Raw genomic sequence first — 60,948 nt, 5'->3', positions numbered from 1 at the left:
AAATTTATTATTCAATTGATTTCCGATTATCATGGATTCAAGCCTATGTCATAAAATTTAAAATTTATCATAAATTTACAATTTTTATGGTGGTTTTTAATCATAGGTTTCTAATTAAATTATAATTAATTATGAAAATCAAATTAATTCTAAATTATTGTAATTTTCAACAAATTAATCATAATTACAAATTAGATTGCATAATTAACAAGACTAGGCATTCAAACTTGTTAAACATATGAGTAGTCAGCATAGCACTTGGCCGGTTCTTCTTGAAATTTACAGTCTTCCTCAATGGTTGTGTATGAAACGCAAGTATATCATGTTGTCACTCCTCATCTCAGGGCCTAAGCAGCCAGGACATGATATAGATGTGTATCTCGCTCCACTCATAGATGATTTGAAATTGTTGTGGAATGAAGGTGTTCCAATGTTCGATGCTCACACCAACTCAAACTTTACATTGCGGGCAATGGTTTTCTGTACCATAAATGATTTTCCGGCCTATGGAAACTTGTCTGGGTACAAAACCAAAGGAGAACAAGCATGCCCTATATGTGAAGAGGACATGAAGCCCACACGGTTGGATCATTTCAAGAAAAATATCTACCCAGATTTCAGGAAGCACCTTAGTCGATATCATCCTTATCGTAAGAAGAAGAAGGAATTCAATGGGTTCACCGAGGAAGGAGTAGCTCGTACACCTTTGACAGGATCACAAGTTTATGAACGTATCAAAAATGTTGAAACCAAATACGGTAAGTGCTTCAAGTCCAAGTCTAAAAAGGGTGTTTTATGGAAGAAAGTGTCTCCATTATGGGATCTTCCCTACTGGAAAGATTTGTCGGTTAGGCATTGTCTCGATGTAATGCACATTGAGAAAAATGTGTGCGATGCTATCATCGGGACTTTGCTAAACATACCAGGAAAGACCAAGGACAATGAGAATGTGCGGAAAGATATGAAAAAGAAGAATATTCGACCAGATTTGTGGCCTGTTAAAAAAAAGGATGGTACAAAGACCTTTCTGCCTCCAGCGTGTTACACAATGTCGAGAAAGGAGAAGAAGAAGTTTTGTGAGTGCTTACATGGCATTAAGGTTCCCTCGGGATATTCGTCGAATGTTAAGCGCCTAGTGTCTCTCTCAGACCTTAGGTTGATTGGTATGAAGTCTCATGATTGTCATGCACTGATTAATGTATTTTTGCCAATTGCACTTCGTGGGATATTGCCGAAACACGTGAGACATGTTATAACAAAACTTTGTTTGTTTTTCAATTCCATATGTGCTAAGGTGATTGATCCGGAGACTTTGGATGCTTTGCACAATGATGTTGTTGAAACTCTATGTCGATTTGAAATGTATTTTCCGCCTTCTTTCTTTGATATAATGGTGCATTTGATTGTCCATTGAGTTCGCGAAGTCAAGTTATGTGGTCCGGTGTTCTTAAGATGGATGTATCCTTTTGAGAGATTTTTTAAGACTTTAAAGGACAAAGCAAGGAATCCGGCTAATCCAGAGGGTAGTATCATTCGGGGAGTCCTTAAAGAAGAGATTTCTGGATATCTAGCTGAGTTTTTGTCAAGCCTTGAACCAATAGGACTTCCAAAATCTCGACATGTTGGTAGGCTCGCAGGGGAGGGAGTAATTGGTAAAAATGTGATATCTCCTCCATCGGAGAGGAAGAAGAAGGCACATCTTTGTGTGTTGCAGCATCTTACAGAGGTTCATCCTTATTTAGAAAAGCATCTGCTTGAATTGCAACATTGTAATCCTAAGTTGAAGGAAAGAGCGTTGATGCGGGAACATAATCGCACATTTATTGAATGGTTTAAGAAGGAAGTTGGAAAGAAACAAGACCATGATGTTTCTGATACGATCAAGTGGTTATCTCGAGGTCCTCGACTATGTGTTCGATCTTTTGAAGGATATGATATCAATGGGTTCACATTCTACACTAGAAGGCAAGATGAAAAGAGTGTAGTGCAAAATAGTGGAGTAAAGGTTGTTGCATCATCTAGGGTCTATGCAAGCGCTAAGGATAAAAGGCCGGTTGATTCAACACAATCATATTATGGTGTTATCGAAGAAATATGGGAGCTTGATTATACCTATTTTGTGATCCCTGTTTTTCGGTGTCAGTGGGCTAACAACCAAAATGGTGTGAAGCGAGATGAAATTTTCCCGGGTTTAACCTTGGTGAACTTTGATCGACTAAGTGACAGTGACGAGCCATTCATTCTAGCATCACTAGCTAAGCAAGTTTTTTATGTGGTTGACAATATTGATCCTAGATGGCGTGTTGTTGCCCAAGGAAAAAGACATATTTTGGGTATTGATGATGTTGTAGATGAAGATGAGTATGATGAGTATGATGACACACCTCCGTTACCAATGGTTGTTCAACCATTGCCAGAAGAGGAGGATGCAAATAATACTAATCATATGCGTACAGATCATACGGAAGGAATATGGGTTACGAATCGTAATTGAAACATACATGTGTAAGTTCGGGCTTCACTTCTGATGCATTGTTGAAGTTTTTGACTTTGTTCTTTCTATTCATATCTGAAAGCCTGTGCGCCTTGGAATTTTTGTTATCTTGACTACTTAAATTTGAATTGTGAAGGATACTTGTGGATATTAATTCATATTTTTTTTCTAAAAATTCAACCCCAATCAATTGCCACTTGTATTGTGAAGAGGAATTGCAGTGATAGTCTCCTACTTTATCCCTCCTATTTAAGTTACTGAGAGTCTGATACTTCTAATAACTTGACTAACTTTATCTGGTTTTTTCACACAGGTGTAAACTTGGTGAATGTCGTATCCTCTTATGTGAGCCAGGTTCCAAGCACAAGTTGCAGAAATTGCAGTTGAATTTTCCTAGGTTAGTTTTCAGTACATTTTGTCTAATAATATCAATTACCTGTTCTTGTTTGCATGGCTTTGTGATTGGTAACTTAGTTTCTGATGTTTGCTTTCTGGTGGTTGATGATGGATAAGTACATAAAAACCGTTTTGAAGATGACTTTGTTTACAATTTGATACTTTGCTTACAGTATGGTGTAATTTACATGTTTGAAGGTGAAGATTTGAACTCCAGAATCATCAAATTAGACCAGGAATAGAAATCTGAGTGATGTCTAGAAACTGTCCTGTTCCTGAAGTTTCAAAACTTACAAAATTTGTAACTTGTGTCATCCATAACCAGTAAAGCAGCATGAAGTACTGTTTTAGCTTCTCAGTTCTTTCCAATGCAACTGAAATTAAAGAGGCTGATCAGTTCTTTCCAATGCAACTGAAATTCATCAAAATAAACAGAGATTCTTTGGCCAATTGCACTAATCAACTCAGTGAAGTACTGTTTTAGCTTCTCAGTGCACTGATCAGTTCTGTTCTGTGCACTGATCTGCACTGCCCAGATCAGAACTGTGCAGATCAGTGGACAAAACTGATCAGAACTGTGCAGTTATGTGCACTGATCTGCACAGCTCAGATCAGAACTGTGCAGATCAGTGCACACAACTGGTCAGTTCTGATCAGTTCTGTGCACTGATCTGCACAGCTCAGATCAGAACTGTGCAGATCAGTGCACAGAACTGGTCAGTTCTGATCAGTTCTGTGCACTGATCTGCACAGCTCAGATCAGAACTGTGCAGATCAGTGCACAGAACTGGTCAGTTCTGATCAGTTCTGTGCACTGATCTGCACAGCTCAGATCAGAACTGTGCAGATCAGTGCACATAACTGGTCAGTTCTGATCAGTTCTGTGCACTGATCTGCACAGCTCAGATCAGAACTGTGCAGATCAGTGCACAGAACTGGTCAGTTCTGATCAGTTCTGTGCATTGATTTGCACAGTTCTGATCTGAGCTGTGCAGATCAGTGCGTAGAACTGGTGAGTTATGATTTTTTTTGGGTTGTTTTTTTAGGTGAGGTTTGATTTGGGATTGTTTTGCATGTTAGGTGTAATACCATAAGGCCATTATTTTAGGTATAGCTTTGTAAATGGCCAATTGTAGCATTTTGCCCTTAATATAAAAAAACAAGACATAATGTATACACAACCTACCCGTTGTCTACTTGCCCATGACTTCATTTTGCTAACCACAACTAAAGATTTCATTTATGCTGAGCTTCTCTAAAGAGTAGACGAGTGAGCACAATAGTCTTTTGTCATATTTACTTTTCTCTTATTGCCGTAATTGAATTTGTTTTGTAGTCATTATTTCGTTTGGAAACCAAAATTCTTTATGAATTTGTTTTGTAGGCAGACTTTCATAGTCTTCATTTGAAACATGTATCAATTTTATTATAACTGAAAACTGAGTATTGCTCTCTTTTCTAAGTATTGCTCTCTTTTCTAAGTATTGCTCCCTTTACTAAGTATTGCTCTCTTTTCTTTGTTGCAGGACCGTAGCTACCATGGATGATCATCGTGATAATGAAATACAGGGAATTGATGGAGCTAGTCATCCTACGGGGGAATCACAAGGTACCAACACTAGTAAAAAGACCAAATTCCGTGGTCCGTCAAAAGGAGTTCAAGCCAAAAAGCCTATGCATCTTCAGTATAATCAATATGGAATCCCCGATGGAGAATGGTCAGGAGAATACGGGAAGCAAGTTGGGTCTTGTGCTGCTAGAATTAACATTAATGTGAAAGAATATTCAACGTTAGATGAACACACAAAGAAGGGGTTTTGGGAGGAGACCAAGGTAAACATTGAATAAAAACTTGATTTGTATTCTCCTAGATTATCTATTTGTGTAGCATACGTTTCTAACAATCTCTTATCCATAAAATTAACAGCTTCTGTTCCACATTATTGATGATCCGGCTAAAAGGAGAGAAAAATATTTTCATATGTGTGTGGCAAAACGCTTTGGAGCTTTCAAGTCCAGGTTAACGCGGCGTTGGATAACTAAGAAAGAAAAAATGCCGAAACATCAGACAAATGACATGCCTTGGGACATCTACCATCAAATCACAGCGGATAATTGGAAAACATTTGTGATGGAACGAAACAAGCCGGAGATGTTGGTAATAATGAATTTACTTTGCTAGATATTTTTTATATAATTATATGATTAGTTTGTTGTTGCCATCTTTAAATGTTCGACATGTTCTTTATGTGTTTTTTGACAGGTTCGTAGAGAAAAAGCAAGTAAAAGTGCATTACAAAACAAGCACCCACATCGCACAGGCCAAAAGGGTTATGTTAGAAAGAGACCAGAGTGGATAAATGATGGGCGACTACCGCCAGAGGCAGCTTTAACCCTCTCAAGTGGCTCCTCCTCAGTGACCTCATCACTCACCACAGCGCCAGATAGATTTAAGAAGTTTAGATCAGTAGAGTGGATCTTGGCTCATCAAGTTAAAAACAAAGAGGGAAAGTGGGAAGTTGACCCGAATGATAAAGAAGCCGTAAATATTGCTAAGATGGCTGTAAGTGCATATGAAATTTTACGTTCTATATCCTTTTCTTTCCTAATTCCTAGTTCTATTGCTAAGATTGCTTCTCCTTTCCATCATGTATACCATCTAATTTTTACTTTCCTAATTCTTATAGTTGGAGTACATAGAAGAAGAGGGAAAAGGAAATATTTCATTCACCCAGGGAGAAGATGCCCTCACCAAGGCTATGGGAAAAAAGGATCACCCTGGGCGTGTCAATGCAACAAGTGGAGTTAATGTCGGTTACAAAGTTGCTTTCGGTCCAATAGACCGAAGTAGTAGATGTGGCCATATTGAACCATCACCGGAGGCTATCGAATCAATCAGAGCTTCGGTGAGAAGGGAGTTTGAAGATCAATTAGAGAGAAAGGTGGCGGAGGCCCTCCAAAACCAACTAGCCACATTGAAAGCAACCGGTCAACTAAACACCCTCTCTACCCCCGCACTTGATTCTGCTCTTGTAAGTGATGAGTTTGATGTTAACCGTGCACTCGTAACCTGTTGTCCGAGTTCATCGCAGCAACCACGCGAGCTGAAGGTATATATTCTCTATAGTGCATACACTCAAAACACCCCTAGCTAGGTTTTTAATATTGTACTTTGTAGTGATTTCTGAAATTTTGTAAATTTATTTGTGAAGGCCATAACTCCATGTCGTCTTGCCCTTGAGGATAAAGTTTTGGGTAACAAAGTGATAGTGGCAGATGGTATGGCGTACCCATTGGATGGTTCGTTGCACCAACACTTTAGATCGATGAAGCCTAGTCATTATAAGGTCCAAGTTGATTGTATTTACGACGGACATGATGATGACACTCTTCCGGTACCTACTGGAGATGGATTCAATAACTTAGGCAGGGCTCTTGCTAGTTTTGTGCAATGGCCAATTCACTTGGTGATTTTCGAAGAAGACGAGGTATAACTTTTTTATTATTAATTGTCATTCATTGCGTTATGCATCTGTTTAGAATTAGGTTCAGAGCCTTGAACTCCTTTGGTTTCTACCTCTGTTTAGGAGTACTCTACTCCACGCCCAACAAAGAAGTCCAGGAGTCAGATTTTTGAAGAGGTGGTTGGTAGCTCCAAAGAGAAGAAAAACGAATTAATTGTCAAAGAGAAGACAACAGAATTAGTTGTCAAAGATAAGACAACAGAATTAATTGTCAAAGAGAAGGCAACACTTGATTTAGGGTCCAAAGAGAAGACAACACTGAAGTTAACGGCCAAGGTAAACCATATGCTTCCCACTCCCCTGTGCTTCAACACTGAAATCAAAACTGAACTTTTCATGCTAGCTTAACATTATTGTTACAGGAAAATTCATGCTCAAATAAGTTGGAGTCGAAATCGAAGTCGAAGAACTCTAAGAAATCCAAAGAGATGGTAGGTAGTTGTGATCGTAAAACTGAAGAATCAGCCGCCAAAAGTAAGAAGCAAAATTTGGCAGACGACACAATTCAAGGTCTTGGCCCATCATGCAATTATTTGAAGTTTATCATCAATACGGCGCCCGGTGATGTATATAAAAATACTTCAATCCCATTGCCCGCTTCGGTTTGGCATTATGACGAAGATCGACAAACTTATGTAAATGAGGTTGACGTTGAAGAGTTCCTTAGAGGGGCGTGCCTCAACATTTCAGTGATCCAAGTCTATATGATGTAAACTTTTCCATCGATATTTTTGTTTTTGGTTTTGTCAACTATAATAGTTTTTGAAATTTTTGCATTATACATTTACTTTGTAGGTGTTTATTCCACGAACACACCTTTGCATTTGACAACTCTCAGATTGGGTTTGTTTGTCCCGAGGCAATGTCAAGCTCTAGAATCAAGGCCAACCCTCAGGCTACATCAATGTATTTGAAAGTAGTTTTCAATGCTGAAATTGAAAAGGAGAAGAAGGGTGATCCTAACATTACCAAGTGGTTTTTGATCCCATACCATCAAGAGTAAGTGTTAGAGATTGATCGATATTTGGTAAATAGCTATGTTATTGTTATTTTCATGCATAAGGTTGCAATAACATTTATATATAATGCAGAAATCATTGGATTTTGTACGTGTTAGACCTACGTAGAGGTTGTGCGTATATTTTCGACTCTGCGATAGGTTCCAACCGAGAAAATAGTGCATGGGGAATCTTGTGTTTGTAAGTTACTTTCAATTCTTTTTAAGTTATTTCTTTTCGTGCCGAATCAGATTCATGAAGTTTTACTCAACTTCCAGGGCATACCAAGTGTACAAGTTTAATGATGGGATTTGTCCGAATAGAGCGACTATGCAGGGGTTGAAAGGCTTCCATGTAAAGGTATATCATGCTTACTAATTAGCTTTACTTTTTTTTTTGGGTAACTACTTGGATATATAATTTATGATTTATCTCCAAATCAGTGTGCTCAACAAGTCGGCGCCCGCGAGTGTGGCTATTACGTTATGAAGTTCATGCATGAAATAGTCACGTTACACCATAACACTGATGAGCGGTTAGACAATGTTCGTTCTTTTACCATATGTTAGTTGAACTACTAATACTAGTACTTTTACGTAGTAGAATTCTTAATTTACAAGTAGCATTACTTATCATGTTACTTATTTCAGGCTTACACTCCAAGAAATGCGCCTTATACCGATGAGGAAATAGATGTGGTTCGTGAGCAATGGGCTAAGTTTTTTACAACCGAGTATTTATTTACTTAGGTTGTTTAGACACAAAGATGGAAGCGTTTATATCTTCATGGATTTGGTAAAGTTCTTTAATTTTTCCATAATTACAAGTCTGCTGGATTTGCTAATTTATTGCTTTGAATACTAATCTGCTGGTCTTGCTGCTGCTGCATGTGAATTCTGATCTGGTGGTCTTTAGAATTCCACTTCCATCTGTGTGTTTCTCCTCTGTTTGCTTCTGTTGCTGCTCTGTATGTTATTGTTTCTACTCATTCGAATCTATTTATGCACATTTAAGGCTCATTAGGTCGTTATAGGTCATGTTTAGAGCTAAAATGACATTTCCGCTCCCAACTTTGAACTAAAGAACCTAAGGACTCATTTGATTCTTATTACATGACTAATATACATAGTTTTAACTTTCTAAAACTCATTCGAATCTATTTATGCACATTTAAGGCTCATTAGGTCGTTATAGGTCATGTTTAGAGCTAAAATGACATTTCCGCTCCCAACTTTGAACTAAAGAACCTAAGGACTCATTTGATTCTTATTACATGTCTAATATACATAGTTTTAACTTTCTAAAACTCATTCGAATCTATTTATGCACATTTAAGGCTCATTAGGTCGTTATAGGTCATGTTTAGAGCTAAAATGACATTTCCGCTCCCAACTTTGAACTAAAGAACCTAAGGACTAATTTGATTCTTATTACATGACTAATATACATAGTTTTAACTTTCTAAAACTCATTCGAATCTATTTATGCACATTTAAGGCTCATTAGGTCGTTATAGGTCATGTTTAGAGCTAAAATGACATTCCCGCTCCCAACTTTGAACTAAAGAACCTAAGGACTCATTTGATTCTTATTACATGACTAATATACATAGTTTTAACTTTCTAAAACTCATTCGAATCTATTTATGCACATTTAAGGCTCATTAGGTCGTTATAGGTCATGTTTAGATCTAAAATGACATTTCCGCTCCCAACTTTGAACTAAAGAACCTAAGGACTCATTTGATTCTTATTACATGACTAATATACATAGTTTTAACTTTCTAAAACTCATTCGAATCTATTTATGCACATTTAAGGCTCATTAGGTCGTTATAGGTCATGTTTAGAGTTATATGACATTTCCGCTCCCAACTTTGAACTAAAAAACCTAAGGACTCATTTGATTCTTATTACATGACTAATATACATAGTTTTAACTTTCTAAAACTCATTCGAATCTATTTATGCACATTTAAGGCTCATTAGGTCGTTATAGGTCATGTTTAGAGCTAAAATGACATTTCCGCTCCCAACTTTGAACTAAAGAACCTAAGGACTCATTTGATTCTTATTACATGATTAATATACATAGTTTTAACTTTCTAAAACTCATTCGAATCTATTTATGCACATTTAAGGCTCATTAGGTCGTTATAGGTCATGTTTAGAGCTAAAATGACATTTCCGCTCCCAACTTTGAACTAAAGAACCTAAGGACTCATTTGATTCTTATTACATGACTAATATACATAGTTTTAACTTTCTAAAACTCATTCGAATCTATTTATGCACATTTAAGGCTCATTAGGTCGTTATAGGTCATGTTTAGAGCTAAAATGACATTTCCGCTCCCAACTTTGAACTAAAGAACCTAAGGACTCATTTGATTCTTATTACATGACTAATATACATAGTTTTAACTTTCTAAAACTCATTCGAATCTATTTATGCACATTTAAGGCTCATTAGGTCGTTATAGGTCATGTTTAGAGCTAAAATGACATTTCCGCTCCCAACTTTGAACTAAAGAACCTAAGGACTCATTTGATTCTTATTACATGACTAATATACATAGTTTTAACTTTCTAAAACTCATTCGAATCTATTTATGCACATTTAAGGCTCATTAGGTCGCTATAGGTCATGTTTAGAGCTAAAATGACATTTCCGCTCCCAACTTTGAACTAAAGAACCTAAGGACTCATTTAATTCTTATTACATGACTAATATACATAGTTTTAACTTTCTAAAACTCATTCGAATCTATTTATGCACATTTAAGGCTCATTAGGTCGTTATAGGTCATGTTTAGAGCTAAAATGACATTTCCGCTCCCAACTTTGAACTAAAGAACCTAAGGACTCATTTGATTCTTATTACATGACTAATATACATAGTTTTAACTTTCTAAAACTCATTCGAATCTATTTATGCACATTTAAGGCTCATTAGGTCGTTATAGGTCATGTTTAGAGCTAAAATGACATTTCCGCTCCCAACTTTGAACTAAAGAACCTAAGGACTCATTTGATTCTTATTACATGATTAATATGCATAGTTTTAACTTTCTAAAACTCACTCGAATCTATTTATGCACATTTAAGGCTCATTAGGTCGTTATAGGTCATGTTTAGAGCTAAAATGACATTTCCGCTCCCAACTTTGAACTAAAGAACCTAAGGACTCATTTGATTCTTATTACATGACTAATATACATAGTTTTAACTTTCTAAAACTCATTCGAATCTATTTATGCACATTTAAGGCTCATTAGGTCGTTATAGGTCGTTTAGAGCTAAAATGACATTTCCGCTCCCAACTTTGAACTAAAAAACCTAAGGACTCATTTGATTCTTATTACATGACTAATATACATAGTTTTAACTTTCTAAAACTCATTCGAATCTATTTATGCACATTTAAGGCTCATTAGGTCGTTATAGGTCATGTTTAGAGCTAAAATGACATTTCCGCTCCCAACTTTGAACTAAAGAACCTAAGGACTCATTTGATTCTTATTACATGACTAATATACATAGTTTTAACTTTCTAAAACTCATTCTAATCTACGTATGCACATTTAAGGCTCATTGGGTCGTTATAGGTCAACAACGTACTTAATTATCTCTATAGTCTGCTACTATATCTTTTAATTTTATGCTTCAATGGAATGTAAAGACAATATCGTGAGTGTAAACTTTGGTACTCATATATATTTTCCTTCCATGCAACTTGCAGGCTAGGGATCGAGTCGATTGGAAGAAAGTCAACACGACCTTACTTAAGGTTTGTAATGCATGATCTAAAGGGACCTAAGTGGCTGGATTAGAGACATTTGTTAGATTAGCTCTCTAGCCTTTTGTCTTTAGTTGTTAATATTAGTTGTAATTTGTTAGACTAGCTAGGTGTTTAAAAATTGTAAACATACGTACTATATATACGCTTTGCTCTGTTGGGTTAATATAAATGAAGTTAATGTAATGATTTATTTATCAAAGATAAGCAGATTCATACCTTTGCTATTTTGGTGTTGATTGGGTACAGGTTTCAATACTCAATGGAGTATATATCTAGTTGTGGTTATTGCCGCCTATTTTATATTTTAAAAGAATTTGGAAAAAAAAAATTAATGTTGTTGAAGGGGGCTTTTAATGTACGCCTCAACAACATATGAATTTATGGCGCCAATGTACAGGTATTGGCGCAAAAATAAGGACCTGTTGAGGGGGGCATTTAAGAAGTGAGCCTCAACAGAGGAGGCTGTTGAGGCGGGCTTCTTAAATGCCCCCCTCAACAGGTCCTTATTTTTCGCGTTTCTGTAGAGGTTGTTGAGGCGGGCTTTTGAAAGCCCCCCACAACAGATCACCTGTTGAGGCGAACAAAGCCCGCCTCAATAGATCACTGAGCTGTTGAAGCTACGTCTGTCGCAGCGGGCCTTGTTCGCCTCAATAAACCCAAAATGCCCCCCTCAACAGGTATTTTTTCCACTAGTGTACAGCCGACCTGTCCCCATCTTTTCGTCAAACTCTTAGGGAGATGCGCCATGACTATCTGTCGCGGATAGTTAGGATAAATTCGCCGTCCAATGTCCCCCCAGGGCTTGATGTTCAGCCTCTGTCTGAACAGGCCTGGTTAGATGATTTTGAGCAGCTTGCTGGAGCTAATGAGTCTGAACTGTCTTTACGTGTTTACAGACGCCGGGAATCTATTTTTCGTTCTATGATGGCTGACCATGTCACTATTTCTGTGGATGAGCAAGCTGGTGGGGGAGATATTTTGGCCCAGGTAAACGAGATGAGGCCTTTTCCAAACTACGTGGAAGAGAATGTCGTTCCTGGGGATTCGACGCCCTTCCTTTCTGAGGCCTCTGCTTTTGGTCCCTTACACGCGAAGCTGAATGTTAAGTGGACTGATGATGCGCGAAAAGAGAATCACGCTGTTGTTGGTAAAGAGTTTTATGGTCTGCCTGATGGTTATCGACTTATCGTGCCAGACGACGATGCTCGGATCACTCATCCACCAGAGGGATGCATAGGCGTTTATGCCTATAGTCTGGACTTTGGTTTGCGATTTCCTCTGGATCCTACCTTGGTGAAGATTCTTCGCGCGTTTAATGTTTGCTTAGCTCAGCTCCACCCCTTCGCTGTACGTACTTTGATCAGCTATATTTGGGTTTGTCGGTTTTTGGAGTTCCCTGAGACCCTTTCTCTCTATAAGCGAGTCCATCATCTGCGCAACAGTGGTACTGGGAACAAGATTGGTTGGTTTTCCATCTATTGCAATCGTGGAAGATTGACCTGCCATGGGATGCCTACCGGTCAAAAGGAGTGGAAGGATAGGTTTTATTGGCTCGCTGTCCCTGCTGACTTTCCTGTTGCTCGGGGATTTGTTCGGCCTCGGACTCGACTAGAGGGAGTCAAGATTGTAGATGGTGCTGTCCTGAAGGAGAGGGCTTTTGAGCATTTTTCATCCGAGCCGAAGTTTAATGCTGCTGGTAAAGAGGTTGGGCGGTTGCCTCGTCTTTGGCTTCCGCATTCAAGTTATGTTCTGCGGAATGACGTGTTGTCCGCTATGTTTCTTTGTTCTACTCACCCTCAAGGTTAGTTCTGTGTTACTTTTTCACTTCGTGTTTTATTTTCTCTTTGTCCGGGTTGTTTTTCTCTTCCTTACGTTTTTTTTATTTTTTATTTTTAGGTCGTCGATTCTTGAACCTTGAGGAATTGGGTGTTCGGGCTGATGGTTCCTTCGTCTGCGCTGCTCCCCCCGATCCCGCTGCGAATGGGTATCAAATTTCGGCTGACCAGATAGAGGGCAGCCGGAGAAGTTCTACACGCCGATCTGGTCGGGGTGGCGGTTCTGGGATCGTTCCTAGAGTGTCCCGGGTGGTTTCCTCTACACCCACTGGCTCTGTGAGCACTCCTATTCGTCGAGGGCAGACCTCTCGCGGGGCTTCCCATCGCGGTGCCCTGTCAGGCTCTCGTCGTGACCGAGCTGATTTCGAGGCTAGGCTCGAAGCTCCAACAGAGGATGTAGGTCATGACTTTGGGGAAGTGGCTGATGAGGTATGTGACCAGCCAGGTCGTTCGGGCTCTGCGTCCGATCCTGTGGACATCGAAGCTGAAGAGCCGCCTTTTGTTCAGCGTCCTGAGAAACAACCCATGCTTGATGGTGGGGCTGAGCTGCTCCGAGCCTCCCCTTCTGTGGCTGATCCCCATCGCAGCAACAACTCTGGTAGTTCCCTTCGACAGGTTTTGGAGCAAGAGCTTCAAGGAAACGATCTGGCTGCTGATGATCTTGACCTGCATATCACAGGTCGGCATAAGGAGTTTGTTGAGAAAGAATTTCTCGACATTCGTCCCCAGGCCGACCCTGAGCTGGCTGCTATCTTCTCCGGTCCTTCTGCTTCGGACCGTACTTTTGTTCCGCGCTGGGACGTATCAGAATCAGAAAGCTTATATGGGAACTACCCTGAGAAAGGCGGGACACTTGCCCTGAGGATGTTGAGAGGCCTGCAGTTACCCAGCGACTTGCCCAAGGAGCGTTTGAACACCCTGGGGCGAATGCTTGTCAGAAGGTCATGGAGGTATACTTGGTTTATTTCTCTTCTCCTTTGGTACATTGGTTCGTTTCTTTTGCTATGCACTTACTTACAATGCTTGCCTCTTTTTCTATGTTCTTAGTGTGGCAACGCTGTTCATGAGGTGACAGAAGTTTTCATAGTTTACCAGAAACGACTTGCTGCCAACGTTGCTCATATAGAGGCCCAAAAGAAGAGAATTGAGGAGCTAACTGATGATCTGGAGCTATCTTCGACCTGTCTCACTTCGGCCAATGATCAATTGAAGCTTGTTACTGAAGAGCGTGATCAGCTGCAGACTAACTTTTCCCAGGCCCAAATTGATCTGGTTACCGAGCAGCAGAAAGTTGAGATTCTTCAGCAGGATTTTCTCTTTGTTGAGCAATCTCATGACAATGAAATGGCCCAACTGCAGAACTCCATCGAAGATCAACTTGCGGCTGCCGTTCGCGACTTCCGTCGGTCAGATGATCAGTATGCTCTACACACTCAGAGCTATGATGGCGGTTGGAAGGCTGCTTCGCTAATAGTGCAAGAGAAGCATCCTGATCTTGACTGGTCTCCTATCGAAGCTGCTTGGTTGGCTGGGCTCCATGTTGAGCTTCTGAGAAAGAAGAGGGAGGCCGAGCAAGCGTCTTTGGCTGCAGGCGGTACGGTGCCAGAGGATGATGGGGTACCTGATCATTGTGTTGAAAATGTCCACCCTGGGGAGTTGCCTCTGTCTGATGCTGAAGATAATGCTGGGCAATAATGGCACAGGCGGCTGTCCCCATGTTCATCTTGCACTACCTCAGCCAATGCATAGTTTATTTCTTTTAGTTGTTTTGTCCTCCCTGCGTGGAGAGTAAAAATTTGTTCTTGGAAATACTATTTATCGTTTTTTAGTTTTGATCAACAGTGGCCATTTTGTAAGGCTGTACATTGCATAAGTTTTTGAGGTATAGCCGCCGGTCCCATTGTTTGTTAGCTCGTCGTGCTTATGTTGCGTTTTACCTTGTTTTTCTACTTGCTATGTTTTTATTGTTTTGCTTCCCCCATATTTCCTTTTGACTTGCTTTGCGTGTTTGATTGTTCTGGCCTATTCTAGGCTGCACACTGTCACTTTCACTTTGGCTCTTGCCTTGTCCGAGCTTATGAGGTGTTACTGCTTATGGAGTATTGCCGTATTTTCTTCCAGCCCGTTTTTGACTGCGTTTTGTTAAATTGTTCTGGCTTTGGCCAGGACAAAACTCAAGAAGTATTTCTATATTCACTTCAACCTGTTTTGGACCGCGTATTGTTGAATTGTCTTGGCTTTGGCCAGGACAAAACTCGAGAAGTGTTTTCGTATTTACTCCAGCCTACTTTGGGCTGCGCATCATTGAATTGTCCTGGCTTTGGCCAGGACAAAACTCAAGAAGTGTTTTCGTATTTACTCCAGCCTATTTTGGGCTGCGCATCATTGAATTGTCCTGGCTTTGGCCAGGACGAAACTCAAGAAGTGTCTTCGTATTTACTCCAGCCTACTTTGGGCTGCGCATCATTGAATTGTCCAGGCTTTGGCCAGGACAAAACTCAAGAAGTGTTTTCGTATTTACTCCAGCCTATTTTGGGCTGCGCATCATTGAATTGTCCTGGCTTTGGCCAGGACGAAACTCAAGAAGTGTCTTCGTATTTACTCCAGCCTACTTTGGGCTGCGCATCATTGAATTGTCCTGGCTTTGGCCAGGACAAAACTCAAGAAGTGTTTTCGCCTAAATCTCGTTGAGAAAAACTCACCCAATAACTTGGTTGATCAGACCAAGTTATTTGTGGATAGCGTTTTTTCTCTGTACGAGTTTTAGCCATTCACCTTTTACTTTTCTAAGAGACCTGACGCGTTTTCTTCTTATCGAAGGTAGCTGGGCCAATTTTTACTATGCTTGTAAACGTGGAAAATTACAAAAGTAAAGAACTACTCTGGCTTCTATTGCCTTGTTATAGTATTAATTTCTTGTGTCTATACATAGTATTTCTTTAGCATGTTGGCATTCCAGCTGTTCTTCAATTCTCTTCCTTCCATCGTCATTAGATGGTACGAGCCTGGGGCTACCTCTTTTGTGATCTGGTAAGGTCCTTCCCAGTTGGCAGTGAATTTTCCTTCTGCCTTTCCCTTTCCAGTGGCAGCTGTTCTTCTGAGGACCAGATCCCCCACTTGCATAGGTCTGTGCTTTACCCTCTTGTTATATGCCCTGCTCATTTTTTCTTTGTTCGCTGCCAACCTGAGCTCTGCTTGCAGCCTGGCCTCTGGTAAGAGATCTAATGCTTCCCTCATACGCTGCTCATTAGTGCCTTCCTCATAGTACTGCACTCTAAAGCTAGGTAGACCCACTTCGACAGGCAGGACCGCCTCAGCCCCAAAAGCTAGTTTGTAAGGACTTTCCTCTGTTGCTTCTTTTTTTTCAGTGGTCCTGTTGGACCACAAGATCTCTGGAATAAGGTCGGCCCATGCACCCTTAAAATCTTCTACCTTCTTTCGCAGTGCTCCCAGGATTTGTTTATTTGCTGCCTCTGCCTGACCATTGCTCTGGGGATGGCATACAGATGCGTATGCGAATTTTATTCTTAGTTCAGCGCAGTAATCCTTTATAGGAGTGCAGTCGAACTGTGTTCCATGATCGAAGACTAAACTTTCTGGGATGCCGAACCTTGTCACAATGTTCTTCCAGATGAAGTCCTTCATCCGCTTGGCTGTTATGCTTTTAGTGGGCTCTGCCTCAATCCACTTAGTAAAATAGTCAACTGCCACGATCAGAAATTTTCTTCCTCCGCTTGCTGCTGTGAATGGTCCCAGAATATCCATTCCCCACTGGGCGAATGGTATGGGGTTGATGATTGGCTGTAAGTCATTAGAGGGCTGATTGATCACTGGGGCGAATTTCTGGCACTTGTTGCACTTTTTAACATATGCTTGAGAATCACTTACCATGGTTGGCCAATAGTATCCTGCTCTGAGAGCTTTCAAGGCTAATGTCCTGCCACCTATATGATTTCCACATATTCCCTCGTGTATTTCCTCAATGACTCGTTGCGACTCCTCTATTGATACACATCTCAGCAGAGGCAAGGAAAAGGATTTCTTGTACAGTTTACCCTGGTAAATGACGAACCAATGCGCGTTTCGTTTTACTTTTTTCTGCTCTTGCTCTGCTGTGGGAAGGCCCCTTCCCAGCTTGTATGAGACTATACTGTCATACCACTGTGGCTCAGTGTCAATGAAGTTAACTGCAGGCTTTTTGTCAATGCTCTTTTCTTCCTGGACCTCTACCATCACTGTTCTTTCCAAGTCCTGTAACGTCGAACTTGCTAACTTGGATAAGGCGTCTGCTTGATTGTTCTCTGCCCTGGGAACCAGTTGAATCTCAAAGCTTTCTAGCTGGGCTACTGCCTCTTTCATCAAGGCCAAGTACCTCTGCATAGACGGTTCTCTGGCTTCATATTCACCTCTATATTGGCTGGCCACCAGCTGTGAATCGGTTTTGAGCACTATTTTCTTAGCATCTGCTGCTTTGCACATCTGGATTCCTGCGATTGCTGCCTCATACTCTGCTTCATTGTTTGAAGCTTTGAATTTGAATTTTATAGCATACTCGAAAACGTTTCCTTCTGGTGATACCATTATGATACCTGCACCCGACCCTGTGACTGCCGCGGAGCCGTCTACCGAGATCTGCCAAGTCCCCAATGGCTCTTCCTCCTCTTCGTACGATGCCTCTGCTATGAAATCTGCCAGTGCCTGTTCTTTTATGGCGGTTCTGGGTTTGTACTCGATGTCATATTCTGAGAGTTCCACTGCCCATTTCAGGAGTCTACCAGAGCTATCTAACCTTTGCAATGATTTCTCTAAAGGTTGATTGGTTAACACTTTCACTTTATGTGCATCAAAGTATGGTTTCAATTTCCTTGCAGCTATCATGATGGCAAAGGCCATTTTTTCAATCAGGGGGTACCTCTGTTCTGCAGGGTTGAGGATGTGGCTGACAAAGTAAACTGGCTGCTGGATTTTATCTTTCTCGACTACCAGAGCTGCTGCTACAGTTTTCTTGGAGGCAGAGATGTATAGCTGCAATATGTCCCCCACTTCTGGTCTGGCTATGGTTGGGAGGCTTTTCAAGTGGTTCTTCACCTCCTTGAATGCTTTCTCTTGCTCTTCTTCCCATTTAAACGTTTTATATTCCCTTTAGCACCTGGAAAAAAGGAAGGAACTTATCCGCGGACTTGCTGATGAACCTGGTGAGTGCTGCCATTTTCCCAGTCAACCTCTGGATGTCTCGTATGTTTTTTGGTTCTGGTAGGTTGAGTATGTCCTCTACTTTTTCTGGATTGGCATCAATTCCTCTTTCACTGACCAGGAACCCCAAAAATTTTCCGGACTTAACACCGAACACGCATTTTTTTGGGTTTAACTTCATACCAAATTGCCTCAATGTTGCAAAGGTTTCCTTCAGATCTTCAATGTGATCAGCCTCCTTTTTGCTCTTGACTATGGAGTCATCTACATACACTTCCACGTTTCGGCCTTTTTGTCCTGCGAATATTTTATCTACCAGTTTCTGGTATGTGGCCCCTGCATTCTTTAGACCAAACGGCATAGCCCTGTAGTTGTAAACTCCAGTGTCTGTAATGAAGGCGGCTTTTTTCCGGTCTGATTCTAACAAACTGATCTGGTGATAACCCGAAAAGGCATCCATGAAACTCAGCAGGGCATGCCCGCTGGTGGAATCCACCAGTTGATCTATCCTGGGTAGCGGGTAACAATCCTTCGGACAAGCCCTGTTTAGGTCTGTAAAGTCTACACACATCCTCCATTGACCATTCGCTTTCTTTACCATCACAACGTTAGCCAACCATTCTGGGTAGTCACACTCTTCTATGAATTTGGCTGCCAGCAGTTTGCTGATCTCTTCCTGGATGGCTACATTTTTCTCTGTCGAAAAGTTCTTTTCTTCTGTTTTACTAGCCTGACTTCTCTGTTAACATTCAACCTGTGGACCATGACGCTGGGATCAATCCCTGGCATTTCGTCAGCAGAGAAAGCAAATATGTCCGCGTGCTCTCGCAACAGACCGATGATATTTACCCTCAGGGAAAGGTCTATATCTGTGCCAATTCGGACTGTTCTTTCCTCTACTCCTTCTTCCAGTTCTATCTCCTCTGTTTCTTCTGCTGGGGCTGGCTTTAACAGTCCTTCTTCACGATGCTCAAAATTTTCCATGTCCAGTAGTGCGTCTTTTTTACGCTCTGCTCTCTTTCTCTTTCTGGACAAGGGAATGTCTGCCTCTGCCAGGGGTGGGGGTCTGGGTGGCTGTTTCAGGGCTGTGTGGTAGCATCTCTTGGCCTGCTCTTGATTTCCCTTGACCTTAGCTGATCTGTTATCATTCGTTGTGTACATCATGGTGAGGTGATAAGTAGACACCACTGCTCCTGCATCATGGATAAATGGTCTGCCCAGAATGGCGTTGTATGCTGCAGGTACTTTCACTATCATGAAATCAACCATGACATCCTTGATATCTTTCCCCTGCCCAATTTGGACAGGTAAGCTGACTATTCCTTCTGGTATCACCGTTGCCCCTGTGAAGCCAATTACTGGGTAGTTAACTGGTTTTACGTGTTTTTCTTCGATCTGCAGCTCTTGGAAAGCTGGCAAGAATTGAATGTTTGCAGAGCTGCCTCCGTCTATCAGGATTCGATGGATTTTTCTGTTAGCCACATCCAGAGCTAACACCATTGGGTCATCATGGGGATAAATTATGCCCTTACAATCATCTTCCGTAAAGGTGCACTGTGGGATTTTTGGAGGGGCAGGCCATTTTCCTAAGTTAATGTAATTAACCTGGTGTTTAAATTCGCTCACACTGGCCTTAGCACCGCTGGCTGTAGTACCGGCGTAAACTGGTCCTCCTGTTATGACCAGTATATCATTCGACCTCTTCTGATCTGCTGGGTGGTTCTGCTTTTGCTCTGTCTTTCTGTTATCAAATCGACCATCATCATCCCTGTTTTCGTAGGTCCTGCTATACGAGCTTTTTGCTTTAAATTGTGTTAGGTACCCCCTTCGGATCAGGTCCTCAATGTTATCTTTCAAGTGAGTGCACTCCTCTGTGAGATGACCATGATACTTGTGAAAATCACAGTACTTCTTCGTGTCCCTGTATTTGTTGTACATTTTCGGTGGTCTCTGCCATTTCTCATCCTCCTTACTGATAGCAAAAATCTGGGTTCTGGATGCGACCAAAGGAGTGTATTCGTTAAACTTGCCCCGCTTTTCGGTTTTGAACTCATTACCTCTTCCCCTGACCTGCCCGTGCCAATCTTTTCTGGGCTGCTGATTTTCTCTTTTGTCTGGGTATTCTTTTTTGTATGGCTCTTTCTTGCTCTGACTGCCGTAATTGTTCTCACTTGCCACATATCGTCGTGAGGTTGCTCTGCCAATCTCTTCACTTTTTATAAATTCATTTGCCTTTCCCAGCACCTCTGCCAGGGTTGTGAATGACTTTCTGCCCAGATAGCTCTTGAATTCTCCATCCCGCAGACCAGTCATCATAGTCAGGACTGCTACCTCTTGCTGTAACTTGGGTATATTCGACGCCTCCATATTAAATCTGGATATGTATTCTCTCAGAGATTCCTGAGGCCCCTGGATGACTGACATCAGCTCCCCTGTCATCCTTTCTCTGGCAATGTTTGCCACATATTGGGTGCGAAACAAGATAGCTAACTGCCGGAAAGAGGTTATGGTGCCTTTGGGTATTTTACCAAACCAGCTCTGTGCTATCCCCTCCAGAGTGGAAGGGAAGACCTTACACCACATAGAGTCTGTGTTGGTATATAGCATCATGTGTCCCCCAAAGGCAGAGAGGTGATTCGTTGGGTCTGACTTTCCGGAGTATTTGCAGGTGGGCATTTTTATCTTTTCCATTTTTTCAGAGAGTATTTCATCACAGAAGGGGGAATTATCAGGCTTAACTATTGCTCGGGTGGGATTTGGCATACCTGACCATGAGTGGTGCCTCTGACTGGGTGCTTGTTCGGTCCTTGCTCGGGGTTGAGCTCTGCTTGGCGTGATACTTTCTGCCTCATATTCTTGGCTGTCAGCCCCTTCCATCTCCTGCTGCAGATTCCTCCTCCAAACGTTCGGACTGTTTTGGGGTCTGGGACGTTTTCTCCTCTGCTCAACCTCAACCTCTGGGGTTGTCCTCATGACCTGGGCTCGTGGTGTTGTTTGAGTAAGGAAGGTCAGGACTTCTATGGCTGTGCGCATCTGGTCGGGTGAGAACTGTGCCCCCAATCGTGCTAGTGAGGCACGTATATACCTTGAGTATGAACAATGTGAGGAGTACCTTACCAAGGGGTTTGTACTCCTATGGATGATACAAGACGTTGTTTCATTTCTTTTATGCGCTGGAATTCCGTCGGTATGGTCCGACAACTGGGTTATGCTAACTAAGTCAAACATTTTACAAATAATTAGTGGGCAGCCGAGAAACAATCTGGGCCCCCACTCCTCTGGCTATAGCAAAACATATCCTGGTGAAAATATGAGCAGCAGCACGAGCCCCAATGTCCTGTGCCCTAGAAAACTTCTGAATCCGCTTCAGCAACGCATTAGCATCCTTATCTGGCTCCCCTAAAGAAGAGAAAGAGAACGGAAGAAAGCCATAACCAATGGCCATGCAACGTGCTTCGTACTAGGACACAGGACATTGGGGCTTCGTGCTTATTATTATTATTATTATTATTATTATTATTATTATTATTATTATTATTATTATTATTATTATTATTATTATTATTATTATTATTATTATTATTATTATTATTATTATTATTATTATTATTATTATTATTATTATTATTATTATTATTATTATTATTATTATTATTATTATTATTATTATTATTATTATTATTATTATTATTATTATTATTATTATTATTATTATTATTATTATTATTATTATTACAAATCAAATGCTAACAAATTCATATATTTTACAAATAGTTAGTGGGAAGCCAAGATACAATTTGGGCCCCAACTCCTCTAGCTATAGCAAAACCTATCCTGGTTAAAATATGAGCAGCAGCACGAGCCCCAATGTCCTGTGCCCTAGAAAACTTCTGAATCCGCTTCAGGAAAGCAACATCATCCTTATCCAGCTCCCCCAAAGAAGAGAAAGAGAACGGAAGAAAGCCATAACCAATGGCCCTGCAACGTGCTTCGTACTTGACCAGCTTCTGAATAGCCGCATCAGTCACAACCCGACCCGGAGCAAAACCAGACAACCCAGATTGTGTCAAAGAAGATGATCCCGTCAAGTCAACACACACATCACAGCCCCGATCCCAAGAATAAAGCTACACGTCTGCTGGTCGGAGAGCTCCATCGTTCCCTCCAGATAGACCAACTTCAACCTCTTTCCGCGCCGAAATCCCATAACGATAACAAACATCAACAAGGGTATCCCGAACCACATTATGCCGATGTTTAATACCCACGATGCCATTACATGACACCGCATGATCACCAAAGATGTCTCCCGCAAAGACCCTGGAGCAAGCAGAACATGGCGCCGTAACAGAGAATAAAGGAACCCCTAATCGGTAACACAACACACATCGGTAAGCCTTAGCATTCATCGTCTGTCCCAAACCTAATATGGGGACCGCACGAAGCCAAGCAGAGGTGTGATCTCCTTGCTGCGATTTCCACAACGCCGACTATCGAGAAGATAAAGAGAAGGTGGATTATGCAGATGCAGTAACCTTTGTGAATATATATCTGCCAATTTCTTCATGAGTTTGGGGCAGATACCTCACTAGGGTTACTCAGAATGTCATACTCCACCGTTCCACTAAATAGACTCAACGCATCCTCAAATACTCGACCAGGACCAACAATACCAGCATGCCGTAGAAGCTTTCTCTGCAAACCAAAAGACTGCAATCGAGAAGCAAGAAAAGCATAATTACGAACATCGCCTGCGGAATAAACACCAAGTCCACCAAAAGAAAACGGTAAGGTGGCAAGACGCCACTGCCAATCGCCAAAGCCAGTCCCCGAAGCAGTAACAATACGCTCCAAGGAAGATCGAAGAGCCTCATCAAAAGTGCGTTGAGCCACCTCAAAAATACTAGGAGGACAAGTACGCAAAGCAAAGTAGATTTTGGAAACTCCGGTATATTCCCTAAGTAACAATGGCTCACACTGAGGATCATCAAGCTGAGCAACCTTATCCATAAGCCCAATGGTCTTGGTCACCCTCTGCATCACAAGATCCTATTAAAAACTAGATTGGAACTAGCGGGACCACCTAGCAACTTAACACCATGCAAAGGACGAGCAATATCAGGGGGAAAGAATCCCACAAGCCTGCTTCGAGGGTCCTCTGTAGGCCAGAAAACCTCGGTCTTCTCCACGTCAAGATGTAACCCAAGACAAGACCCGTCCACCATGTTCAACTATAGAACCTTCTCAACCACCAAGGTATCACCAATAATAGTGCCGTCATCCAAATACCATGCCTGAAGACATACATCAAAAGCGTCCCTTATTTTACAAACCAGGGGTTGTAAAACCAAAGCAAAGAGAAGAGGACCAAGGGGTGAAGGAAATAATGCCCTTGGTCCAAGTATGCATTCAATGTTAAGTCTAATAAATGCGGTTCAGTATTAATTAATTATACAAGTTAATAATTCAGTGAGATCAAGTGAACTGTATGCCTAGCTAGAGGCCGCTGTAGTTCAAGTGGAATTAATAATATTAATCCACAGCTTACTCTTGACTGAACCCGTAGGGTCACACAAATAGTACGTGAACGAATCAAGTATTTAAGTGAATTAAATACTCCATTTATGGATATTCGGAATCTACGGATCTCGGTTCTAGTGGGAGCTGAAATCGTCAAAAGGCAAATTATGAATACTCCGGAAACGATGATATTGCCGGAAATGAAAATATGGATCGTATTGGAAATAAAAATATTATCCAAGTCGTAGATGTTGCCCGAATAGGAAACATGGTACGTATCGAAAAATATTATCGGAAATGGAAATATTGCTGGAATCGGAAATATTGTCGGAAACGGAAATATTGTCGGAATCAGAAATATTATCGGAATCGGAAAATAATTCTAGAATCGGAAATATTAAATATTTGATGGAAATGGAAATTAATTCCGGAATCTGAAATATTAAATATTGTTCGAATCGGAAATGAATTCCGGAAACGGAAGGGCGTCGTACGAAATAAACATCGGACGAGCTTGCTATACAAAAGGCTCAGCACAAAGCCAGGCCTGCGCCTAGCGAAGCCTGCGCACAGCAAGGCAAGACAGCAGCCCGCCAAGGCACGCAAGGCCCAGGCAAGCAGCACGCAAGGCCAGGCCCATCCTGTGGTAAGGCCAGCAAGCTGGCGCGCCCCTTGTGGGCTACGTTGCAGCTGCTGGGCCGAGCCAGCCCACCGCGCGCGCGGGCATGCCCTTCGTGGGCTGTTCGTGCGTGTTGGTGTGTTCGTGCAAGTTACGAATCCTTAAGCTTCTAGGATTTATCCGATTATACTATTTTCCTAAAACTACTAGAATTAGTTGTTGAGTTAAACACTAAATTAATAGATTTAATTAGTATCTAATTCTAATAAGATTAGATAAGTTGAATCCTAGTAGGTTCTAGTTCCGATGATCCTACCCTATAAATAGGTGATGGCAATCACAATTTATAATACATCAATTCAAGTATTCATATAGGTTTAAGTTAAAAACTAAAGTTAATAATTTGCCACAAATTATAATCGAATAACATAATACCTTAGGCTAAATTCTAGTTAATTGAATCTAAGGCGGATCCGAACGTGCTGTGGACTATCTACGGAGGGACTACACTTGGAGTCCTAAACTTTTTCTTGTTGGGTTAGGGACTTAGGGAGCAGCTAGGGAAGGCACGCTTCGAATGTATGCATCCTAAATTATGCTATTTGTTATGTGGCAATTAATTTGGATTCCTGGCTTTATGGTTTTTCCGCGTGAAATATATGTTTTATATTTGTCATAACCTTACAGTGGTATGCCGAACCCAGAATTCCCAAATTCGAAGCCTAATTATGACTTTTCGGAGGTTTTAGTTATTTGAACGCAAAATTTATAATTTTTAGGATGTTAAATTATATATTTGCGATTCTGGTTTGTAAATCTTGAATCTATGATTGACCTACTGTATACTAGATTAGGTCCCGTGGACGCACGGATATTTAAAAATTATTATTTGACCATATTTTTTATAAAATTTTTAATTGAATTATTTATCCCTTAAATCTATTGCATAATTAATAATCTCGAATGTACTCATTTTATAATTTTTAACGTACTACGTATTATATATTTTATATGTTTAATACAATGATCTGACTAAAATATTTGATATATTTAATATGCTAATTTGACCAAAATATCGAGTAAGAATATTTTCAATTATTGGCAAGGCAGTTTGACTAAAATTTTACCAAAATTTTAATAATGGGCATATTTCATAATCCTATATTTTTTTTCCATACATAAACATTTATACAAAAGGAGAGAAAATAAAAACAGAATAAAATAAATGTCTTTTTAGGAAAGGGTTTTTGGCGGGAAATTTTTTCAATAGGAAATGACATGTGTCATTCCTGGTGTCTCTTTTAGTATATAGTAATAGATGTTTAACAATTTTAATGCCTAAGCTTGTTAATTATACAACCTAATTTGTAACTGTAATTAATTTGTTGAAATTCGAATAAATTTAGAATTTGATTTGATTTTCATAATTAATTAGCAATTTAATTAGGAATCCATGATTAAAAACTACCATAAAATTTGTTAAAATTGAAAAGTTTTAAAATTTTATGACATAGATTTGAATCCATGAAAATAATGTAATCGGAAATTAATTTGAATAAATTTTCAATTTTTCGCCCTAAATTTATGAAATTAATATGATTTATTAATTCGTCTATAAATTTAAATACAAAAGTTTTGATTTTTATAAATCCGTTCATGAATCTTGCACGCACAAAGCAATGGACGCTAAGTGTTACCCTTAAGGGGTGTTGTATAGTGCGGGCATGCGACGACGAGCAAGGGAGCTCGTCGCCCATGCGGTACGAATGCAGCGAGCAAGGGCGTGGCACGAGAGTGCAAGGCAGTAGCCCTGCCTAGGATCAAGTGCTGCGAGCTCGTGGGCGGGATGGGCGAGTGGGCAAGGCGACGAGCACAATGCATCGTGCACGGGGGCATCGATGGCTGGCTCGTTAAGCTGCGTTGCCCAGCAACGTGCCTCGGCAGTGGGCATGGGCTGCACGCAAGCATAGCTCGCTGGGCCTGCTGCATTTGCGCGTGGTCGCTCGGCCTTGCGGTACGATCAGTCGAGTGGCATGGGCTGCTGCTTGTTGGACTCGACGAGGCATGGGCGTGAGCCCATGGCCTCATCTTGACCCGATTGGTTCGTTTTAATTTAATTTTGATTTTCAGTAGGAAAAACGATTTTAATTAAATTTAAAATTCGTAATTTTATTTTTTCTCGGAATTTAATTTAGAATAATTTAATTATTATAAATTTTATTTATACTAATTATTTACTAAAATTAAAACCTTGATTAAATTTAAATTAATTAATTTAATAAAATGAAAATAAATTAAAAGATTTAAATAATAATTAATGTGAGTTTTAAATTTTAATTAAATTTGTATGTTTCCAGTTGGACTAGGAAATACAATTTTATGTTTAAAATTAGTAAAGCATGTAAATTTATTGGTTTTAGTGGGAGCGTCTTAATTAGTCATAAACTCTTGATTAAGTCTACATTTCTTTAAGGTTAAAACAACTCGATTAGAATTAATAAGGATTGAATAATTTGTAGATTATTGAAAGCCTTGATTAATTGCTGCAAATATTTATGTGATGCATAATATGTTCTACTAACCAGCTATGTGGGCCATTCATTGATAAATGAATGGGTGAATGGTATATTATAAATGTACTGTTTTGCAGGTTATGGAAAGTGACTAGTATGGCCCAAATAGGATAGAAAATATGGTCTTCGTACCATTAATTTGAATGTAAAATTGGTCTAATGCACCAAAGTTTTTAATTTTAAATATGGTATGCGTACCATCAAATAGTTGTAATTAGTTTAAATTATAGCTTATCCTATTTGAAGAAAATGGCGCCTCCCATGGTGAAATTCAAGACGAAGTTTCCAATCCATTTTCAAGACGGAGTTTGAAGTTGAAGCTTCAAGATGAAGTCGGGCCATACTAGATCACATTTATATCTTATGCATGCTTTAAGTTATTTATTGCTTTAAATATGTCTTAATTATGCATGAGATTGTGGCTTGAATATGTTGCATGATTAAGGATTTTAGTTCACTTAAAATCTGACCAACATAGTAAGAGCCTTAAGTTCCAAACATTAAAAATTGAGTTAAAAGGTGCCATGCCAAAATAACACTTACTTTGATAACCTTTACATCAATCTTAGTAATAGTTTTCCACCATAGCGAGGTGTTACTTATTGATCCTAAAGGGGTAAGGTATACAAATAATTGTGAGTATATGTTAGTTTTGGTGAAACTCAACGATATAAGAAAGGAGTCCTTTTATGTCGTGGCAAATGAGATAGGTTTACCTAATAAGTTCTTAGACGTACCTATCAACAAAGAGTAGTTTCTAGACTATTAGCAAAGGCTTTGCTTACCTAAAATATTTTAGAATTGAGTCTAAATACATAATGTGCTTAATTCTTCAATGATTTAAGGATCTTGGATTCATCTTTTTCACACCTGCCGGAACAATAAATTCGAATAAAATGCAAATGACTTGTTTAAATTGCCTGATTGCTTTAATTTTCAAGTTATTACTCATGATAAATGTTTAGACTTTGCATGTTTCAATGTATGTTGTAATTATTGTTCATAATTAAATATCTTGCACTGCAGTAAATCTATTTAGAAAGGTAACAGTAAATTTCCTCGATTGGTAGTGAATCTAAGAACGATTCACGGAAATGAGAGAGAGTGAGCAATTTAAAATGTACGTTTCTTTTAGCGACTTTTATGGTTGTTTTCGAGTATCAAAGTCGAATGGCAAACCGATTGGTGCTTGTGAATTCAAAATACAATGTAGTTTTGAGATCATAAAGAATTGAGTTTAAACGCTCAACTTTACCAATGGTTAACAACTTAACATCTTTGTCCATTTAATTCTCGAATGAGTCTAGTCCCTAGACATTCGAATAGATCGATACTTAGAGAACTTTAGAAGCTTCTGGTAAGATCATCTAGTTGAAACAGAATATTCAACATAAATAAAATGGTAAGAACCTATTGGAGTGACATTGGACATGTCTAACAAAGTATAAAAGTCAACACTAGAAGTCAATTCTTAAGACTATAAGAAATGGTACAAGAAATAGGAAAATAAGGAACAAATCAAAGGAATTTACAATTCTGTTTCTACCTAAAAGTTTATGTTTAAAGAGAAGTGACCTAGAAATCAAACTTCCTTGGTATCATATACCGCTTGAGGTTTTTACTTCGGTAATAACTCAAACAATGGAAGCTAGGATGCACTAATGACCTACAAGTGAAAATGAAGCATGGCATTGCTACATTAGTTGTAGGGTCATCTAGTTTGTTTTAAGTCCTTTCAAGGCTGGAACTTAATGGCTATTTTGTTCCATAAATCAGCATACCTAAATTTCTGTTTCAAACACAGAAAGACTCACATTCAAGAAAAACAAAAACAATGTTTGTTTGTCTATTTGAATAAAATGGTCATTTACGGGTTGAGTCAATATGCTTGATTAAAACAAACAAATCTTTAACAATAAGAACTTTACTAGGTTCAAATCAATCTCTTGATTTGAGTTCCACAAACCTTTAGCATTGTTGCTTAGACCATGTCAACAAGTTAACATTCAAAAGTTCTATTTTGATGGACTTTTAAAAGTTAGTTGATTTCTAGATCAATTCAAGACAAGCTAGTCTTACTTGTTGAAAGTAACAAAAGATATGAACTATTGTTAGAACACCTAGACAATAGAGTTCAAAGCTAAAGAAAGATTTTATGACTTTATTATTTCACCTAGATTTGAGTAAATATTGGTTTATTTACTCAATGTGATATAAGTTTGAATCTGTTTGGCTAGTTCAAAGATTCATAGAAAAGTATAAAAACTTCCACTTGGCAAGAAATCATAAAGATCTAGGTTAGATCATGATGATGATTACTTTAAGTCAAGAATGATCATCAACGATTGTGTGTTATAATTTCATGATCGAGCTCCATAAGATATGGTATATCTAAGTTGGAATGATCGAAGTCAATTAGTACTTGATTCGATCAATGATCCTATAAATTCTAAAACAAAATGCTCAACTACCACCAAACTAAACCCAATTCGTCAAAGCTATTGAAAAGTAATTTCAGAATATCTTTTCAATAATATATATATCTAAAGAGTTGCTAAACTCAATGGGAGCTTAGTGTTTGTTATTCGACAAACTAAGTCCCAAGTATAGATATATGTTTCATTATGATTTATTCAAATGAGACACAAGGGTATTGTTTCTACCACGAATTTTGAGAACATAATGTTTGTTTGCTCGAAGTAGTGTCCTTTTGAACATTCGTTTCCAAAATGACAAGTGGGAGAAAATAGACCTCGAAAAAGTCTTCGAGGCGAACAACAAACATAAATGGACATTCCGGAGGCTTTTCGAAGTTCTTTAGAAAATCCGAACACGTATTCTTTAAGGACTTTAGAAGTATGTGTCTTTAAAGAATATACATCTTTTAGAAGAATTTACAAGTGCTTCAAGAAGAACAGAATATTCAAAGGACTTTCAAGTGTCTTCTAATATTCTATTGTTTGATGTTCTATACCCAACTAGGCATAGAGTCCAAGTCACTGAAACTATGAGATTCTTTTATTAGATAGTGAAGAAACATGGAGTTCAGGTCACTGAAGCTATGCGATTCTTCTATTAGATAGTGAAGAAACCTACAACTTGCAGTCAAACTATTATCATATAGATTAATGAGTTTGTGACTTGTAAGAAAGCTATGACAAAACCTAGATTCCCTAAAATGGTTAGAGGCCATATATAGACTCAAATGTTTTAGATGGTTAAAGGCCACAAACATAACCAATGTTTTGATAACAAAATTGAAATTTTGTTGATTTGCAAGAATGGTTTACACCTATGTGTTGCAAATTGGTTTTAAGGATAAACCATCAAACATGGAATTGTGTTCACACACAAAGCTAGATTAGTTTCCAAAGGTTACAAGCAAATTCATGGCGTGGATTGTGTTGAAACCTCATGCTTAATCGTAATGCTCATGCATAATCGTAATTATCAAAGTCTATATTCAAGCAATGATTGCATATTGGTACATATGGCAATTGGATGACAAAACGTATTCCTCAATCAAATGTTGGAATAAAATATGTACATGACATGTCATAGGATTTGTGGATCCAAATAAGTACTTGAAAAGGAAAGCTAGCTTATGAAATCTAAGTACAGATTTAAGCAATCAATTGGGAATTAGAATTATATTTTAGTGAAACTAATAATTATTTTAGTTTCATAAAATTTAGTGGGAGTACATAAAACTTAATTGGTCCTATGTGTATCACACACATATCTTTTTATTGTGAAATAACATTCAAATGCTAATGACTTAGATTTGAAATATTATTCATCAATGATGGACCAAGGCGAAACTTAGTACATACTGGGTATTAAGATCTATTTACAAAGATCTTATAATATCATGGCATTTACTAAATCAAACACGAAAGACTCCATTGGAGATATTCGACCCATATGAATAAATCTAAGTAATGAATGTTTGAACTATGTATAAACATTTACTAAGTTAAACATCAAAGAGTCTAAATGAGATTCTTAACCTATATTATATGTCAAAGAATTTAGCTGGAATTAGTATCTACTGAAATTAGATGAGCTAAAGTTACATGAATAGAATTCAATTGAGAATTATTCTGCAAAAGAATTTATCATGTATGATATAATATGAGGATCGCCAAAAACGTGTCGTAAGCTTTAGGCATGACGAACATATACCAGTCTCTATTGGTCTAAGCAAAGATCAACCAGATTGAGATCAAGAAAAACTTATGGTACTTGAAAAGGTACATAGGAATAGTTCTTGAATCAAGGAAATAAAGATATGCTAAATATTGATGCTACACGCATGAACACCGGCAAAGGATCAAGCAAGATCCCTTTGGAGTTAACCATTGGCAAAGATGAGCTAAAGAGCATCGTGTTTTGAAATGGCAACATGGATTGAACACCATGAGTTGTTGCGTGGGAAATTAAATATTAATTTCTATGTTCTAAGATACAGCTGGAAAGTCTTTCACATATCCATGGACTGCTTGGATAAGCAAATCCAAACAAAAGCATCACTAGCAACCTATACAGTTGAAGTAAAAAGTACTTATTGCCTAAGAAGCAATGAAACAGAGTTGTTTACGTAAAGAGTTCTTCACTGAACTTGGGTAGATCACATGTCTGTTGACTTAATGGTTCTTCATTGCAAAATGCGTAGAACCACTATTGAAGTAAGAAAGACTAGACCACATAATAAACAAACTCAAAAGATCTTATCATCCTATTTCGAAGAACATTCGATAAAAAGGATATTAAGATTGGCAAAGCATGATAACTAAACCTATGCAACAAGTGAGAAACAACACTCACATTGTGGCACTGGAAGTCAAACATAGTTTTGAATTCGATTAATTGTTTTAAAGATGGGTTCGAGGCCCATGGTTGTAAAACATTGGGGTTGAACATTTATCATATATGAAATGTATTTTCATATTCCATTTAATTTTGGTTTAGTATTAAATGATGAGTCCTTTCAATTTGACGATATATTCAAGATAGACGGTCAGGACCAGTCCTGTGACTAAGAAATGTCTATCAAGTGAATGTCAAAGGTTGAAAAAAAATTCCCTGGTCGGAGTTTTCTATAAAGGTGGACGCATAGAAAGCACTAAACGACTAGAATGCAAGATGACTAGTAGTTCTGTTTCTTGAACTATGTAGACATGGCAATGTCGCAATCATTTTCATAGATACTTACTTTGAGAAGACTAGTATCGGACAGACCTATGAAACTTTACTGTAAGAGTTGTAAATCTGTCATAAGTAAATTTCATTAAAATTATTAGACACTAAATCCTCAATACCTGAGTGATTTGAGATTACTTGTTTGAGAACTGGTTACTTTGACGTTGTCAACCGTCGCACCGTAAAAGGAGGCTATAACGCAATGCTCGGGTCATCACCTATCAAACGAAGTCGAATCTCAAGATCGCAAGATTGGGATTGTCCTCCCATAAATCGGGATGAGATGCTGAAAGTTGTACGAGGCCACTCGGAGAGCTAGAAACTGTAAAATGCATGGCCGTGCTTAGATGAATCATAGGCTATGATTATCTGTTTATTTGATCAGTTGAACTCTGAAACCGAGAAATACCTCTGGACATAATAAGGATGACAAGTGACAACTCTTACCTTTTTGTCATGAGCAAGCATCAAGCGACAAAGGAATTGGGCAATGCAGACTTGTCCCTAAGGACAAGTGGGAGATTGAAAGAAATAACGCCCTTGGTCCAAGTATGCATTCAATGCTAAGTCTAATAAATGCGGTGCAGTATTAATTAATTATACAAGTTAATAATTCAGTGAGATCAAGTGAACTGTATGCCTAGCTAGAGGCCGCTTCAGTTAAAGTGGAATTAATAATATTAATCCACAACTTACTCTTGACTGAACCCGTAGGGTCACACAAATATTACGTGAACGGATCAAGTATTTAAGTGAATTAAATATTCCATTTATGGATATTCGGAATCGACGGATCTCGGTTCCAGTGGGAGCGGAAATCGTCAAAAGGCAAATTATGAATACTGCGGAAACGATGATATTGCCGGAAACGGAAATATGGATCGTATCGGAAATATAAAATATTATCCAAGTCGTAAATTTTGCCGGAAACTCAAACATGGTACGTATCGGAAATTTTTTTCGGAAATGGAAATATTGCCGGAATCGGAAATATTGCCGGAAACGGATTTATTGTCGGAATCGGAAATATTATCGGAATCGGAAAATAATTCCGAAACCGGAAATATTAAATATTTGTTCGAAACGAAATTAATTCCGGAATCGGAAATATTAAATATTGTTCGAATCGGAAATGATCTCCGGAATCGGAAGCGCGTCGTACGAAATAAACATCGGACGAGCTTGCTAGACACAAGGCCCAGCACGAAGCCAGGCCTGCGCCTAGCGAAGCCCGCGCACAGTAAGGCAAGCCAGCAGTACGCCAAGGCACGTAAGGCCCAGCCAAGCAGCGCTTAAGGCCAGGCCCAGCGTGTGGCAAGGCCAGCAAGCTGGCGTGCCCCTTGTGTGCTGCGTTGCAGCTGCTAGGCCGAGCTAGCCCACCGCGCGCGCGGGCTTGCCCTTCGTGGGATGTTCGTGCGTGTTGGTGTGTTCGTGCAAGTTACGAATCCTTTAGCTTCTAGGATTTATCCGATTATACTTTTTTCCTAAAACTACTAGAATTAGTTGTTGAGTTAAACACTAAATTAATAGATTTAATTAGTATCTAATTCTAATAAGATTAGATAAGTTGAATCCTAGTAGGTTTCTAGTTCCGATGATCCTACCCTATAAATAGGTGATGGAAATCACAATTTATAATACATCAATTCAAGTATTCATATAGTTCTAAGTTAAAAATTAGGGTTAATAATTTGCCACAAATTATATTCGAATAACATAATACCTTAGGCTAAATTCTAGTTAATTGAATCTAAGGCGGATCCGAACGTGCTGTGGACTATCTACGGAGGGACTACACTTGGAGTCCTAAACTTGTTCTTGTTCGGTTCGGGAGCAGCTAGGGAAGGCACGCTTCGAATGTATGCATCCTAAATTATGCTAATTGTTATGTGGCAATTAATTTGGTTTCCTGGATTTATGGTTTTTCCGCATGAAATATATATTTTATAGTTGTCATAACCTAACAAGGGGATCACCCTGCTGCACCCCCTGAGACGACCATAACGTGTGCTCTCTATAATATAATCTGGTTGGAGTAGAGTAGCAGAATTCAACCCATCGCTAAATGCCCGGACAACGAAGGCGAACTTTACTAACATGGCCGCTCGATCAACTAAATTGAAGGCATTTTGGAAATCCACCAACAACATTGAAAGACCCACATCAGAACCCCGATCCTCAATCAACCGGTTCACCGCATGAAAAATTGCCTCACCACCCGCAGATACCCTGATAGGGTGTTTTTCCGTCGTTGAATAAAAAATCACCTCACCAAACAAAATTTACAAAACACCTAAACTACCAGCTATATTGACTATAGCGGGAAGTATAGGGATCGTCCCATAGGAATGGATATGCTTGACTTATCAATCTATGCTATCACAAGCTAGTTCAGATGGAATTTGAGTTTTTTGAATTAAACTAATAAAATCTAATAATGCAAACAAATAAAGAAACTCTAGAGATTTCGGGAATCGGCAATGGAAATCAAATCAAAGAAATAACAAGGTCAAGACATTCATGAATATGCAACGACATAGCAAATAGGGGAATGAAAACTAATGACGTGCTTGCCACCTCTCGGATAGAGCACGCGAAGCAACCTAGCCTATAGAAAAGCTTTCGCATAGTCCTAAGCTAGATTAGCTTGCATATAATAGGAACTATCATTCACTTGCATGAATTAGGCTCACAATGTCTTGCCAAAACTAAATCATACATTCCAATCTAATCCAATCAACTAGCATTTGCAACTACTACTCAATTGGTCATGGAAAATCATATCACTAAATCACATTTAATCACAACATCAATCATGAATTTTCCCTAAAATTCCCCAAATTCAATGCCAAAGCTTCATCCCTAACCTCTAGACTAAACTACTCAATTAGCATGATTAACATCAACATTAAACTAATATTAATCCTAATCATGAAACTAATTGAACTAATGAAGCTAATTGAAATAATAAAATTCAGAAAATTCAAACTACAAAAATTGGGGGAAAATCAATGAAATTCAAAGCATGAAACTAATTCTAGAATTCAAGCATGAAATCAAAGCATAAACGAAATTAATGAAGCAATTAAAGAATTAAAGAACAAATCAAAAAGAAAAGAAGAATTATACCTTGAATTGAAGAATTAACATCAAACTTGAAGAACAAAATGAAGAACAAAGCTCAAAGCAAAAGGAAAGAAATCTGAAAATTAAAGATGATTGTATTGAATTTAGAATCAAGAATTTGAGGCTAAGAATCCTTAATTCTAATCTCTAATCTAATCCCAAAACTAATTCTAGAGAGAGAATTCTAAGCTAAGCCTAAAATCTGAAAAAAAAACAGAAAATTACGTAAATGAAAGCCTAATGAAACAATGCTGCGATTTTCGATTTTATAGTAGCAGCCCCGCAGTAACATTCGATCGAATTGAGGGTACGTTTGGTCGCACAGATTCTGTGCGGTCGCACGGAGACAAGCATTCTATCGCACAGCAATTTTAGGACATACTGTCCACAATTTGCAGTTTTGTTCGACCACACAGGCTGTTGCACTCGATCGCACAGCAGCTGTTCGATCGCACACACTTGCACTCGATCGCACAGACTGCTGTTCTGATTGCCCTGCACTGCTGCATCATTCTCCTCGTGTTGCTGCGATGATCTGCTGCGAGCTGTAGCTGCTGTGGCTATGCTGTGACTATGTTGTGATATCGTGCTTTCAAGACTCTCAAGGTGAGCACAAAGCTAGCTGCAAGCACGACTTTGGCTGCTGCCAAACCAAGAGAACAAAGCTGATGTGCTTGTTCGATTGCTTCTGTGGAGCGAGCTGTTGTGGCTCGAGTGTTGCTGGATTGTGGCTTGAAATGATGCCACAAGGCTGCTGTTGCTATCAAGATGAGCACAAGGCTGCTGTTGGCAGCTTGCACTGTGATGCTCGTGATGCTCTTGCGTGCACTTGTGGGCAGCCTAAGTAGATTGCTTCACCTTGCAAAATCAATGAAAATCGTAGAGTATTTATTAATAATAAAAAATCAAAAATATTAATTCGTTTTGTAGGGGAATACAGTTAAACATAATAACATGTGCGGAACAATCCCCAAAGCCAGGAAACATGTATAAAGCACAGATTAAGCAAACTTACATTCGAAGCGTGTTTTCCACAATAATCTGTCAACGAACACAAAAAAGAACTCCACTTGTCGTTCCTCTACTTGGTTCACCGACACGATCAGATCCGTCTTGATAATCGTAGCTTAGACAATCGATCAAGATACTTTGCTTTTGGGAAGAACTCACTTTGGAGGCACAGAGAGAATTAGGGTTCTCTGTGTCTCTAGGGTTTGAGTAATATGAATTGTGCTAAGTTGGAAATTAGGTTGTAAGGTTATTTACATAACCTTACTAACCGACCAAGTCAAGAGGCAAGGCCGGCTAGCAAGCCTTGCACGCCAAGTCACACGGACCGCACGCCCGCGCCCAGACACACACTGCAGGCCGAAGCCCACAGCGCACGCGCCGAGCAGCTGGGCCGTGGGCCTTGCTCGCTCGTCGCTGCTGTGCGCTGTTGTGTGCTGTTGCGTGCTCGCGCCTTATGGGCTGGCCTTGCTCGCCTTTGCTCGCGAGCTTGCTGGCTCGTTGGGCCTTGCACGCTTACGTGCTTGGCTCGACGGGCCGGCAACTCCGATGCCCTTCGTATTCGCGATTTAATATATTTCCGATATATTATTTATCGTTTCGTATACGAAGAATCACCGTCGTACGATACGATTTATTCGTGTCGCCCAGCTTACGAATATTCGCGATACGATATATGATTTCGAACCAAAGGTCGTATCGTATAATACGTTTCCAACTAATTCTTGAAAAGCTATTAAATGAATTTCCGATTCATTTAATCCGGTGATCTGTTACGTGTCATTGGTGTGACCTTGTAGGTTCAGTCAAGAGTAAGTTGTAAGTTCAATATCCATTAGAACTCACTGATCGGAAGCATTGCTCCAGCTAGCTGTTCCGATCACTTGATCTCACTGAATTAATTGTTCGCAATTAATCTGAACCTTGGTATTAGACTTAATGCACCTTGGGTGAAGGACATATTTCCTTCAATCTCCCACTTGTCATTCAGACAAGTGTGCATCCACATTCCTTTGTCACTTAGTGTTACTTACTGAACATAAGGTAAGATCCAAGCCATCCTTATTAGGTCCAGAAGTGTTTCTCGGATTATAGAGTTCAACTGTCAAACTTTTGCAGAAGGTTAAGCCTAACCATTCTGAGCACGGCCATGCATTTTACAGTATCTAACTCTCCGGGAGGCCTTGTTACACAACAACACCATATCCTATCAAAGATAGGAGGACAATCTATTCTTGCAATCTATGAACACTCACTTTGATTCATAGTACGCCCAATAACTGCTTTTATAGCCTCCTTTTACGGTGCGACGTTTAGCTAGTATCAAAGCGAACTAATTCTCAAACAAGCAGACATATTCGCTCATGTTCTGAGGAACGGTTTCCAATCACCATTAATGAGAACTACCTATGACATGACTTTAATCTCTTAAAGTGTTCTCATGGTCAATCCGATACAAGATCCAATAAGTATCTATGCAAAAGATTCTGACATCCAGTCACTCTAGTTCAAGAAACAGAACTAAGTAATCTACTTGCAATCTAATCTTCATTAGTCATTGGTCGTCCACCTTTCAATGACCTGGATTAGGGATCCTTTGTGACTTCAATATTCAAGTTCACGTATGGGTGTTTCTTTGTCGAAGAATCCATCTTGACATCCCATTTGAATGATTTGAATCACATGGACTTATCATTTTATTCTAAACCACAATTAAATGAATATGAAATAAATAAATTTCATAAATATGAAATGGTTAAACCAATTTTTTTAAACATAGATCTAAAAGATGTTCTAAAACAATACTTAGAAAATCAAAGCCATCCTCCAACATGCTTGATTCCCATGGTTGCTACATGTGCGTTGTGTTTCACTTGTGGCAACGGTTTAGTCAATGGACCCGCGAATTTCTCGTCAGTTCCAACCTTGCAAATCTCGATTTCCTTTCTTTCAACGATCTCTCGAAGTATATGAAATCGCCGCAGTACGTGCTTTGACTTCTGGTGGCTCCTAGGCTCCTTTGCCTGGGCAATGGCTCCGCTATTGTCGCAATACAAAGCCACTGGTCCTTTAATGGAGGGGAGAACACCAAGTTCTTCGATGAACTTCCGTATCCAAACAGCTTCCTTTGCTGCTTCTGAGGCAGCAATGTACTCGGCTTCAGTTGTAGAATCCGCAATAGTGCTTTGCTTAGCACTTTTCCAGCTTACTGCTCCACCGTTGAGGCAGAACACAAACCTACACTGTGATCTGAAATCATCTCTGTCGGTTTGAAAGCTTGCGTCCGTATAGCCCTTAACAATCAACTCATCTGTACCACCATAAACCAGAAACTACTCCTTAGTCCTTTTCAGGTACTTTAGGATGTTTTTGGCAGCAGTCCAATGCGCCTCACCTGGTTCTGACTGGTACCTGCTCGTTGCACTGAGTGCAAACGAAACATCCGGCCTTGTACAAATCATAGCATACATGATGGATCCAATAGCCGAAGCATATGGAATTCCACTCATCTTTCTACGCTCATCAGATGTTTTGGGACACTGATTCTTGCTTAGATATACGCCATGTGACATGGGTAGATGGCATCTCTTGGCTTCCATCATATTGAACCTAGCTAGCACTTTGTCAATGTAAGTTCTTTGGCTTAGTCCAGTCATCCTCTTAGATTTATCCCTATAGATCTTGATGCCCAATATGTATTGTGCCTCTCCTAAGTCCTTCATTGAGAAACACTTCCCGAGCCAAGTCTTTACAGACTCCAACATAGGAATGTCGTTTCCAATGATTAGTATGTCGTCAACATACAAGACTAGGAATGCAATTTCACTCCCACTGACCTTCTTGTATACACAAGCTTCGTCCTGATTCTTGATGAAGCCAAACTTATTGACTGCTTCATCAAATCGTTTATTCCAACTCTTTGATGCCTGCTTTAGTCCGTAGATGGACTTCTTAAGCTTGCATACCTTTCCTTGGTTCTTTTGATCGACAAAACCCTCTGGCTGTGTCATGAACACATTCTCTTCAAGAACACCGTTCAAGAAGGCAGTTTTGACATCCATTTGCCATATTTCATTGTCATGAAAAGCGGCAATCGCAAGGATTATCCGAATAGACTTAAGCATCGCGACTGGAGAAAAGGTTTCATCGTAGTCAACGCCGTGAACTTGCCTATAACCTTTTGCTACCAATCTAGCCTTGTATATGTATAAAATTCCATCTTTGTCTTTCTTCAACTTGAAGACCCATTTGCATCCGATAGGTGTGTACCCATCCGGCAAATCAACCAAATCCCAGACTTGATTTTCAGACATGGAGTCTATTTCAGATTGCATGGCCTCTAACCATTTAATGGAGCTTGGGCTCGTCATAGCTTGCTTGTAAGTCAAAGGTTCATCACTATCCAATATGAGAACGTATAAGTTTTCAGTCAAGAGGACGCCTGTCCATCTGTCCGGCTGAAAAATAGTTCTATTTGACTTACGAGGGGCAACAACGTTTTGAGGAACTACTCCCACTGGCTCTTCTAAAGACCTTGGAGGTTTATCAACTTGAACTGCTTCTAAAGAGTTCTGAGTTCGTTGTTCGTCTCGAATCTCTTCGAGGTCTATTATTCTCCCACTTGTCAATTTGGAAATATGATTTCTTTCCAAAAAGACACCGTCACGAGCAACGAATACCTTATTGTCTAACTTTTTTTATTTTTTTTGCTAGGCAAGGAAGATCGAATAATATTAAGCTCAAAACAGATTTACAACCTAAACTAACTAAGGATGAAACAAACCAACTAGGTTGGACCATTCCATCAAAGAGCTAGAAACAGAAAACTATCTTACAGAGTAGCAAACCACAAGCTATCTCTCCTAGTTACATGTTTAGGTAAAACAACCAAAATTAGATCTCTAACATTTTGCTTAACTCTAGCTACAATATTCTGAACAGTTGGAAAGGAAGCATTCCAAAAACAACCATTCCTACTTGACCAAACAACATACACTGCAGCAGCTAGCATTGCAAAGCTAACTTGCTTCCTAAACTTTGACATTCTGCCATGAGCAGTACACCTTATGAGCTGCTTCAAATTACCAGTGGAATAAGTAATCGCTAACCAAGTTTTGAGAGCACTAATGCATCTGCTGCTATAAGGACAAGAAAAGAACAGATGCTTATGATCTTCATCAGCTTGTCCACAAATCAGGCAATTTGCAGTATTACTAACACCAAATCTTGCCAATTTTGCAGTGGTTTGAAGCCTGTCCTGCACTGCCAACCAACATATGAATCTATGCTTAGGGATATTCAGCCTATTCCACACCATTTTATCCCACTGAATCACAGGTTTTGGTCCAATGATTTTCTCATAAACTGTTTTCACAGAATAATGAGGCATAGCAGCTAACTCAGTTTGAGTATAAACTAGTTTCAATCTCTCTTTTATGGCACATATCTTCTTCCAATACCATCTAGCAGAAGCTACAGGTTTATACTCCCACCAATCCCCATCCTTAATGTACACAGCATGAACCCATTTGATCCAAACATTATCCTGCTTGGAAGCAATGGCCCAAATATATTTTCCAATGCTTTCAGTATTCCATTTGACAACATCTCTAAATCCAAGTCCACCTTGCTTCTTATCACAACATGAACTTTCCCAAGAAATGTTACTGTTTTTCTGACTATAAGCTTGCCCACTCCAGAGAAATGCTCTACAAACTTTAGTAACTTACTGTAGTACTTTCTTGGGTAAAATAAATACCTGAGCCCAGTACATATGAATACTCATCAACACAGAATTAATGAGCTGCATTCTTGCTGTGTAGGAAAGATTCCTTGAACTTCAGACTTTAATCCTAGCAACCATCTTATCCACTAAGACATCACATTCAGCAGCAGAAATTCTTTTAGCACAGATGGGAACACCTAAGTATTTAAAAGGGAGCTGACTCCTAGTAAAACCAGAAACATTGACAATTCTGTTGATTTCATTCTCAGCCATACCACAGCAGTAGATAGATGACTTATGCTTGTTGGCTAACAAACCAGAAGAGTTGGAGAACAACTTAAAAGCTTGAAGCAGAAGATACACAGAGGGGAACTCACCTTTACTACACAGGATTAGATCATCAGCAAAGCATAGATGAGTGAGCTTAAGTTCTTTGCATCTAGGATGAAACTGAAATTGAGACAACTCACTCATTTTGTAGAGAATTCTGGACAGGTATTCCATGCAGATCACAAACAGAAGGGGAGACATGGGATCACCTTGTCTTAAACCCCTTTTTGACTTGAAAAAGCCATGCATTGTGCCATTAAGCATCAGAGAGAACTTAGGGGTGGTCACACACTCCATCACAAGAGCCACAAAAGCTCCAGGAAAACCTAGTTGTACCAACATTTCTTGCAGAAATTCCCAATCAACTGTGTCATATGCTTTTTGAAGATCAATCTTCATCATACAACTTGGTTTAGCACTCTTCCTACCATACTGTTTTACCAAATCCTGAACCACCATGATATTATGCACTATGTATCTGCCATGTACAAACCCCCCTTGATTCTCAATGATCAAATATGGTAATACTTGCCTCAATCTGCCACAAATCACCTTAGTAATGCATTTATACAGAGTATTGCAACAGGAAATAGGTCTGAATTCACTCACATTCTTTGGACACTTAGTCTTAGGAATGAGAGTGATGACTGTATGATTTAACTCCTTAAGCAATCTTCCTTGTTGGAGAACATCCAGAACAACATTGATAACATCATCACCAACAATGTTCCAAGCATCTTTATAGAAGTAGGATCCATACCCATCAGGCACTACTACAAAAAAGGGCAAAGAGACCCTTCCAAAATGGCTTAAGAGATCTCCTTTCAAGGGGTCTCTATCTCACAGGTCTCTTTGATAAAGAGACCCCCTCATCGAGAGGGGGTCTGTTTGTTAAAATCTAGAGACCCCCCACGTAAGAAAGAGGGTCTCTTATGTAAAAGCTGGTGAAAATAATTTAGAAGGGAAAGAGACCTCTTATTAGAGATGGGAGATCTGTTTTTTAAATTGTTCAGACCCCATAAGTAGGATAGGAGGTCTCTTTGAATATTTTTATTTTTGTTTATTAAAGCAGTTAAGACCTCATATATAGATAGGAGGTCTCTTTGTTATTTTTTTTTTTTTTTTTTTTACAAACTAAGACCTAATATCTTAGATATGGGGTCTCTTTGAATTTTTTAGAGCCTTTATTACACCTGACGGGTCTCTTTGCAACCCCTTTTTTTTTTAAAAATAGAAAAACGATAATAGTTAATTACCACAGCAATTGATTACACCTCTAAAACCAGCATGCACCGATTAATATATACAATACACCTGCGTTTACACCTCTGTAAGTACCGGCCAGCCGACATCAAACGCACAAAACCACACCTGCTATAATAAATAATTTGTAATAATTCGAGAACAACTCCATAATCCATATATTACCAAAAAAAATATTTCCAACAAGTAATGCTCAAAACGCAAGCTTTACATAAACTGTGATTTGCATAAGCGTCAAACTTTACATCGCAATTTCCAAAAACGTAAAACAAAAATCAATTCCCAAATATAATCATTCACCTCAATTTACCAACAATTAGAACCGAAACTCATGGAGTAATTTCCATACCATCAACTTTGTTTTCTTGATCCGCTTTTTGCTTGAGCAAATATTCGACCCACATGTCTCTAACCTCATCCACATTTTCCGATGAATAAGTTTCTTCAGAAAACTGTAATAAGTAGCATAATTATGAATTAGTAGTTAAACAAAGCAAAACAAAAACAAAAACAAATCATACTAATTATTCCATTAAGCACTTAACCAAAAACAAAATAATCAAACTACAATCAATCACACCAGGAAAAGCAACTCAAATGCAATGGCATTACCCATGTAAGACATTAATTCAATGACATTCCATTGCGTATGTTAATCCAATATGATATGTTAGCCTATAGTAACAACAGAAAAATAGTGATAAACATTTGATGGCATCTGCATAACTCAACTGCGCACACTCAATCGATCACCTTTATTTTGCTTATCCGCTCAGAGAAAACAAATCATAACCAGCCCCTTTAGCTAGACTGCACTCTTCGTACTCCATATAGCTTAGTATTCCTACGAGCCCCTTTAGCCCCTTTAGCTAGACTGCACTCTTCGTTATTCTAGTCATGGCTAGGATAGAGTAGCATATTGGAATTTCAGGTTATATGCAGCACACCAAAGGAAGCCACCACTGCTGTATACGTATGCAAGAAGGAGAAGGCAACCAACAACAGCAGGGGGCAGCACACCACAAGTTAGTGGGTAGCTACATCAAGTCCAAGAATATTTTGGCAGAGTGTGACAGTAATCTGCCAGCCAGTAGGAAGCAATTAAAGAGTGTACTTTGAGAATTGTAAATAAAAGAGGGAAGGGTGTGTAGTAGTAATTTATGTTTGAAGTCTAGAGTGAAATACTTGGGAGAGAGAGAGCACTCTCGAATTGTTCTCATTTGTATTGCTGTTCAAGCTCCAAGCTTTATTTATCCAAAAAAACCAACCTCTCTCTATTTGTGTCTGTTTATATAATTTCTGGGTTAGCTGTGTGTTGGTTGCTGATTTCAGGTGTGCTGCATTATACTGGGTTAAGCTTTGGATAACTAGAGCTAGGGTGGAAGCTTTAACCAAGATATTTCAGATGGTTATACTGGGTTAAGTTTTCCAGTTTTATATGTCTTTAACTATTGAGTTTAATTTTGTGGTTAATTAAATTAGGTTGGTGATTGCAATTAGGATGCTGATTTTGCAATTTGTACTACGGAGTAGTAAAAATCAAGATGGCAGAAGGTGACTTGAAAACGGAGGAGTGTTGTTTAGAGAACATACAATCAGCTGCTGCTTCGAGTTCATCAGTTACTGAGTATTAAGGCACCAAGAAAACTCGAAAAAAAACAGCAGGAGATAATACAAAACCAACACTCGAGAACACATCATTTAGCAATTACCACCAGGAGTAGTGACTTAGTATTTAGAACCCATGGACACCACAATATATCATCAACAATACGCCTAAACCCAACAATGCAACGAAGCAAACAGGGATATTACAGAAAAAATCTGACAGTTTGTTACCAGTACATCCAACAACACCAACCAACTGAAATTCGGCAAGAGAGTAATCTGGGAATAAAAGCAAGAAATGCATACAATTTGCTAGTATTGATAAATGATACCTGTTCAGGAATCCATAATTCTCTTTTTTCTAAAATCTCGATCATATAGCGGCAGACATAGTATCCAGAGTCGTTGATATTTTGAGGTTGACGAGGACACTACAACATGAGTAATTAAAGAAATACAACATCAGTTAAGTCAATCAAAGACGCGTTTTACTTCAACCAGGCACTTATTCAGAGACTGCTCACTACAACATGAGTACAAATGAAATACCTGTGGTTGCTTCCACCCAATTTTTGGATTCTTTTTTATTTTCTTAAGATCTGTTCGATAGATTTTGCTAAATTTTTTAATTGCCCTGCATAAATTTTGACAATGTTAGATAATAAATAAAGTAAATTTGTCAAAAAAAACCTTACTTTTCAATCTTACTATCACAAAAAAAAAAAAATTGATATGAGGAAGGTACATAGACAGACACGGAAGGTATGGGGTTATGTCAGACGCTAAGGAAAATGAAAATACTTAGGTTTTATACATACTCATTGATGACCGTTTTAGTGAACTCGGGGATCTCCTTCCCTGCTCCGGCCGGATCCAACCAATAAACTACTGCTTTCCAAGGGCTAATGGCTGCTAACATCCAGTTGCGACTACACACAAATAATAAGACAAAATAATAACATATCGATAAAATTCAACAACTTCAACTATCTTCAAGATCCAAAGAAAAGAAAATTAGAAAACACACAGTGCACCTACTTCTCATTATAAGGTGCAAAGAATAGTTGATTACGATTCTTTCCTTCATTGCACCCGAATACACGAACTAAATATTCAGATCTATCTTCCTCTTCCACTGTTGGATTGAGCCGGGATAGAACATTACTATCACAAAATCCATACATACCGGAAACTCCTTCGTCTTGACATCGTTCTTTCAAGTGTCTTACCACATAAAAAATCGAACATAAAACAAGTTAATCAACAAAGAAATTCTAAACAAAAGTAGAAACTTAAAAAAGAAAATGCACTTACTTCATGAAAATATTCAAGTGGGCTGCTCCAATCTCTTTTTGGAAACACCAATCAAGCATGTCTTCATAGTCTAGTGAAACATCTACAGCATGTTCATTAAGAAATACACTTTTTGGGATACTCAAGTAGATGGATTCACCCTTTTTTCTCATTCCCATAGCTTGATCTTTCAAAATTTGCAACCATCTAGTAGATACCTTTTCAAGATCATCGGCAGTGATAATATACTTATGAGTAGTTGATGCTTGGGATGATGCCGATCGTGGCGATGGAATGGTCACCTCTCTTTCTGGTTGCACATTGGCCTTTTTCATATGAACAAAATATATCAAATGAATAAATGAGATATGCCCATATAGATAGCCACAAAAGACAATAGTCATACATCAGTAATTATAAGGTTAGTAAAAGTTAATACCTTTTTTGGAAGAATCAAGTGAGCTGGCCAAACAGTAAAACTCTTCACAGCTTGACAGACAAATTCTAATTCATCGTTTGCACATGGCAAGCGAGCAGTCGGCACAATACTTTCTGTGATAGTGACTCGATGATGACCAGGGGGAGCTATTTGTCCATGATTATTGATCACTTCTGTTGTCTTTTGTATGAAGACCTGCCCATTAGCAACAATTACAAGCCCTTTGTCTTCACCCACAATAGCCAGACAGCAATCACTCCAACCCTCGGGAAAAGTATGTTCGCTTGTGATATCCAAATGACTATTCTGATGCGCATGGCTTGTTGTACGCCCAGGTTGACTAGTAGGCTGATTATCAGGTTCATTAATATGGTGTGTCTGAACAATGTACGGCTCGGGCTCGGGCTCGGGCTCAACTTGTACTCTTTGGAGATGAACATGTTGCACGTGTTGACTTGTTGTTTGTTTAGCTTGTTGAGATTGAGCCTCTGAAGAAAGGTGGGTGAACCCTTGTCCTCCAACACCTCCAGTTAACAGTTGTGTCAATGAACAATTGAGTAATTCCTGATCATCTAAGTTATTTAATTGGGCAGCACTTAACATATTTCCACCAAGAACACCAACAGACCCATTGCCATCAAGACCACCAGACCCATTGCAACGAACACCAACATAAACAGTTTGATCAGACCCATTGCAACGAACACCAACAGAAACAGCTTGATCAGACCCATTGCTACCTAAACTAATCTGACCCTGCCCACCATTATCATAACCTTGACTTCCCTGCCCACCAAAACCACCAAAACCACCAAACTGCCCACCAAAACCATGACCAAACTGCCCACCAAAACCATGACCAAACTGCCCACCAAAACTACCAAATGGAAACGACTTCAGTTGCTCCGGGGTTAAGAATGACATCATGAAAGACATAAATAAATTTTGATTATTTTTCATAGTCCCCATCTCTGATCTCATTCTGTTCATTTCAGCGTGCAATTGGATGGGTGCAGTTGGTTTGTTAAACCCAAAGTACTCTTTGTTTGTGATGCCTGATCCAACGGCCCTCACTGAACCACCATGTTCAGGCTTATTCAATGCTCTTGCTAATATATCATCTCGACCATTAGCAACGATTTCACCTCTTTGAACTTGAGCTTCCAATGTCATCTGCAATTTGAGAATTGAACGAGTTTTATGAGGCATTCCAGGAATTATTCGAAAAATAAGCAGGTTTTGGAAGTCTTAAGTTAGATATCTTACTATTGTGTCATAAATTTCCTTATCGATTGGATTATCGAAAGTTACAACTCCATCTTTTTCATGGGAATGAGCTTTAATCCAAGTGAGATGTCGAGGCACGTGCGACACATGGACTCCCTGCTTTTCAAGATCTTTTTCCTAACATTGTAGAAAATTAATTTAGATTTTTGTTGTTAGTATCTGGTGAGAAAGTTGAACACCCCAAAATATATTCTTAGTAATATATACCATATAAAATAAACTTACTATCTGTTCTTCAAAATGTTGATAGCCAAGTCGACCTCCTCGATACTTTGAGGTCTTCTTCTTTGCCTTCTCACGATTCATTTCACTCAAAGCCTACAAATTTAATCAACAATTAAAGTTATTACATATGCATAAATGCAATATATTATTACCTTAACATTTTTTAAAAGATATCGATTGGATTATCATTTTTTTGCAGAAAATACTATAGAAGTTTCATTATCCTTAATATGGTTGTGGTCTTTAGTTATGGTCATTATCCTTAATACTATAGAAGTTTCATTATCCTTAATATGTTACTGGATCAAAAAAGGATCAACCAGACGCTTCCAAGGATCAAAAAAGGATCATAGTCAAAAAGTTTTTAGTTGTAGTTGCAAGCTTATTGTGGCTGACTGTTAAGGCAAGTGTTTGCACTCAGAATTCGAAGCTTATTGTGGCTGACTGTTAAGGGAAGTATTTTATATTGGGAATTTGAAAATTTTCTCGATATGTTTATTTTGTGATAGAGGTTATGAACTCGTATATTTCCTGCCTGAAAAAGAATCTAATGTTTTTCCGAACATCTTTTCGTCAAAAATTAAAATCAACACAATCCAAGGCCTACATAACTAGAAAAATAAGATGGTTGGAATATCTGAAAGCACTAAATGATGGAAGTATTATGTTCAAGTGAAGACCCACTGAGGATAATCAGCAGCTAGCACTACGTAGTGAAGGTTTTATGAGAGAGCACCTTAACAGTTTCTGAAAACTGGAAAATTTATTCCAAACATCATGTTCTATAGAATGAAAGACAATATGGTTAGAAAGTGATGAAACAATATTACCTTGAACTCCTCAGAAGTGCAGTAGTCCACGAACTTATCCCAATCAGGTTTAAGTATCCAAGAATATTTCCATGGTGGTTGTTGTCTTATCGTTCCATCTTCTAAATACATCCATTGAAGTCTTAATCTAGTCTTAAAAGCTTTCCATTGCTTTGCAGCTTTTGAAAGTACCCAACCTTTGCGATTCTCAATGACAAAAAAACCCCTCTGCATTGATACAAAAGCAAATTAGCTTTAGACTGTTTTTACTACATTGGTAACATCACAATAGCAAATTAGCAGTCATGGATTATCCCAGTACCAGAAGCTTCAGTACAGATTGGAGGAGGACTACAGCTTCACTACCTACTTCACAGATCAAACACAAACTACAGAATATTTTAAGTTTATTAATCAAGCATGCACTCGTTATATCCGGTTTTCACCTGATATGTTCAGTACAAAAGACACAAGCAACTCAGTTCGGTGCAAAGACTATATCAACCAAATAAACGGATTCAATATTAGCTTATACAGCTTAAGCATTAGTGAAATAATAGTCTAATAGAGCAGCAGTAACAACAAATAAACATCAAACAACACACAAAGATACGAACCAATACACAAGCATTTCAAGCTACTCAGAGTCTTGATTCTCTCTGGGACCAGAATTAGAGCTCTTCCGGAACAAGTAGGGGAACTGATGTTTCTGACATACCTAGGATTAAGGGCCACAAATGTAAAAGCAATTCCAGAAACCATCAGAAACCTGCAAAAGTGATCTGGAGACTGTGTTGAAATGGCTAAACCTAGAGCCTAAACAACTTGTTTGTGGTTTGGTGCATAGGCCAAGTGAAAGAATCGCACATGGATGCGACACAAGGCATCTCAGCAACTATAAGATGACTGAGACAAGTCACTGGAGTTCCAAAACTACTCCAGGGATTAAAAAACAGACCGAAACAAGCAATTCATTATGAAACTAGGAATTCTGGTGACAAGAACTGTATTAAAATCAACACATTGCATATTAGAAGATCACATATGTTTCATAAGATTCGATTAAAACTAATAACATCATACCCTAATGATCTCTGGACAACTTAACTAAAAACAATAATATCGTACCAAATAAAACTTCAATCATGCTGCAAAACTAATTCAGAAATGTATATACTACTGGTTTGTGGTTTAGTGCGTATGCCAAGTGAGTACAAAGACCGATTCATGCTGCAAGGTTCAGAATTTATAGCTCATACAGAAGGCAAGTCACTGGAGTTTCCCTGGTGAAGTGTGTAACAAAGATGAGTATGTTTGCTTACCGTGATAGAATTGTACAATTCATCTAGGAGTCCTTTTGGAACTTCAGACCACTCCTTATAGGTGATGTTAACTCTTTCACGCACAACAACACCAATGTAGGTAGAAAAATGAGATCGGTGAACTCCAATAGGAAGTCTTTTTACTGGATGCCATTCCAAACGGAGTTTGCTGCCAGCCATTATTGCTTTTCCCACCAGATTAAGTACAGTACGACCCCTCTCATCCTCACGCCTCGTTTTCTCAGAATTTTCAGGATCCAATGAGGCATCATCATTGGATGGACATACTTGCTTTTTCTTTCTGGCCATCAACCTACAAAAAAATCCATAAATTAAACTCAGTTGGTTAATTTAAAAGGAAAAACGGAAACTTAAAGGGAAAAACAGAAACTTAAAGGGAAAAACAGAAAGAAAAAAAAACAAACAAAAAATATATTGTATATGCATTATATTTACATGTTTACTAGAACGCTTCCGCTTGACTCCCTTTTTTTTCGTTTGTCCTTGAACCCATGTACCCTCATTATGGTCATCTCTCACATACACCGAGGAATCATCAACATTATCATCATCCTGAACTTGTACCTTTCTTGTCAAAGAACTAGCCTCCAACATAGTATCATCAAAATAGTCATCAGTGGCATCGATGCCAAGTCGAGACCTTGGTGTTATAACTGCTGACCTTCTCTTATCAGAGGGGTCAGTCATATAAAAAATTTGTTTAGCTTGATTAGCTAGTATAAAAGGATCCTCCATGTGACCGGTCTTTTTAAGATTAACCAATATTTGCCCTAAGTTAGTTTCTTCAACTCCTTTACTGTCAACCCATTGGCATTTGAAAACAGGAATAAAGAACTTAGAGTAATGCAACTCGCAAATCTCCTCAATGACTCCATAGTATCGCATAGTAGCACACACCGGATTATTATCTTTCGCACTAGCAAAATGAATAGCTTCAGCTTCCAAAGTAACCCCACTGTTTTGCATAGTACTAATTTCATCTTGGAACCTCGTGTAAAAAGTGCAACCATTAATAACATATCCAGAATAATAAGTTGCACTGAAGCTGGGTCCATATGCTAAACTCTTAAGTCGATCAGAAATTATTGTTGAAGGGTCTTCAAGTTCCCTGGTTACTTCATCTTGGAACCAAGAAATGAATGACTTGCTGTGTTTTTCGGCTAATGCTTTTTGGTTCGCCCGTGGATTATACTTCTTCAAGTATCTCATGTGTCTTTCAACATATGGTGCAACTTCATCCTCATTATGCAGAATATATGAATGTGCCTTGTGCCAGTTTTCATAAGACATATCAAGCTGTTTACGACCTAGGGTCCCCTGACCATCCAATCTTCCACTATGCCGAGATACTGGGAGTCCTATCTTCATTGCATTTACCACAAATTCACTAGCATACGCGAGTACCTCTTCATAAAAAAGTCGTTCTGCAATACAACCTTCAGGTCGATAAGCATTTGTGACATATCCCTGGTATGTTCTCATTTGCCTTTCAAAAGCCCATTGAGCTCTCAAATATACCGGACCACAAAACCTTATCTCTCTTACTAAGTGAACTGTCAAATGAACCATGATATCGAAAAACAATGGAGGAAAGTACATCTCTAATTGGCATAGAATTATAATAATTCCATCCTCCAAAGCTTTCAAATCTTTAGGATCAATAACTTTACTATAAATCGCATTAAAAAATAAACACAGTCTGATAATGGCATGTCGAACATTTTTAGGCAGAATTGAACGAATAGCCACAGGTAATAATTGTTGCATTAAGACATGACAATCATGAGACTTAAGGCCCACAAGCTTCAAGGTTTCCATGTTTACAAGGTTGCGAATGTTAGAAGAATACCCCTGTGGCACTTTAACTCCCGCCAAGCTCTCACATAACTCGATTTTCTCTTTCCTGGACAGTGTATAGGCAGCAGGAGGCAAGTATTTCCGACCCCTCTCCTTCTCAACAACATGGAGTTCCTCTCTGATCCCCAAGTTCTTTAAGTCAGCTCTAGCTTTTGGTCCATCTTTAGTCTTCCCAGGGATGTTCAATAATGTACCAATTATACTATCACACACATTCTTCTCAATATGCATCACATCAAGCGAGTGCCTCACAAAAAGATATCTCCAATATGGCAAGCTCCACAATTTTGAACACTTCTTAAACCCCTGCTTAGGAAGAAATTTTCGATGTTTCTTCCCAAATATGATCTGGATATCTTTTATCTTTTCAAACACCTCTAAACCGGACATGATCTTAGGACGCCCTCTAAATTCTTGTTCCCCATTGAAGGCCTTTTTCATGTTTCGATAGTGATGATCACATGGCAGAAATACACGATTTTTATCAAACACATGTTTTCCTGATCCGTACAACCATTGTCCCTTGAATTGCTCCATGCATATGGGGCATGCTGCTTCCCCGTAAACTGTATAACCAGAAAGATTACCATATGCTGGAAAATCTTGAATTGTGCAGAACAACATTGCTTTCAAGTTGAATTTCTCATTTCGATGTGCATCGAACACTTCTACACCTGTTTCCCAGAGCATCTTCAAATCATCGATTAGAGGAGCCAAATACACGTCGATATCATTACCAGGCTGCCTTGGACCAGAAATCAACAATGATAACATCATATACCTTCTTTTCATGCAAAGTGTGGGAGATAAGTTGTAGGTAATCAAAACAACAGGCCAAGTACTGTAAGTGCTACTCAAGGAGCCAAATGGATTGAACCCATCAGTAGACAAAGCAAGGCGTAGATTACGCTTTTCTTTGGCAAACTCGGGGAATTTCCCATCAATAAACTTCCATTGTGGGGAGTCAGCTGGGTGTTTAAGCATTCCATCATCTTCTAGACCATCAAAATGCCATGTCAACTTCTCGGCATCTCCAGCATTAGAAAATAGCCTTTTAAACTTGGGTATTAATGGAAAATACCACAATACCTTTGCCGGGACCCGTCCTTCCTCTTTCTTGTACCTCGAGGCATTACAAACTGAGCAACAATGTAACGACTCATTCTCATTTCTATACAACATGCAATCGTTAGGGCAAGCATGAATTTTCTCATAAGGTAAACCCATAACGCTTAAGGACTTTTTTGCCTCATATGTACGACATGGAAGGACGTTATCATCCGGAAGCATATCTTTGAACACGTCCAATATCATATCAAAGCTTACATCAGTCAACCCATTACCAGCTTTCACGTTATACAACCTAATTAATGCAGACAACTTCGTATACTTAGTGCAACCTTTATACAAAGGTTTTTCAGAGTCATTTAGCAAACTCTCAAATTTGGAAGGATCTTCATCAAAATTTTCCTCGACCAAATGGAGCATTTCCTCTAACCTATCTCCCTCACTACGACCTTCACAAACATTAGTCGCAGAGTTACCGACAGAAGCTTTATCCTGGCATTCGCCGTGCCAAACCCAACATGTATATGTTTTATCAAATCCCCATCTATCTAAATGATTCAGTATCTCCTCGGGTCTCTTATGCATGAAATTATGGCACATGAAACAAGGACAAGGTAGCTTGGAGCGGCCTCCGCCATTCTTAACTGCAAACTTAATGTATTCCCTTACACCTGCCTGATATTCTGGGTCACCCGGATTTTTCATTGATATCCAACTCCGGTCCATTTCTATTTACTACACACCAACAAATGGAATTGAAAACATATTGCATAAAATATTCATAAATGTTGACTAGCTCAAAAAAACACACTTATTGTACCGTACTAGGTGAACAGAAAATTCAAAAAGTAATTTGGCACATAAAACAATTTGTGAAACTACAAAAGGTATTAAATATATAATCTAGAAACTCACACATAAGAAAGTGATATTAAATTAGAATGGAAGAGGAGAATGACAGTCGGGAGATTATGCTCACCTAGTAGAAGAATTCACGCCTTGATAGGATAAATGGATGATTTGATTCATGAAACTAGCAATACCAGCAAACTAAAAGGGGACCTGAAAACAAAAACAAACAAAATCGATTAATTAATAAATATTATTGCTGCAAACAAGTTCAACAAAAAAATGTCAGATTATACAAATAAAATTAACATAAACAAATACATAATCCAAAAAAACAAAAGAGACGTAACTTCATCGTGAACAAGACTGTTTCACAAATTGAACAAAAAATTTATAAATATTTTAGCTTTAAGAACTACAAATACATGCAACCAAAATTTTCAATGAGATCCCAATCGAAACTGGGTCCCTTCTGCGAGCACGCATGGAAGAAACATGGGCTGCAATATCTGGCAGTGATGTACAAAACACGCTGCAATACAGCACTAGACCAGCTAGGCGGGAGGTTTACATCTGTTGGCTCGCTCCACCACTAAATTGGATTACTTTGAATACAGATGCGGCTGCCAAAGGAACCCCGGGGGAAGCTGGTGACAGTAGGGGTGTATTCATCAGGGGATTTGCAGCCAACCTGGGAGTGTGCAATGCATACAAGGCTGAATTGTTGGCGGCAGAATTGGGACTAGAGATGGCAGTTAACTGGGGCATTCAAAAGCTAATTCTACAGATGGACAATCAGGCCTGTTTTGAAGGTATGAAGAATACAATACACAGTAACACAAAAACCCATTCTGAGAATTTGGTGATGACCAGATTTGGTGTTCCAGTTTCTCATCACAATCTGAAGTTCATTCTCCCAAGACTCAGGCCTTCTGCGTATACCCAACCATCTCAACAGAAAAAGCCACACATTGCTAGAAAATTCACACTTCAAAAACATGTGACTAATGGTCTCGTTCTCCTTCTGACACAAGGCACATAATTGGTCACAATGAATACCAATTTTTAGGAGATTATCACAAGTGACCAATCTTCCCAGAATAGTCAACCAAACAATGAAATTTTTTGCAAAGAACAAAATTGGAAAAATTGCCACTCAAGAAAACCATTTTCCCAGTAGAAAACTCAAAAAAAAAAAAAACTTATGTTTCTCTTCGCATTTACCCAGAAATTTTATCGAAACTTATGGCCACCAAAGTCCCCAAATTTTGGGAGAATTCAACATGATTAAGGATAAACTTATGGCCACCAAAATCTCACAGCAGAGGCTCAAACACCATTAAACATCAATACTAGCTTAATTAAAATTGAAAATTTCAGAAAAAAAACTTACTTTCTAGCAGATATTACAAATTAACTCGAAAAAACCCACAAGAAATTCAGAAATTCGAAACAAAAATTAAAGAAAAGAAAGAGTCGTGATGAGAATAAATACCTGTTTGTAGTTCGCTAGTCGTGACCTCGCCGTTGGTAGAGAACGCTGGTTGTTAGGTCGCCGTTGATGGTGAACGCTGGTGGTGAGGTCGCCGTTGATGGTGAACGCTGGTGGTGAGGTCGCCGTTGATGGTGAACGTCAATGGAACAGAACCCTAACCTTTAACGAGGAAGAAGAAAGACGCAGAGTGAATGGTATGTTACGTGGGGGAGCGCGGGATAAAACAGGAAATTGGAGACCTGTTATTTTAAACAACGGATCTCTTGCATGAATTAATTATTTTTTCAGAAAATGTGGCGGGCCATGACACATGTGAGAGGTTAGTTAAACAAAGGTCTTTTTTTCTCTTATTTTATTTTGTACGGGAAATAAAGTGGGCTTTTTTAACAACCTAGAGACCCGTTAATTTAAATATTGGATCTCTATTTTTTTCCCTCCAAGTTTAAAGTGGGTCATTTAATACATAAGAGATCTGTTATCTCTAATAAGAGATCTTTTTCATTAAAGAGACCCATTATGTCGATCAAAGGGTCTTTTCTTAGAGATCTCTTTGGCCATTTTTGTAGTAGTGAGGCCCTGGTGCTTTCCTACCAGGAATAGAGAACAAAGCTTTCTTCACCTCATCAGCTGTATATGGAGCATTTAGAATATCTCTACGAGCATCTGTAATCAAGGGACCAGCTTGGACAATATGACTAAGAACATATCTTCTATTAGTGTGAGTATTACCCAACAAAGTTGTGTAATAATCCAAGAAAGCTTGAGAGATATCAGCAGGATTATCTCTCCAAATCCCATCCATGCCATGAATGCTGTAAAATTGGTTATGATTATTCCTAGCTTTGATACTCTGATGGAAGAGGGAGGTATTTTCATCACCATCCCTAATCCATGAAGCCTTTGCCTTCTGTTTCAAAAACTCTAAATAAGCTTGATGTTTATTTTTGTAATTCTGCACTGCACTGATTTCTGCATCAGCAAGACTCTGATCAGCAGGATCAAGATGCATTGATGTCTGAGCTGCAATCATGTCATGGTATGCTTGAAGATCAGCAGCTTGAACATCAGAGAATCCCTTTCTATTCAACTCTTTGAGCACCAACTTCACCTTCTTCAGTTTGTGAACAACACCAAACATCTTGCTCCTTTGAACTGTACCACTCCATTGTTCTTGGATAAGAGTCAGAAAATGAGGAGCAGTTTTCCACATTGTAAAATACTTAAAAGGCTTTTCCCCCCTATATCCCTAGGATAAACAGTCAATAATCCAGGGGAATGATCAAAGCAACCCTCATTCATAAAATACACTTCAGCTGAGCTATAAACACCTAACCACTTAGGATTAGCCATTATTCTATCAATTTTAGAAAAAACTCTAGCTGCACCATGCTGTTTATTATTCCAAGTGTAGAAATTACCCACACTCTTAATATCTTCCATGCTACAAAAATGCATACAATCACAAATATCCATTATTTCAGCATTCCCAACTCTCTCATCAGTACTCATAACACAATTGAAATCTCCACACAAGATCCAGGCATCCTGTGTGTTTAAAGCTTTCAAATCTTTCCACAACACTTCTCTATTAGAGCTATTATTGAAAGCATAAATGAAAGTACAGAAAAAACTAGGCATACCACTCACTGGTTGGATGAAGCAATGCATAAACTGACTAGAAGCTGCTTGGATACTCACAGAAAAGCTTCCTGGATTCCAAGCCAAAATAATTCTGCCACCATTATGATAACTTGCATTACTAGAGAAACACCAATTTGGGAAAACTCTTTGGTAAAGCTTCCCTAAGTTAGGAAGCTTAACCTTATGCTCTAGGAGACCAACTAACCCCACATGACATTTATGAAGAAAATGCTTCACAGTATCCTGTTTCTAAGCTAGGTTGATACCCCTAACATTCCATGATAATATCCTATCCATAAGATTTGGAAGAGTTCCCTCTTCCTATGCTACCCTCCTCAATGTCATCTTCCCTATCCAACTCAGCAGTACTGCAAGCACTGTGACCACCATCATCATTCAGCATTTGGAAAGAATTAACAACTGGTGTTGGAACCAAGTTGGTAGGTCTAACCCTGATTGGCCTGAGAGTTCTTTGAAACCCCTCCTGATCCACCTCTGGTGCCACCACTTCTGTGTGATTCTGAACTTGTTGTTTTTTCTGCACCCATATTCTCTTAGTTTTCCCCTTCCTACACTCAATGGTTGAATGTCCAACTAGTTTGCAGTTATCACAAACAGTTGGTCTCCACTCATAGGTGATAGGTACCTGAACCAGCTCACCATGCTCATTCATAAATGAAACTTGATCAGGAAGCTTTTGTGTGATTGGCATATCAACCAACACCCTAGCATACTGAAGTTTATCCCTACTCACAGTGGCTGCATCCCTCTTAATTGGTTTGCCTAACTGACTCACAATTTTGAAAAGAGATTTTTCACCCCAATACTTAAAATTCAGACTCAACTGAATCCATAATTTCTTAAAATTATTGTCTGACTTGTTGTAGAAATAATACCCCATAATTTCTTTTGGATACCTAACGAAGAAACATTTGTCAGATTTAGGTTGTAGCTTGTCCGAAATTAATCGCTTGACATATGCTTCGCAACCCCAAATCTTCAGAAAAGACAACTTTGGAAGTTTCCCAGTCCATAATTCGTATGGAGTCTTTTCAACAGCTTTTGACGGAGCACGATTCAGTGTGAGTGCTGCAGTTTGCAACGCATGTCCCCAGAACTGTAAACGAAGTTCGGCCTGACCCATCATTGACCTGACCATATCGAGTAAGGTCCTATTTCTCCGTTCCGACACTCCATTCCATTGAGGTGTCCCCGGAGCAGTCAATTCAGAAAGAATACCGCATTCTTTTAGATGGTCATCAAACTCGTGGCTAAGATATTCACCTCCTCGATCCGATCTTAGAGCTTTGATTTTCTTGCCATGTTGATTCTCTACTTCATTTTGAAATTCTCTGAATTTCTCAAACGATTCAGACTTGTGCTTCATTAAGTAAATATAGCCATATCTACTGAAGTCGTCTGTAAATGTTATGAAATAGCTGAACTCACCTCTAGCTTTCGTACTCATGGGCCCACATACGTCCGTATGTATTAGCCCTAGTAGTTCGCTTGCTCTTTCTCCCACCTTTGAGAAAGGTTGCTTTGTCATTTTGCCAAGTAAACAAGATTCGCATTGATCAATCTTCTCTAAGTCGAATGATTCTAGAATTCCTTTCCGTTGAAGTAATTCCATGCGCTTTATGTTTATATGGCCTAATCGACAATGCCACAGAAATGTGAGATCCGAATCACCGGTTTTACCGTTTTTGGTATTTATGTTATAAATGTGTTTGCTCGTATCTAGCACATAAAGACCGTTTTCTTGTTGTGCTGAACCATAAAACATTCCATTCAAAGAAAAAGAACAACTATTGTCTTTAAATTGAAAACTAAAACCTTTAGAATCCAAACTTGAAACGGAAATAATGTTTCTGGTGATACTAGGAACGTAGTAACAGTTTTCTAGTTCCAAAACACACCCACTAGGCAAAGAAATAAAATAAGATCCTATGGCTAATGCAGCAATCCGTGCTCCATTTCCCACGCGTAGATCTATCTCTCCTTTATCAAGCCTTCTACTTCTCCTTAGTCCCTGTGAATTGGAACATAAGTGTGAGCCATAACCAGTATCTAATACCCAAGAAGTAGAATTAGTAAGATTACAATGTATAACATACATACCTGAAGGAGAAGCAACGTTTCCGTCCTTCTTCTCTTCCTTTAGTTTGGGGCAATCTCGTTTGTAATAACCAATTTCATTACAATTGAAGCATTGCGATGTAGAAGGAGAAGCATTCCTCTTCATCTTGCTCTTGGAAGGCGCCACATGCCCTCCGGGAGTGGACGAAGATGCAGCCTTGCTTTTCTTCCCCTTGCCTACTTTCTTGAATTTAGTGCACCTCACATTCAAAGGGTCTTGATTGAACTTAAGGATTTTCTCGCATTTCATGAGTAATTCCACAAGTTCACAGAATGTGCTTTCTTTCTGATGAAAGAGATAGTGCATCTTAAAACCTTCATAATCCTTTTGAAGAGAATTCAGCACTAGTGCAATAGCTACGGACTCTTTGATGGAACCACCAAGTCTCTCAATTGTGAAAAATAATCCAGACATCATATCCACATGAGACCGAATTGATGTGTTTTTGTCCATCTTGACAGAGTAGATGCGCCTTTGTGCCTCTAGAAGTTCAATTTCTAGGCACGACTTGCGTGGGGTTATGAGCTTGAGATCGCTCATCGAATTAGTCAATTCGTCAACCCCATTGCCACCAGTTTGGCACAAGGGTCGAAAACCCGCACACTTATCCTCGAGGCTACTTAGGAGAGCTTGAGGTTCAAAAGTAATGAACCTCTCTCTCCAACTCTCAGGGATAGACTTAAGGATGAACTCCGTGACAAGGTACTTGTGAAGTGCCCAACTTCTGTACCTTTCAGGAGTCATGCCTCGCGCATCATAGCTAGGGAAAGGTTTTTCAATGACATAGTGTATGCCATTAACATTCAAAACTTCGACAAGTTTCCCTTTCCATTCAAGAAAATTAGTCAAGTCTAACTCGACATCCAGAATTTCAGCTGATATGATTGTTGTTATGTTTGCGACCATTTTGATTACTACAATCGAAAAGAATTTGCAATAAATAACCATTCATACAATTCAATAACTTTGAAATAAAAGAAAACCATGCAATCATTAAAGCTATTAAAACATTTCATTCATGCAAAAAGCAAAAACATGGTCCAAAATGAATGAAACGATTCCAAGACCCCAAAAGTCCTAAATCCTTAAGCAGCGTTAGCATGTCTTAAGTAGTTTAAGATTTTAGGTAAGCAAAACCTATTTCTAGTAATCTCCAAATTACTCTTGGTTAATAAATTGATGCCATAATTTATCCCATTGCCACAACTTAATGCCATTGTTGTTTGAGTTGTAACCACAATCAACGTGCTCCTTTAGGACGCCTTACCACCTAAGTCAACTAAAATAGCACCTCGCTTTAGCGTAAACCTACTATCTTAGATCCCTAGATTTTTGTAAGTGTTGATTTGGAAGGCAATTTTTAAACTCAATATTACTTGGACCTAGTTGTTTCTATGTTGGTTCGATTATTAAGTGAACTTAAAACTAATCGATTCATAGGAAACAACCTGTTCATGCAAAGCATACATACATTCATACATTCACGCATAATATATATATATATATATATATATATATATATATATATATATATATATATATATATATATATATATATATATATATATATATTAAATTGCATAAATAAATGGTGATCTAGTATGGCCCAAAACATCTTGTCTTGAAGCATCCAATCTTCATCACCTCCTTGTTAGCTTGGCATCGTCTTGAATCTTCGTTCAAATGCTAACTTAAAGTTCTAAACTTAGAAATACTTTAAAATAAAAAAATTACATCAAAATTTCCATGGTACGCAGACCATATTTAAAACTTTACATTCAAAGATAGAACGGTACGCAGACCGTATTTAACTATCCTAAATTGGCCATACTAGTCACTTGGAGTACCTGCATTACATAAAATAGATATTCTATGCATTCACCCATTCATGTGCTAAAACGAATGGCCCATCTAAATATGCAAGTATTTACGTGAATTAATTAAAATTCACGTTCACATAAACGCGTCCTAAAAGATTAATCAATTTCCAAATTATTAATCCTTAGACTTTATTCTAATTAAAATTGAATTTAATTAAAATAATGCGACCTACGAAAATAATTAAAAATAATTATTTTATTTTAATTTCATTTAGTGGCTCCACTCAAACCAATAATTATTCCGGATAATTAATTATGAAATATTAAATTAAAACTCGCGGCCCGGCCCAAGCAAATAAAATATTAAAATTAAATATCCCGTTAGCCCAAATTAATGCAAATATACGAAGCCCAACGAATTGAACGATTTTTAACAAAAAGTCCAATTATTTAGTCGGGCTAGGCTT

General features: G+C 38.8%; 2 protein-coding genes across 4 annotated transcripts; one reads left to right on the top strand and one right to left on the bottom strand.

Moving 5' to 3' along the window:
* The first annotated feature begins 5,010 nt into the window (after positions 1-5,010).
* On the top strand, positions 5,011-11,207 carry LOC110796298 (uncharacterized). Of its 3 annotated transcripts, none has more exons than XR_008929367.1 (12): positions 5,011-5,048; positions 5,154-5,453; positions 5,578-6,000; positions 6,103-6,378; positions 6,478-6,690; positions 6,777-7,123; positions 7,210-7,413; positions 7,506-7,613; positions 7,691-7,772; positions 7,856-7,947; positions 8,063-8,207; positions 11,153-11,207. XR_008929367.1 is itself a non-coding variant. In XM_056838038.1 (12 exons), the coding sequence occupies exons 1-11, from the start codon at positions 5,022-5,024 to the stop codon at positions 8,159-8,161; spliced, it is 2,181 nt and encodes a 726-aa protein (XP_056694016.1). In that variant the 5' UTR covers positions 5,011-5,021; the 3' UTR covers positions 8,162-8,207; positions 11,153-11,207. The 3 variants fall into 3 exon arrangements, 2 of the variants coding, with proteins under 2 accessions (XP_056694016.1, XP_056694017.1); XM_056838038.1 differs by having other exon boundaries at positions 7,856-7,957; XM_056838039.1 differs by lacking the exon at positions 7,506-7,613 and having other exon boundaries at positions 7,856-7,957.
* Positions 11,208-15,969: 4,762 nt separating this feature from the next.
* Positions 15,970-21,213, bottom strand: LOC110801977 (uncharacterized). Its single transcript, XM_056839107.1, has 3 exons — positions 19,090-21,213; positions 18,240-18,979; positions 15,970-18,187 (listed from the first exon to the last, which is right to left on the bottom strand). Exons 1-3 carry the CDS (start codon positions 21,211-21,213, stop codon positions 15,970-15,972), a joined length of 5,082 nt encoding a protein of 1,693 aa, XP_056695085.1.
* Between the last annotated feature and the right edge of the window lie 39,735 nt (positions 21,214-60,948).

This window comes from Spinacia oleracea, chromosome 3 (assembly GCF_020520425.1).
Source record: "Spinacia oleracea cultivar Varoflay chromosome 3, BTI_SOV_V1, whole genome shotgun sequence".
NCBI lineage: Eukaryota > Viridiplantae > Streptophyta > Magnoliopsida > Caryophyllales > Amaranthaceae > Spinacia > Spinacia oleracea.
This window is presented reverse-complemented; position numbering and strand designations above follow the sequence as displayed.

Excerpts from the sequence above, each read along its gene's own strand:
- LOC110796298 (XM_056838038.1), top strand. The coding sequence starts at position 5,022 with ATGGAACGAAACAAGCCGGAGATGTTG. Across the intron at positions 5,049-5,153 it reads GAAACAAGCCGGAGATGTTG|GTTCGTAGAGAAAAAGCAAG; the intron begins GTAATAATGAAT and ends GTTTTTTGACAG. Across the intron at positions 7,958-8,062 it reads CTGATGAGCGGTTAGACAAT|GCTTACACTCCAAGAAATGC; the intron begins GTTCGTTCTTTT and ends TACTTATTTCAG.
- LOC110801977 (XM_056839107.1), bottom strand. The coding sequence starts at position 21,213 with ATGAGGACAACCCCAGAGGTTGAGGTTGAGCAGAGGAGAAAACGTCCC. Across the intron at positions 18,980-19,089 it reads ATATAGACCTTTCCCTGAGG|AGAAGTCAGGCTAGTAAAAC; the intron begins GTAAATATCATC and ends GAATGTTAACAG. Across the intron at positions 18,188-18,239 it reads AAAATGGCAGCACTCACCAG|GGAATATAAAACGTTTAAAT; the intron begins GTTCATCAGCAA and ends CAGGTGCTAAAG.